Here is a 72,089-nt window from a genome sequence, read left to right on the forward strand (position 1 = left end):
TGTTCTTATTGATGTTTCTCATGTTCGATTAGGCTTCCGCTAAATTGGTTGTAGAAGTAGATCTAGTATTATGCTTTCGTACATTGCATATATCAGTTTGATCTTCAGGTGGTGAAATTTCTACATGGTATTAGAGCTAGCTGATCTGTAGAAAAATTCTACATGGTATCATAGCTAGCTGATGTGTAGAAAAATTCTACAAAATTCTACAACTTGAGGATGAGATAAAGGAATATTTTCTCGATAAGAAGATTAGGGTGATAAAAAATGGTGTCCACGATCACATTGACAAATTTGGGGACTATCGTCATGAATTAATCAGTTTGATGCCTTGGCTTGGACCATGTATTACTAAACAAATCAACCATGGTGGCGCGTTGTAGATGATAAAATGTGCGACGCCACCAGTAACAATAAAATGTGGGTATCTTCCAGGAAAAGTGATGGATGACTAGATGAAACCCTATACAGGTGGCATGACCACTTGACTAGCTGGGGGAAGTATAGTATTAGTGCTCTAGGCAGTTGAAAGGAGGCGTGGGACTATAAACTACTCTGCTCGGGAGCTGCGCACAGGAGTAAAGTGTCACAAGGTCCGTGACTGCGCAAGGGGGGTTGTGCTGCCGTGCGGGTTGGCTGGAAAGTGACCATTGGAGTCACTATTCACGATGTGATGCTCGACTTGAGACCAAATGGAGCGGGTGGTAGGCATTTAAGACGTGATTTATGGGCAAGATTTGGGAAAATCTGCCACCAAGGGAGCATTAATGAACTAGATTTGGGGGGAACAGTCAAATTCAAATTCAAAAGGTGCTATAAATTACAAAGGGCTGCCCAGCAAACAACACTTGGTCATTTGCGAATTGAGCTGTTGTATACCCCATGTATTCTGAGCAGAGCCTTGTTTGACCTATGCAGAGCATTGATTGAGCCCCTGATTATGCAAGTGATAGATTTCTGGACGGACACGATGGCAACATTTGAGGAAGTTATGGAAATTGCAGAGATGACCATCGAAGAGGCCGCGCAGGCCCTGACTATGGGGGATGCCCCTGAAGGCGCTGGGATTGTGGTGGAAATCCCTAAATCACTGCGCACACCGAGGCCAAAGAAAGACAAACAGCCGATGGTTCTCGTACGTGTGTCCCCATGAAACCCGCTGCGCACCAAGCTAACGATGGAGGAGAAAGGGAAAGTTGTTAACTTGGAAATCGACAAGGAAGAGGAAGACCTAGAGGACCTTATCATCGAAGAAGACAAGGACGAAGGCATGGAGGAAGAAACTGAGCCTTTGTACCCTCCAACCAAGCTGCCTGCCTATATCCCCCCGTGGAAGGGGAAGGAAAAAGTGCCCAAGGATCTCGATGAGAGCAAGAGCTCTCTCTAGACCCCGCTCATCCTGGATGACATCATTTTTTAGGGCACGCACCTGGGACAGGTGCCTAGCTTGAAATTTAAATATTGGGATCTCTCTGACCACGAGAAGTTCCCTCACCTAGAGACCACGCAGCTCATGAAGCCTAAGCAGAACACCGTGGTGGGGGTTACTGAATTGGAGCCATGAAAGTGGTTATGTGGAGTGGAAAAGACAGGATTACTAAACCTGCTCTGGGTGCCGCATTTCCACCGTGCGCCAATAACAATTTTTGTCATCAGGCAGCTGCTCTGCCTAGTGCATGGTGGGTGTTTGTGGCTGGAGGATCCCATCCCCATCAGGGACCACTTAATTCACTACATTACCAGACTTCCATGCAAAGGAGAGGACCCCGCTGACATCTTGGAGGGGAAGAGAAATGACTTAGCCATCACAGACGCCATGAAGAAGAAATATAAACTGGAGAAGAAGAAAAGGGGCCATGCCATATCCAACATTAACAACAAATCAGTTAAAGTGGCGACCGAGATACTGGCAAGTAAAGTTATGTGCAAGTGCCATGTGGATGAGGTACCCGCGTTGGTGGTGGCACATGTTGAGCAGTGCACAGAGGGGGTCCACTTCAACTGGTCTAAGTTTTTATCTAAAGAGTTCCTGGGAATTTGCCGTGAGGCCCAAGAACAAGGCAAAACATTCCACTATGCATGGCTTCTGTTGTCTATAGTGCTCATGGTAGGAGAATTGCCGTAGGAGAGTCAATTCCCCATAAGTGACAGGGATATGCTAGAGGCTACGAATTACGCTTCACTCTGGGCCACAAAGGATGTGAATCAAATCCACGACAGTAAGATATTATGGGTGTTCACGGAAATGAACATCAGAATGGGGATTAACCACAAGCCGCGATTATCACCCACTGTCTACAACAGCCTGCAGAGTTTTGCAGAATTTAAAGCAGACCTCCACATCATATATATCAGAGCACGCAAGGACTCGACCAAGAAATGGAGAGAGCTACCCTTTTTAGCCACGGATGACATAATTTTTTATGTACTGGAGACATGGCCACTGGAGTGGCACGTCCCAGACATTGCGGCAATGGAGAAGTTTGTTGCACAAAAGAAGAAAGAGGAGGCCAAACTGCGCATGGCACAGTTGGTAGAGAAGAGAAGGCAAGAAGCAGCGGTGGCAAAAGTGCAAGAGGCACGGGACGCTTCACAGACAACAGTAGAATAGAAAAAGTTTGCAGCAGCAAAGGAGGGAGCTGCGAAGGTGTGCGAGGGCCAAAAGTCACTTTCGCATGGGTAGGAAGCAAAGGAAGAGGAGGGCGGCACGGGCCCACAAATCGCATCAACACAACTGAAGCGCCAGTGCCCAAGTGAGCAGATGAGGCTGCATAAGAAGGTCAAGGCATCAAAGTTGTCTATTGACCCGATCACCCTTACTGAGGGTGATCTGCACGACATCGGCAAGACAGTGCGCGATGTCATCTTCGAGGCCCTCGAGAACTTTGGGCAAGAGAATCAGATTGTGTTGGGGTTCCTCAGAGCGTAGCTGCAGGAGTTGCAGATGCACACTCCTTAGGATGGTACCCTTTTGACCAGCCTCGCAGTAGGGACAACTACAACGGAGCAAATGCCGTGTGCTTGGATAAAAAATACAATAGTGCTGCCAGAAGGGGCACTATTAACAAAAAATGAGGCTGACAGGCCTACGATTAGCGCACTGAAAGGTATTGGGATCAACATGGTTTCACTCCCACAGGAGATGCTATACATTCTATAGGATGGGATTATTGCAAAACTACGGGCTAGGAAGAGTCGCACTGTGCAAGTGCTGAGAGAACAAAAGATTAACATGGAGCAGTTGAGCTTGCAAAGCGAAGAAGTGGTGTCGTAGAACAGGCAGATGGTATAGGTACTGGAAGAAGCCTATCATATGGTCCCTGAGTTGACCATCCTAGCAGACGCACCAACAGAGGCGTGCATCCATAGACTAGCAGCAGGGGTGTGCAAGATGCGAGAGGAAATGACTCAGGTTCAGCTATAGCTGAACCTTCAGATAACAGAGCTGTGGTTAAAGGCGCAGCCGTCCACCCCTCCGTAATTAAGAGAACAACGCACTAGTGCTATTACATCAGGGCTGGAAGAGATTGGCAGTGCAGTAAGGGACTGCACCAGAATGTTGGAGGAGTCATTTGAGGTCCTCACAAATCCGCAGGAGGACCCCAACATCTAGTGATTAGAAACAGAGGCATGTGAACTCCAGTAGCAGTACGATATTGTTAAATGGACTATGCAAACGGTGGCCCTCACTCAAAGGCTCGTGTAATGCAATAGGACAAAGCACTGAAAGAGCAACTGGACGTCGCACGACACGGAGAAGCAGTTCTGAAGGCACGCGTTCAGCCTTGGATTGAAGAGGCCTTCACCATTACCGCAAAAATTGAAGGCAAGCTCACACAAATGCAGGGGACGTAGGAATAGGTCCAGGGAAGCAGTTCCGACACCGCGGTCTTGGAACATTGGGTACAGGAAATTCAGCAGGCAACAGCTCAGTGCGCTGCCGACCTTGTAGCAGTTCGAGTAGAGTTTGAGGGACTCCGCACGAAGATCTTCAAACCGGCAGAGTGACTCGAGGGCAAGTCACGATGTTTGTGTTGGGGGCCTGTTGGATGTGGAATCCCCCTAAGGCATGTTTTGGGGCTTAAAGCCCAAGTTTTGACCAAGTCCTTTGTAAAGACTCCGCGATTTGTGGGCGCGGAGTGCGAAGTCATAATAGAGTCACAGGATTGTTTACCCTTATTTTTGTAATGTAATGTCAGCTTGAAAGATCCACCCATGGTCCTCGGACCATGGGATTGTATAAATAGAGAGAGGCTCTAAGTGTAGAAGATAGCTAATGCAAGAATGGAATAGAAGCATGATGAGTCTAAGAGCTTGAGTCGAAGTGTAAGTGTGTCGTGGGTCGTAAAGTAGGAGAAGGCTTTGCAGATATGTGCGCAAAAGCCTGGTAGTCCACAGCTGAGTGCACGGACCCCTGCAGCTGAGTGCACAGGGTAGGTTGAGCCTGTAAACGTGGGAAGAATTAATAAGAGAAGTTTACGATATTTCTATGTATCTTTTCCTGCTTTATGTATTATTGGGTATAATTTGCAAGTTCAATATTTATTTGCTGCACGAAATTATATGTCTATGATGTATAAATAAATATAACACAAGGATTCTATCTCCGCGAAGATAACTAACTGGTGTAAGAAGGTAAGTAAGATCTCGGGTGTGATTTAGGGGAATAGTGCAGAATGTTGTTCCACCAGCGCGGAAACCCCACAGCCCCTAGTTAGGGTTGCGCATTGGTGAATCTATCAGGGCACAGAGGCCAGGGAAGTGTGTGAAGCAACCTGCACGCAAGGACTAGAAATTGGACCAAATCAAACCCTCAGACATCTCAAGGGTGCAGAAACCTGGTTCCGACACCCCCTCATACTACTTCGAGTGAGACCTCAGTCCGCGCAAAAGATCCTACCTATGGGAAGATTACAGGGAATCACAGTGGATATCGAAGGAGTAAGCGCACTAGCAGACTTCAAAGTGATAGAGATTGTTGATGACAAAAATCCCTACCCTACGCTATTAGGAATAGATTGGGCCACTGACATGAATGGGGTGATAAATATGAAGAAGCACAAGATGATTTTTGAGAAAAAGTCTCTGCGCGTAGTTGTACCTTTGGACCCTATAGAAGGATCGTGCTACACAGAGCCAGTACGTGACTACGACAACGATGACGATTTGGACTACATCCATAAGATAACCACGCGAGAACAAGACTGGGTGAATCCAACCACAGATAGACAAATCTCATGGAGGCGTGAAAGCTCCTGCATATCAGATTCGGATGAGGAAATAGAACGATGGTAGAACCAGTTACATGAGGTAACCACGCTGAACTATAACATGATGACGAAATCGTTGCCCTGCGTATCAACGGAGGTAAGGGATCTGCCTACATATGATGGGTTAAGTGAGATAGATGACTTCCTAAATAGATTTGAAAGAGAGGTGTCGGAACCAAGCGAACCAAGCGCTTTCCAAGCAGTTGAGGAAAGGATACTCATAGAAGCCCCTTCATCTATGATGGTACCGGCCATGACCATTCTATATATTTGAGCAATGATTCAGAACGATACACTAGCTGGTAAACGGGGTCTGCCTAGTAGATTCCACTTTGTATTGGCCGATCATTCACCTCCACTTGATTGTTTACCCCTTTTGAGGAACAGTTGCGAAGAGTGATCTTGTTAGCCATCCTTGTGACACTGCAGTGATTGGAAAATTCCAAACCTTACATGGAATCAGCTGCTACCTGAATCTATCACTCGTTCCTCAAAAGACGAGTCTCCTTTAAGCTCTTTTCAACTGACTCGTAAAATATGAAAAGATTGCTGCGACATTGGCCTCTCCAGCTCGTTAAAGTGACCGGAAGTGCTATCCCTCCTTTAGATTTTAATCTTTTTGGACCTGAGGGATTATTACACAAAAATATCGAGCGCTTATTTTGTTCGGCTCGTTAAAATTACCGAAAATTCATCCCTTTTGTATTATTTTATACTTTTTCGGACTTAAGGGATTAGATGACGAAAAAAGATTTTTGGAGTTTCCTTTACGTCCCTTTTCAGACTCTATAAAATTGAAAAGGACCGAGTTATCTTTGTCGTTAAACTCGTTAAAACCTAATAGCGACAAACTTGTCCATAATAGACAAGAACGAGTTTCACTATCGCTAGGCTCGTTAAAACAGAGCAATGGGTTTGCCCGAAGGGAAAATTATAGAACAAGCATATGTTATCCTCCTCAAGCTTGACAAAAATAAGGAGGTACTGGTCAGCAATGACCGGAGAAAAATGAGGAAGAAAACTTGAAGAAACTTTGTTGGTAGCAAGTCGCTCTTGAACATGACACTTTCTCTCCGCATCCGAGTCGGGTTGGGTTGTTCCATTCACTGGTCACATCACCATGGTTCCATCACACCATACACATTTGGGGATAATGCTACCAATCCATCTTGTCAGTGTCGCCGATATGTTCAAGAGAAGTCGCTCAGAGAATTCACCTGTGTCTCACCCACTATAATACATTTTCGCTCCATTCTTTCATGACCGCCACCCTGAACTGTATATCACCAGATCGTTTTCACCTCCATTAAAATCATTTGCTCCATTCCGTGTCATTGATGTGGGATTCACTAAGGCCCTCCTATGACAGATCGCTTCTTGTCGACATCAGCTCATTATCCAAGAAGTCAATCTAGGAACGACCCTTTCGGTACTTTGAAGCTTGCATGCCTCAATGGCAAGTTTCTCACTTCCGGTGACAGGTTTACATCAATGGCCTTCAACCGAAAGATTTTGCGTGGTGTTCAACGCCAAGTCCCTTATTCACACCACGTGAATTGTACTGCAGTACCTTGAGGTTCATTATCATTATCGATGATTCCTCTCGCGCCTGTTAACAACTTACATCATTGGCTGGTAATTAGGCGATGTCTTTCCATGTTCGACTCCAGAACATCTCTCACATGGATCGACTTGTACTTTGAGTGAAGATCGAACGAGATTGAAGACCTCGGATCTAGTTTCATCCATCCGGGCAGCGATATATATTCAGGAAAATAAAGACATCAAATGTACATCATTGCTGCACAGATAATCATCCAATCTAAGGGATGATGGCTCTACCAGAATCATCAGTCTACACTCAGACGATTGTCTGTCCTATGTACATGAAAATGAATTTATAAATCTGAGCATGGGAATGCCTGCCTCAGCTAGATCATGAAAATAATATGAATATAATTTATTGTATTGTATCTTATTACAGGTCGCCTTCCAGCTCGAAAAAACTTCGGATCCTCATGATAAAGCATTTCACCCGACATCAAAAGATTAACGATCTCATGCTTTAGGGGGAAACTGTTATAGACATTTTTGGGCACTGTAACCCCAAGAATAAATGTACATAAACCAAGGGCTCCTAAGTCCCTAAAGGTGTTGTTCCAACCCCTAAAAGAAGAAGGTCAACTGGCTACAACATCTCCCAGAAATTCTCCATGAAAAACTACTCAGAACTGGTCAAAACTGGACCATTTCACTTGATCCATAGGAAAAGTGTGTTGCATCCCACCTGAATACACACAGTAGGTGCAATGCATGTCAAAAGACCCTTCTATGGGGTGCAATGGGCGAGAAGGGACAAATGGCAGGGTCAATCCGCAAGGTGGAGGAGCATGGAATCTTCCAGAAACCTCTCCTGTGACACTTGCCTCTCTGAATTCGACCAGGGATGAGTAAGAGATCATCAATATCCAAGTGGAATCAAGAACTATCAGAGAGAAGACACTAATCAAATCTCAAAAGCTGACTCACCTCCCTTGCAGACATCTATATATGGATCCCTCATCCCAGAGATCCGGAGGCGGGAATTTTGTATCTTGTAAGGAGGTGTTGTTGGTTTCTTGGTGCAATATCATAGTGTTGGATGATCTAAGCTTTTCATGAGGTGAAGAAGGGCTTTCTTGCTGAGAGGATGATGCTGGGTCAGAACAATTGGTTGTAATCCTCTTTGCTCTTTCTTGATTATCAATAAAGCTATTCAAGTTTTCCTCCACATTCTTGTATGATTGATGATTTATGCATTTGTGAGGTCAATGTACATCTGATCCTATATTGTTTATGATAATAGATCTATGTTTTTGGATAGTGTTATGCTGCTTTGGTTCTACAAGTATTCTTTGAAGCTGGGTAGATAAGGAAGCGAGTGGCAAAGACCTACCAAAAGAGAGAGGAATCGAGCAAGGAACCAAGCGCAAGACAAAGGTTGGTCTCCTTATTGTTCTCTTATCTATTTCTCATAAAGGAAAACGAAAGTAGTTTTTAGTGTGTTTGTTTCTAAGGTAGCTACCAGCCTTAGTGGGACTAGCAGCTCTGTGTAGACACTAGTTTTCCCGATAACACCCCAGGGCATGTTTTGGGGCTTAAAGCCAAAGTTTTGACCAAGTCCTTTGTAAAGACTCCGCGATTTGTGGGCGCAGAGTGCGAAGTCATAATAGAGTCACAGGATTGTTTACCCTTGTTTTTGTAATGTAATGTCCGCTTGAAAGATCCATCCATGGTCCGCAGACCATGGGATTGTATAAATAGAGTGAGGCTCTAAGTGTAGAAGATAGCTAATGAATAGAATATAAGCATGATGAGTATAAGAGATTGAGTCAAAGTGTAAAGTGTGTCTTTGGGGTGTAGAGTAGGAGAAGACTCTACAGCTTGTTAGCCTCCTATTGCAACAGGTGTTCATCTTTCATGATTGATAGTTCTACATGCCAAATATGTCATCTTTCATGCTGTTAGGTTCCATATTTGCAGAAAAAGGCCAAAGAAGAGGCCATGAAATTATGCCAGCCCAAATGCCACTGATGTATTCCAATTTTGATGACTTAACCATTTTTGAAGAATGTTCTATTAAGGGAAGCCCAAACAGCTTAATCTTGGCTTCCCTAGGTTTCAATTTCCTATTTTAGAATATAGAGAATGATATCTGTCCAAACAGCTTAATTTTGGCAGATTTATAGATAGGTAGAGAATCAAAGGAGCCCAACTGCTTAATCTGGGCCCTTGGTAGAAATAAGTGTAGATTTAGATAGGAGGGTAGTCAAAAGAAAAATTGTGAAGCTGGGTTTGCAAGTCTAAGTGCACCTACCAAAAAGAAGAAAAAATGTTAGGAATGTAGGCTGGGTAGGTAGCTGTGTAGTTGCAGAATCATGACTTGTGATCCATTTTTTTTTGTCAAGTGTCATATTTATTCAGATCACAAGTTGGAGGCAGTTTTCCATTTGGAGGAGCTCAAACTGGACATTACTAACTTCCCCTTCTTCTTCTTTCCCGAATCACTTACTAACTTCCCTGAAGAGGTCAAGGTCTGCTTGATTCCTCTTAGTTTCATCATTTTCCATTATATTTTCCTAAGTGAAGATCCTCTTGGCTTAGGAGTACTGTTGTTTCACTCTATGAGTCACGTTTTCCCCAAAATAGCCTAAGGTCCCATACTTAGCGCTTTCTGGTCATTTTCATATTAACTCCTAAAACTCTATTATCTAACTCCCTAGTCTATTCCCTTATCCCCTATTATGCAAAATATATAAAATCCCAAAAATATTAAATACCCCCTCCCTGGCACTATAGCTATATAATATCAAGTTTGGGAAATGCTGAGTTCACCAGGAACTTGACATTAGCCTTCCACGTTCAAACCCTGGGATTAACTTGGCATCTGGTTAAGTTAATAACCTTTTCTTTCCCCTTTACCCATAAACATTTCATCATTCTCACCCCCTCTCTCTGATTGTTTAAAGTTTAGTGTTAAAATGTTTGAATAAACATTGAACTTTACCCTCGGTGCGCAAACCATGTATAAATCCCACTTTTCTGCCCTTATCCTAAGGTTTTGCTCATAAACATTTAACCCCTGCTCGTTTTTAACCCCATAACCCACTTCCCTAATGTTTTAAACCCCCCCGTCACATAATAAATTAATCAAAAGGTGCGCGGGCCCCGTCCCTTATCCCTCCGCCGCCTTACCCGTCCCGCCAACCGTCCGATCGCCCGTGCCCGAGATCAACGGCGGGCGGGCTTTTTATTCTCTGAAGCCGCTGATGTTTAGTGTCCGGGAGTTTGGCGGTTTTCCCGCCATACTCTCGCCACAGGTCGCCCTCCTGGGTGTGGCGGAGCCCCCTCCTCCCAAACCACTCCAGTGCAAAGGTGGTGCGCCCGAAACCGGCAAACCGCCCTCCCCTGGGTGACGTCAGCGCCACGTCCTCTACCCAGTGACATCATCCTACTGTGTCATCTTCCTGCGTTGGCCTCTCACCACGTCACTGCCACTGTGTAACGCCACGTCACTACCACTGTGTACCGCCACGTCACTGCCACTGTGTACTGCCACATCACTCGTCGTATTTGGTCCCACCTGCTGACGTCATGCTGACGTCATCACTCAAAAAGGCGCGAAAGGCGAAAATCATGCTTAGGAAGCCCAGATTCAGATTCTAAGGCAGTTTTGGCTACGGGAAATGGGCCAAAATGGAAAGCCCCTCATCGCACAGCCCCCAGCAAGCCCAAAAGGCGCAGAATGACCTATTTTTCTTCGCGAAGCATTCAGAAAGGGGCAAACACACTTTTTAAAGCAACAGAGGGCTGAGCAACTGCCATGAAGGATCGATGGGATAGTCTAAACCATTCAGAAGATTTTAAAGACTCCAGGATCAGTGCCAAAGAGTATCAGGAAGCGGCAGAGAGTATCAGTTCAGCAACATCAAATCAGGTGAAAATTAAAAACCTTCATCAAAGTCAGCAAAGCAGTTAAGGCCATTTAAAAGCCTATCTGGTCGGGATTAGTGCACATTAATGCCAACAAAACAGAAACAAAACCAAGTTAGAGGTGGAGATAAAGGACAAATCACAATTATTATAGGAGGACTGCACCAGGCTACCCAGGACAGACATTAACTCAGTTTTGATACAGCTGCCCTCAGCGCAGCCCAAAGATATTTTCATGCATTTATTTCTGGATAAGATTAGGTTAAAGTAATCATTTTCTTTCAGACCTGTTTAGGTCGGTTGTAATAGATTAGTTTTTGGATAATTTTCCCTATATATACCGACCCTCTGTATTGTTTAAAGGGTTGGTTAGTTGATAATCGTCATTAGAGAGTCGCACTGGATATCTGAGATGTTTTACTTAATCAAAGATTGCTGAAAAGCTTTGGAGGAATGACTATCTGCTCTATGTCTAAGGGTTTGAAGAATTGAATGCGGAATTCTTGTGCTGCTATATGAACCAATAAGTTTTCCTTACCTCTGTTATGTCGATTTCACATATGCTCACTTCACAGAACAAAGGATTGGCTTAGAATTTGCTTGGTTGCACTCTATGCTCAGTTTCTGTGGCTTCTTAATGTTTTCCTCTTGAATTAGGCATAAATATGAATTCGGTTATGGCTCATGTTTGACCTATTTTCATATATGAATGACTGTTATCTAGGAATTCTTAACTGCTCCTAGATAGGGCTCATTTGTTTTCTTGCTGCTAATCTGAATGAGAGATTCTTAATTGCCCCTCATTCCTTAGCCTCTAATCCATCTCTTTTACCTTGAATGATTGTTTCATACGCAGCTAGCTTGCTCCATATTCCTTCCTGTGACCAAGAAAACGCACCAGCAGTCCTACTCCTTGACTCCATGCCCAATGGTTCTAGAAATTTCAAGCTCTCCCTGCCTCTTTACTTGAAAGCATCATTCTTCCCACCAAAGACAAAACAAAACCCCTTGAACTCAATAACTAGCCTAAAAACACTATCAACAAAGCTAAATCCGAAAGAGAGAGCCCTCTCTGATTGCAGGTGGGCTAGACCCTGTAGTCCAAAGATTGGTTTGTGGTTACCTCAGTCGTATCCTTTTGATGCTGACTAGAAGGACAACCTGAGTGATAACATAATGGCGACTCCGTTGGGGACATCCTTAGTTATTTTCACAAATCAAGTTGGAAAACTCCGGAAGAACAAAAATCAATGCTGTCTATTCCTTAAAACTACAGATGAAGTCTGAATGTCGGCTAGGAAGCCTTTGAAACTGTTCTTGATTTGCAGTTACAGGAGTAAATAAATGTTGCTTCAGTCAATCTTCATGTTAGTTTTAAACTACAGATAGCTTTCCCCGAAATTTAATCAGTTCCTTGACAATTCTAAAAAACATTCGCAGAAAATACCAAAACAAATTCAAAATCTGGCTCCCAAAAAGAATTCTCGTTATACTAGGTCAAATCCAGACCCAAATCCACTAGCTGCTTTTGAAAATCCGAACTTAATCCCAAAAATCCTTAGGAAGAAAGAACAAAGAGAAGATTCTGTTGATAATAGTCCCCAAGCAGTTCGCCCAAGCAGCTTTCCAACCCCTGTCAAAGTCTTATTTCGTTCAACCCCTACTTCCCTTTGTTCATCATCTACTTCCCAAAGCACTCCTTCCACACCTCCATTCACTACACATACTCCCATTACCACTACTGTTGTTCCAATTGTCCTAGTTGTTCCGGTCGTCCCTGTAAACATGGCTAATAGATATGCACCCCTGCGATTACCTGCAAACCCCGGGGCTATGCCTTAGGATTATCAAACTAAAATCACATATTTTGATGGAACTGGCACTTGCACAGCCCTTCAGCATACAAAGAAAATGCAAGACTACTTTGAGAACTACGAAATAGATGATGATAGTGTGAGAATGAAATTTTTTGTTCAAAGTCTAACAGGTGATGTAAGAACTTGGTTCAGATCACTTGATGCAAATTCCATAACTACTCCAGATGAGCTTTACCAATCCTTTACCAAAAGATGGGAGAAAAAGAAAGACCCCTTGCACATACTTGCTGAGTACGATACAATAAGAAGAGGCCCTCAAGAGTCTGTCCTAGATTACTATGCTAGATTCAATAATGTCTATAATGCAATACCACAGAACCTGAGACCTCCACCTGACCTTGCCTTGTATAAATTCCCTGATGGATTCGACCTAGATATGGCCTACTAGTTAAAAGAAAGAGCCCCTCAAACCCTTGCAGACATGCAAAATGTTGTTGTTAGCGTAGAGGCCAACCTGATTGCCAAAAGAAATAGAGCTAGAATGGAGAGAAGAACCACTTTCAAAGAAGAACCCACAGCCTTAGATCAGAAACTTGATGCTATTATCAATGGCATGCAAAGGCTGGGAGACATAGTAGAAAGTGTTGAGAGGAAATCATCATGGGAAGGACAACAGTCCAATACAATAAGGAACCCAAATTTCAGGAAAACGCAGAACACAAATGCTGGTAGGTCTAGTCCAGACCATGATATAGGACCTCCTTTTCATGAAAATTATGCGGAAGCATCTACATCTAGTGAACCCCTAGAGGACACTCACATGAACCTGGTGGATTTGAGGCCTGAGCAACAGATTTTCCTAACTCAACAAGACCAAGATGAGCATGACTTTAGTCAATTTCAGACTAAGTCTGATGAGTCTTTTGATTTTAAACAGGGCTATGATACTGCTATGTATGAGGTCCACAAACCATATAAGATGAGAACTAGGACCATTGACATTCCTGAACCTAACAAACCAAAGGATGGAAAACAGCCCAACAAGACTAGAGGCAAGGCTGTCATAACATAACCAGCTGATATACCTGTCCCAAACCCACATCAAGTGACTGTAGAGGACATAACACAAATGCAGCGTTCTATTGACCAGCCTCGGCCACCTTTCTCCTCGAAAGAAAATGTGAACAGCATTCCAAAAAGCCCTCCTAAAACAGAATAACCGCAATCAAACACTTCCCATAACACTGATAAACAAGACCAAGCTACTAATAATCCAATGGAAAAAGGGAAACCTACTTCTCACATTACTAAAACCCAATCTGAAAAATCATTTGACTTAGAGGCAGAAATAGGTAAATTGAAGATATCCATCCCCTTATCCGAACTGGCCAAACATGATGTGTATAGGCAACAAATTCAAAGGTCACTTCAAATGCCGAAGGTAAAGGATGATGTGAACGTTCTTGATGATCAACCTGAGATTTTGTTTGGTCCAGAAGTTAATGGAAAATCAATATATGGATTTATCTTGCCCTTTTATGTCAGTTTACATATACATGACAAAGTCTTGCACAATGCCATGTTTGACTCAAGTGCCTCACACAACCTTATGCCCAAAGCTGTAATGGAAAAGTTTAACCTTGATGTTACAAGACCCTACAAAGATCTATTCTCCTTTGACTCAAGTCAAGTCAAGTGTTTAGGCCTTATCAAAGACCCGTGTGTCTCCTTAGTCCAATTTCCTAACAAGACAATCCTCATGGATGTGGTGGTTGCTGACATTCCACCAAAGTATGGCATGTTACTGTCAAGGTCTTGGGGAGCAAAACTCTAAGGATCCCTCCAATTAGATCTCTCTTATGCCACTATATCTATCTTTGGGCAACCAAAGAGACTGTATAGAGAAACACTGATGAAATATGTGGTAACTAGTGAGAGCAAGCCTGAAAATTTTCCCATTTACTCAATCCATTCTAACATGGATTCTTTTATTTTATTTAATGATGAAATAAGTCCTCCAATTGATGACAAGTTGTTGGCTTTGGGAATGAACACACACATCAATGAAGAATCGGTTGCCCATACTGATACAACTGTCAAAACAATCAAGGCAACCAGCTTACAAGAAGAACCTCCCCAAACAGAAAATTCAAATCTGTCCACTGCAAGAATGACTGAAACTCTTGACACTAACCACAAGCAAGAAATCGTATGGTATTTAGAGTTTGATGGCTCTGTCAACAAGTTAGGAGCAGGGGCAGGTGTCTGGATTCACAATACACATAACAACCATGCAGAAGGCCATGCCTATAGACTAAACTTCAAATGCACTAATAACATGGCAGAGTATGAGGCTCTCCTCTTAGGCCTTAAACTGCTCAAAGCTCTAGGAGCTGCAAAAGTATCCATTTTAGGTGACTCTGATTTAATCATACAACAAATGAAAGGTAATTTTGTTACCAATGGCAATAGAATGAGGGCCTATAGGACTGTTGCCACTAGTATACTTAACGCATTCACTGAATCTAAGCTTGCCAATATTTGAAGAGAGCATAACATTCATGCACACAGCCTGGCCACTTTTGCTAGTACACGCAAGCTTCCCTATGAACCAAATCATCATTTCACTGCTGAAATAAAACATAGACCCGCTGTCCCAAATAATGTTAAAGATTGGCAAGTGTTCGAGAATGATTCCCAGATTAACAATTTGCTCACCCTTGAGCATGATTTTTCAAATATTAACATTGACATGGATGCTATGACAGATGAACAACAGAAAACCAATGAAAATCAGTAGGTTGTAACGCCGATAACGGCTAAACGAATGCTGAACCCAACTGTTTTTGATAAAACAAATATAGAAGAACTGAAACTGATGCATTTGGAGGAAATAGCTGAAACAGAGGCCGAGATTGTTGATCTGAAAGACAACTTACTCCCTGCTGGCCTCACTCCGTTGGAAGACATGTTTGATGCTAATGATGTTCCCAAGAAACCAAAAATGCAACCCCTGAACACTGCTATAGAAGAACACAACATTGGGACAGCAGAGAATCCCAAAATGATCAAATTATCCAAAAATCTGCCATCTGATCAAAAGCCCAAATATATTGATTTATTCAAAGCATTCGAAGATGTATTTTCTTGGAGTTATGAGGACTTGAAATCCTATGACACCTTAGTAATCCAACACACCATTCCCTTAAAACCAAACCAAAATCCCTTCAAACAGAAACTGAGGAGAATCAATCCCATGCTTCTCCCTTTGATTGAAAAGGAAGTGAAAAGAATGTTTGAAGCATGTATCATAGCACCCATCAAATTTTCTAAATGGGTATCCAATCTTGTTCCTACAAGAAAAAAGACAGGAGAGATTAGGCTATGCGTAGACCTAAGAAATTTAAACCAAGTCTCCCTAAAAGACCACTACCCATTGCCCAAAATGGATCATATTCTGCAGAGAGTAGTGGGATCATCTAGAATTTCTTTGCTAGATGGCTTTTCAGGTTTCAATCAAATACTGGTTCACCCGGATGACCAAGACAAGACAGCCTTTACCACACCGTGGGGAACATTTAAGTATGTGAAGATGCCATTCGGACTTAAAAACACCGGTGCTACCTTTCAAAGGGCAATGGATATTGCATTTGCCAAAGAAATACATGATTTCCTAGTTGTCTACCTTGATGATCTAACCCCTTTCTCTAAATCTGATCAAGAGCACCTGAAACATTTAAGAAAAATATTCATGACATGCAGGAAATATGGCATTTCCTTGAACCCCAAAAAATCCCTCTTTGGCCTTGAAGAAGGCAAACTCCTTGGCCATATCATATCAAAGGACGGGATTAGAATTGATCTTGAAAGAATCCAAGCCATTCTCCAAATCCCATACCCAAGAAACATAAAAGAGTTGCAAGCATTCTTGGGAAAGATCAATTTCCTAAGGAGATTTATTCCAAATCTAGCTGAGCTAATAAGACTGTTAAGCAACATGTTAAAAAAGGATGCCAAGGTAAGATGGTCTCTTGAAACCAAACAAGCCTTTGAGGGCATAAAATCTACCTTAACCCAAGCCCCTGTCCTTACAAGTTCAAAATTTGATAGGGACTATATCATATTTTCTTTTGCATCTGATCACACCATAGCTGCTGTTCTTCTACAAAAGGATGATCAAGGAGCTGAAAAGTCAATTGCATTTTTCAGCCGAGCCTTAAGAGATGCCCCTTTGAAATACCTAATCATGGAGAAGCAGGCCTATGCCCTGGTCAAAGCAATCAAGGATTTCCGAGTGTACATTTTATATTCACATGTAATTTCCTATGTCCCAAATGCTGTTATAAAAGACATATTAACCCAAGAGGGATTAGAGGGCAAAAGAGGCAAATGGATTGCAAACATCCTTGAGTATGACATAGAAATAAAACCAACCAAGCTCATAAAGGGACAAGGTTTAGCCAAACTGATGTCCGAAGCAAACTTTCAAGCCTTAGACATTAACCAATTGGACAATGAACAGGAGCTGGCGACTCCACAGATCAGTGAAACCTTTTTGCAATCCCCATGGTATGCTGATATATGCTTTGTTTTTTTAAACCTGTTTGCTCCCCCAGGATTGTCCAGAACTAAGAAAAGATTTTTAAGAATGAAGGCTTCAAATTTTTGTGTCATAGATGGTGCATTATTTTGGAAAAATCATGAAGGTATATTGCTTAATTGTTTAATCATGAATGAAACTAACAATGTCATGGAAGAGTTCCATGCAGGTGACTGTGGAGGGCATCTATATTGGAAATCCACTGCTGATAAAATTCTAAGGGCTGGTTTCTATTGGCCCTCTCTTTTTTCAGATGTAAAGAAGTTTTCCATGTCATGTCACAAATGCCAAATCTTTGAAGGCAAAAGAAAGTTGTTGCCCCTGCCCCTTAAACCCATCTCAACTGAAAATCCTTTTCAACAATGGGGTCTTGACTTCATTGGAGAAATCCATCCCTCTTCCTCAGGCCGGCACAAATGGATTTTAACAGGCACCGACTATTTCACCAAGTGGGTTGAGGCCATCCCATGCAGACAAGCCAATGCCACCATCATTATCCAATTCCTTGAGTGCAACATCCTTTATAGATTTGGCTGCCCTGAGAAGATCATTACTGATAACACCGCTGCTTTTAAATCCAAAAAAATGATCAATTTTTGCCACAAATTTCACATCACCTTGGGGCATTCCACAGCCTATTACCCCCAAGGTAATGGCCCAGCTGAGTCATCTAATAAGAGCCTGATTAATATCATAAAGAAAGTGCTAGAAGAAAACAAGAAGAACTGGCATAGAAAGCTCACAAATGCCCTATGGGCAGACAAACTTTCAACAAAGAAATCCATTGGATGAGCCCTTATGAGCTAGTATATGGCATGGAAGCCAGGTTTCCTTCATCTTTGGGCATCCCTACTATCAGACTGTTACAGGAGATTCAGGATGAACCAAACGACATTCAACGAAGAATCAACCAAACCATTCATCTTCAGCAAACCAGAGAGCAAGTTTATGACAGAGCTCAGATTTTGCAAGAAAAGATCAAAAGGATGTTTGATAAGAGAGCTAAGGCTGAGGATTTCTATATTGGTGACAAAGTGCTAAGGTGGGATTCACGAAGAGAAGACAAGGGAAAACATGCAAAATTTGATTTTTTATGGAAAGGGCCATTCGTTATTTCTGATGTTCAAGGAAATAACACATTTTTTCTCAAATCTATAGAGGGCAGCACAGCTGAAGAAGGCCCTGTGAATGGCCGAATGCTGAAACATTACCATGATCCCTTTTAAAGGGATACAATCCAGCTCTGTACATATCTCTTTGTACATTGATATTTGTATATATCAGCGCTCTGTTTTTTAGTTTTTGTGTAAGCAATCTGAGTGTTAGAGGAGCAACAGTAATGTTTGTGAAGACACAGCCAATTGCCAATATTCCATTCTTTAAAGCTCTGTCTCTACATTAAACTCGGTAAAACAGCAATAGTAGCACTGTCATATCACAGAAATTTATGGTGAAAGCAAACAGTGGGCAGCTTGCAGTCTTCAGTCAAACAGTATCAATAAGAGAGGAGCATTTTTTAAATTTCACATCAGCAACTGTTTCTAGACCAGAGCTAAAGGAAACACATCAGTTTTGACCTCTGTTTTTCAAAGGCACAATGCTCAAGCAATACTGTACATAACATCAAGCACGCAGAAGAAAGCAGGCGATGCTATGCAGTTTACAGTAATTCAGTTGAGGAGGGAGTTGTTCATATTTCAAAGTTTCACACTATAACAGCCAGAATAAAGAAGTTTTTCAATCCACCGCAACAATAGAAGATCAAGGCAGTCTGACCTGCTGTTCTTAGCTTTTCACAAGGAAAAGCCATCCCCAAGTGGAGCCACTGTTAGCCTCCTATTGCAACAGGTGTTCATCTTTCATGATTGACAGTTCTACATGCCAAATATGTCATCTTTCATGCTGTCAGGTTCCATATTTGCAGAAAAAGGCCAAAGAAGAGGCCATGAAAGTATGCCAGTCCAAATGCCACTGCTGTATTCCAATTTTGATGACTTAACCATTTTTGAAGAATGTTCTGTTAAGGGAAGCCCAAACAGCTTAATCTTGGCTTCCCTAGGTTTCAATTTCCTATTTTAGAATATAGAGAATGATATCTATCCAAACAGCTTAATTTTGGTAGATTTATAGATAGGTAGAGAATCAAAGGAGCCCAACTGCTTAATCTGGGCCCTTGGCAGAAATAAGTGTAGATTTAGATAGGAGGGCAGTCAAAAGAAAAATTGTGAAGCTGGGTCTGCAAGTCTAAGTGCACCTACCAAAAAGAAGAAAAAATGTTAGGAAGGTAGGCTGGGTAGGTAGCTGTGTAGTTGCAGAATCATGACTTGTGATCCATTTTTTGTTGTCAAGTGTCATATTTATTCAGATCACAAGTTGGAGGTAGTTTTCCATTTGGAGGAGCTCAAACTGGACATTACTAACTTCCCCTTCTTCTTCTTTCCCAAATCACTTACTAACTTCCCTGAAGAGGTCAAGGTCTGCTTGATTCCTCTTAGTTTCATCATTTTTCGTTATATTTGCCTAAGTGAAGATCCTCTTGGCTTAGGAGTACTGTTGTTTCACTCTATGAGTCACTTTTTCCCCAAAATAGCCTAAGGTCCCATACTTAGCGCTTTCTGGTCATTTTCATATTAACTCCTAAAACTCTATTATCTAACTCCCTAGTCTATTCCCTTATCCCCTATTATGCAAAATATATAAAATCCTAAAAATATTAAATACCCCCTCCCTGGCACTATAGCTATATAATATCAAGTTTGGGAAATGCTGAGTTCACCAGGAACTTGACATTAGCCTTCCACGTTCAAACCCTGGGATTAACTTGGCATCTGGTTAAGTTAATAACCTTTTCTTTCCCCTTTACCCATAAACATTTCATCATTCTCACCCCCTCTCTGATTGTTTAAAGTTTAGTGTTAAAATGTTTGAATAAACATTGAACTTTACCCCCGGTGCGCAAACCATGTATAAAACCCACTTTTCCGCCCTTATCCTAAGGTTTTGCTCATAAACATTTAACCCCCGCTCGTTTTTAACCCCATAACCCACTTCCCTAATGTTTTAAACCCCCCCGTCACATAATAAATTAATCAAAAGGCGTGCGGGCCACGTCCCTTATCCCTCTGCTACCTTACCTGTCCTGCCAACCGTCCGATCGCCTGTGCCAGAGATCAACGGCGGGTGGGCTTTTTATTCTCCGAAGCCGCCGATGTTTAGCGTCCGGGAGTTCGACGGTTTTCTCGCCGTACTCCCGCCGCCTGTCGTCCTCCCGGATGTGGCGGAGCCCCCTCCTCCCAAACCACTCCAGTGCAAAGGCGGTGCACCCGAAACCGCCAAACCGCCCTCCCCTGGGTGACGTCAGCACCACGTCCTCCGCCCAGTGACATCATCCTACTGCGTCATCTACCTACGTCAGTCTCTGGCCACGTCACCGCCACTATGTACCTCCACGTCACTGCCACTGTGTACCGCCACATCACTACCACTGTGTACCACCACGTCACCCGCTGTACTGGGTCCCACCTGCTGACATCATGCTGACGTCATCACTCAAAAAGGCGCGAAAGGTGAAAATCGTGCTTAGGAAGCCCGGATTCAGATTCTGAGGTGGTTTTTCATGCGCGATTAGCGCTAGGCACTAATCGCGCATGGTTACGGGAAATGGGCCAAAATGGAAAGCCCCTCATAGCGCAGCCCCCAGTAAGCCCAAAAGGCGCAGAATGACCCGTTTTTCTTCGCGAAGCATTCAGAAAGGGGAAAACACACTTTTTAAAGCAACAGAGGGCCGAGCAGCTGCCATGAAGGATCGATGGGACAATCTAAACCATTCAGAAGATTTTAAAGACTCCAGGATCAGCACCAAAGAGTATCAGGAAGCGGCAGAGAGTATCAGTTCAGCAACATCAAATCAGGTGAAAATTAAAAACCTTCATCAAAGTCAGCAAAGCAGTTAAGGCCATTTAAAAGCCTATCTGGTCGGGATTAGTGCACATTAATGCCAACAAAACAGCAGCAAAACCAAGTTAGAGGTGGAGATAAAGGACAAATCACAGTTATTACAGGAGGACTGCACCGGGCTACCTAGGATAGACATTAACTCAGTTTTGATACAGCTGCCCTCAGCGCAGCCCAAAGATATTTTCATGCATTTATTTTTGGATAAGATTAGGTTAAAGTAATCATTTTCTTTCAGACCTGTTTAGGTCGGCTGTAATAGATTAGTTTTTGGATAATTTTCCCTATATATACCGACCCTCTGTATTGTTTAAAGGGTTGGTTGGTTGATAATCCTCATTAGAGACTCGCACTGGATATCTGAGATGTTTTACTTAATCAAAGATTGTTGAAAAGCTTTGGAGGAATGACTGTCTGCTCTGTGTCTAAGGGTTTGAAGAATTGAATGCAGAATTCTTGTGCTGCTATATGAACCAATAAGTTTTCCTTACCTCTGTTATGTCGATTTCACATATGCTCACTTCACAGAACAAAGGATTGGCTTAGAATTTTCTTGGTTGCACTCTATGCTCAGTTTCTGTGGCTTCTTAATGTTTTCCTCTTGAATTAGGCATAAATATGAATTCGGTTATGGCTCATATTTGACCTATTTTCATATATGATTGACTGTTATCTAGGAATTCTTAACTACTCCTAGATAGGGCTCATTTGTTTTCTTGCTGCTAATCTGAATGAGAGATTCTTAATTGCCCCTCATTCCTTAGCCTCTAATCCATCTCTTTTACCTTGAATGATTGTTTCATACGCAGCTAGCTTGCTCCATATTCCTTCCTGTGACCAAGAAAACGCACCAGCAGTCCTACTCCTTGACTCCACACCCAATGGTTCTAGAACTTTCATGTTGTCCCTGCCTCTTTACTTGAAAGCATCATCCTTCCCACCAAAAACAAAACAAAACCCCTTGAACTCAATAACTAGCCTAAAAACACTATCAACAAAGCTAAATCCGAAAGAGAGAGCCCTCTTTGATTGCAGGTGGGCTAGACCCTGCAGTCCAAAGATTGGTCTGTGGTTACCTCGGCCATATCCTTTTGATGTCGACCAGAAGGGCAACCTGAGTGATAACATAATGGCGACTCCGCTGGGTACATCCTCAATTATTTTCACAAATCAAGTTGGAAAACTCTGGAAGAACAAAAATCAATGTTGTATGTTCCTTAAAACTACAAATGAAGTCTGAATGTCGGCCAGGAAGCCTTTGAAACTGTTCTTTCTTTGCAGTTACAGGAGTAAATAAATGCTGCTTCAGTCAATCTTCATGCTAGTTTTAAACTACAAATAGTTGTCCCCGAAATTTAATCAGTTCCTTGCCAATTCTAAAAAACATTCGTAGAAAATACCAAAACAAATTCAGAATCTGGCTCCCAAAAAGAATTCTCATTATACTAGGTCAAATGCAGACCCAAATCCACCAGCTGCTTTTGAAAATCCGAACTTAATCCCAAAATTCCTTAGGAAGAAAGAACAAAGAGAAGATTTTGCTGATAATAGTCCCCAAGCAGTTCGCCCAAGCAGCGTTCCAACCCCTGTCAATGTTTTATTTCGTTCAACCCCTTCTTCCCCTTGTTCATCATCTACTTCCCAAAGCACTCCTTCCACACCTCCATTCGCTACACATAGTCCCATTACCACTACTGTTGTTCCAATTGTCCCAGTTGTTCCACTTATCCCTGTTGTTCCGGTCGTCCCTGTAAACATGGCCAATAGATATGCACCACTGCAATTACCTGCAAACCCTGGGGCTATGCCTCAGGATTATCAAACTAAAATCACATATTTTGATGGAACTGGCACTTGCACAGCCCTTCAGCATACAAAGAAAATGAAAGACTACTTTGAGAACTACGAAATAGATGATGATAGTGTGAGAATGAAATTTTTTGTTCAAAGTCTAATAGGTGATGTAAGAACTTGGTTCAGATCACTTGCTGCAAATTCCATAACTACTCCGGATGAGCTTTACCAATCCTTTACAAACAGATGGGAGAAAAAGAAAGACCCCTTGCACATACTTGCTGAGTACGATATAATAAGAATAGGCCCTCAAGAGTCTGTCCTAAATTACTGTGCTAGATTCAATAATGTCTATAATGCAATACCACAGAACATGAGACCTCCACCTGACCTTGCCTTGTATAAATTCCCTGATGGATTCGACCCAAATATGGCCTACCAGTTAAAAGAAAGAGCCCCTCAAACCCTTGCAGACATGCAAAATGTTGCTGTTAGCGTAGAGGCCAACCTGATTGCCAAAAGAAATAGAGCTATAATGGAGAGAAGAACCACTTTCAAAGAAGAACCCAGAGCCTTATATCAGAAACTTGATGCTATTATCAATGGCATGGAAAGGCTGGGAGACAGAGTAGAAAGTGTTGAGAGGAAATCATCATGGGAAGGACAACAGTCCAATACAATAAGGAACCCAAATTTCAGGAAAACGCAGAACACAAATGCTGGTAGGTCTAGTCCAGACCATGATATAAGACCACCTTTTCATGAAAATTATGCGGAAGAATCTACATCTAGTGAACCCCCAGAGGACACTCACATGAACCTGGTGGATTCGAGGCTTGAGCAACAGATTTTCCTACCTCAACAAGACCAAGATGAGCATGGCTTTAGTCAATTTCAAACTAAGTCTGGTGAGTCTTTTGATTTTAAACAGGGCTATGATACTGCTGTGTATGAGGTCCACAAACAATATAAGCTAAGAACTAGGACCATTGACATTCCTGAACCTAACAAACCAAGGGTGCGGAAACCTGGTTCGAGCACTCCCCCATACTACTTTGGGTGAGACCTTAGTCCACGCTCCATGGAATGTTGCTGAAAGGGCTAGTAGTATAGGGATTTGTTTGGCTAATTAACTTTGAACCTAGGTCAGGTCCTAATAAGCCAACAGGCACTCAGGATGTTGAGATCATTCCTACTACTCCTACTTCAAAAATTATTCTAAGAATTGGAGAAATACCTCCTCTAGATGTATTCTATAACCCTACCCACAAAGTTGTAGTCAGGAGACAAAGGAAGAAAAGAAAGTTGGACGTTGTAGCTGTTATGATCAGGAAAATGAACCAATGGACATCGTATGGAAGGACTCACCCATGGACCCATCTGAAAATCTCACAAAACTGTCACAATTCGCAGGAGCCTATGCCACAACAACTATTGAAAAAGCAACATGGGTCCAAACGCTGTTAAAAGAAAAGGAAAAGAGAATTCTGCTGCTAGAACAACAATTAGCTCAAGAAAAGTCTAATCAACAAGAAAAATTACAAGTAGCCCAGCTCCAAAAGGAATTCGAACAGATGAGAATACAACATCAAGCTAGCTCAGTAGAAAAGGATTTGCAGATACAAGCTATGATAGATAACTTTAAGGACAATTTTCAAATCAACGAATTCATCAAGGAAGCATTCAACCTTAATTCCCTATTATTACAACAGAAGGAAGTACTTTACCAAAAAATCTCGCAGATAAGTCCTTATTGCGAGACCAGTGATAAGTTAACAAACCAGGTTATTGAAATGATGCTTGAGTACGATGAAATCGAGAAAAGGATTTCTGAGTTTATCACTTGGCAAGAATCAAAGGATGGGAGGAAGGCTGACCTGCCGAAGCTAGAAGAATCTCATAAAGACATTACGTTCATGGATTGGGATTCTCGTCCGAAACAAGTGGAAAGAGAAACAATGATAGCAACGATAGAAGAAAACAACATAATAGAAGCCATCAATGAAAATCTTCATGGCGCCAATCTTGTCAAGGAATGTATAGCAGGATTTCTTCCGAATGTTAAACAGTTAGAGCAACAATGGATACAGGCAACGCAGGAAAAGGAGGAGGTAATCACACAGGTAAACAAGCTGAATTGGGAAGCATACTAGTAGTTTTTAGTGAAACCACATATCCAGTGGATGACCTTGAGGTGTTTAACAACCTCTACAAAAAAATGGTGCCAGCACTAACAGATGCCATATTTGTTGGGCAGTTAAAATCTACAATCGGCCAACCACCTCAGCTCAAGCCAATTATTGATATTTGCGATCTTAGAGATCAAGTTCAAAGGAGCTAGTCATTTATTTATTTTCTTTTAGTCTTATCTTTGCATATTTTGAGGAAGGTTGTTTGAACCTCCCCAGCTATTTTTTGTAATAATCTATTTTAAGACATATAGTTTAGCATTTAGAGAGAGGTCCAAAATTTTTATTGGAAACACTTTTCAAAACATTGCACTTTTGTACTTTTGAGGAGGTTTTGATGAAATGAATGGAACATGATTTATTTTCTTTGAATATCTAGCATGCTCTACTGAAATGCACTTTTGTACTCTTAGAATGTGTTGAATTGATTGAAATTGGGTCAATATTGTTGAAGCACATGAGTAGGACTTATCATACATGGTACTTTTATCTTATGATTATGTTTTATTTATGTATCAAACAATACTTCTCCTTTCAACTGTTTCATGCATGAAAGTCTGAATTATAGTTTAGCATTATTGCACATTTGTATGATGTTAGCTCCAATTCTATTCTGAATACATGAACGATTTTATCTGCGATATATTTCTCTCAATCATTTTTTCTAGCTATTTATCCAAAATGATTATTGTTAAACGATCTAACTTCTTATTGAAATTGAATGATCTTTATTACCAATTGCTGTAAGAAATCATTGTAGATAACATAATGTATTTAATTCCCAGGTATATCTATAGTTAAATAGTGTTAAATTAGGATATATGCATGTGTTTATTAGTTAGATCATATTACACTTAGCTCAATCACTTTCTTGTTACATCATATATCACTCCACCAACAATATCAAAATCTTTTGTGGGAAACTAGTCCCATTATCCCCAGTTAGATCCACTACACCAAGCATAAAAGGAGCTGCTAACCAAGGTATGGACCGGGTGGTTTTCCCGCATGTTGCCGCAGCGATTTTCGAGGCTTCAACACAAATTTGTCTATAATTCAATTATAGTATGACATAAGGCTTACAACTACGTGCATTGTTCAAAATATTACAAATATCATATAAGGCTTGAAATCTATATGTTGTAATGAAATTGGTGTTTTTTGTGGTTTCAATGAAACACATGGCAAGAATATCAGCATCAATATAATCCTTGTGAGCATGAACGTGAACCGGAAAACCATCCATATAGGTGGAAAAGAATATCAGCATCAATATAATCATTGTGGGCATGAAATTGCACCCAAAAAACATCCATATAGCTGAAAATAAACACTCCTAGCATCTGCAACATGAAATTCATAAATTATACCAAGTCCGGAAAGAGAGATACACAAAAAAATTTGCTTGTAAGTACAAAAAATAAATTATGGGGATAACATAGGTAACCTATTTACTCACTTAAGGCAAGTTGGTTATAAATAATGAGAAAACTTTTGTTGGATACCCATATATTGCTACCTTCTCAATTGGGGCAATCATGTTTGGTAACACCATTGTTGTATTTGATGGAGCATTGTAGAAATATATAGCCATTGCTTGTATCAAGCTGATGGTTAACAATCAACAACATTCAAGCAATTTCATTTTTTTATAATTTATCCATTGATCATACCATTACCTTTAAAGCATTCCTAATCCATGTCTTTTCAACATTGTCAAGGCATAGAATTTGTAATCCAACCATTATTGTCTAGATTACCATATATAATGTTGTGCGTTTTGAATTATTTGATTGTGGTCACACAAATAGGAACAAAACAAAACCTTTTGAAACAATACTAAACGAAACCATTAGAGTCTAATCCCAATCTACCCAATCACTCGAGTCATCTTAACAAGTGGGAAAAAAACCATATTTAAATTTAATTTGTTGTTTTTTGGTTTGAAACAAAAAACATATTCAAATGGTTTTCTATATCATCCGTTAGATCATGTACAAGATGAAATATTGGAAAGAATTAATGGATATGAGCGAATTCAACTCTTTGAAAGTTTACAGTGTTCAATGAAACATGCCGACATACATTCTTAGGAGGGTTGAACACAGTTCCATCTTGCATGAATAATACTGAATAGCTAAAGATTATAAAACTTATTAGGATTGAACATGGTTGCATGTTGCATTAATAATGAAGTAGCAAGAAAACAGGGGGAAGGTTGTCATTAGAAGCAAAACATGGGGAAATTTGGTTTGCATAGTCCTTTCATGGCTATATCACAAAAGCTAAAACTGGTTGTGATACGTCAGAAACACAATCATGGTGTTGTGATAGGCTATAGAATTAAGTATTCATTGTTATCTTGGCATCAGATCTGTTGTAACATGCATTTTTATTTGTTTATAGTATTTATTTTTCATTCAATAATCTCTTCAAAATACTTAGAAAAAGGATAAAGGCAAAAGAAAGGAGTAATAATGGTATATCGGGTATGTTTTCCTTGTAAAGGAATAAGTAAAATAGAAGAATCGGCCCCGATATAGCCTAAGATGAAACTAATGATTATATGGATGCATTCATATATACATATCGGAACTCAAAATACAAAAGAAATGAAGGAAAGGATTGAATTTTCAAATAAAACAAGTGTTAAAACATTAACACCAGACCCGAAATATTATATGTTGCATTTAAAAGTTCGGCGGGTCCGTAATATGAATAGTTGACACCACGGATATGTGCCGATTATGATTAGTGACTGGGTTTCAGACCCGAAAATTTAAATGTTATATTTTATAACATCGGTGGGTCCGAAATAACATAAAATGCTTATATTTTATGCATATGACCCCGCCGATCATGATATGCAATAAGGGCCAGACTCGAACATAGATATATATATATATATATATATATATATATATATATATATCATATTTAAAAAGTCCATTGGGTCCGCCTTTATGCAGGTATGTGGACAAGCACCGATTGCAATTTATATGGTCGGACCTGATATTTTATGTGTTATATTTTATAATCCCTCACGTCCGCCATATCGCGGGTCATCAATATTTGGGTTATTACACCATTTATAAGCGCCGATTGCAATTTATAAGGGGAAGTTAACGCAGCGCTAAACATGTGGATTTGATGGGTTTATTAAATCGGGTTAATTCCTTTTTAGTTTCACTTTTCCTGTTTTGCATTGGTTTTGCTGTGTAAATAGGAAAATCAGTGTTAAAGCCAGATTTAAATAAGAAGGCAGTTGGTCGAATTTCTTGTTGTTCTGGCCAGTCAAAATGTGCCCGATACATGCTTAAGCCAGGATTATGCACAAATTAAACACAGTTTGTTACGATTAAAGAAGAATAATTACCATTGAGGCACCTTCAGAGGAATTCAACAACGGATTAAGCAGAGCGAGGCAACAGCTATCATTTCCTTCTAAATTCAGTTTTGTTCTTGTTATTCCATGTTCTTTGAGGTGTTTTACCCTCTGTAAATTCTATAGTAATTTTACTTCATATAGTTAGAAAACAATTAGATAAGTTTTAGAAATCAATAACTATTCCAAAAATGTATAAATGGGGAAAAATTTTACTAAGTAGGGGTTGGAATTTTGGAGAACCAGGCCATTGTATTTCTGATAACATCATTGAGTAATGAAGCAACCAGAAGTTTCCAGGAGTTGTTACATATAATTTGTAAGTTTTTCTATAATGTGTCATGCAATGTTTTCTTCTTTTTAAGTGTAGTAATGAAGTTGCAGTGTAAAATCCCTTAAAGAGCACTCCTATACCTAAAGTCCTCACTTCCTTTCCAAGTTATAGATAGTAGTTTCTGTGGAAGACCAGCATATTTTCTATGATTTATTTCTCATGATCATAATTCCTCTAAGTTACAGATAATAGTTCCTATGAGAGATCAACATATTGTCTTTAACTTCCCCTTCAAACTTTCCTCATTCATCATTTATATTTAGCAACAAATGGAATTCTGAGATGTTCTGGTCATACATGTATTAAAATTCTAAGGTCAAGTTTTCCAAGTCCTTCATTTGGGAATATAATAAACAATAAGTGACAATAAATAATCTTTATTAATGTCTTAAGCACAATTTCCCTACAGCCAGGAAATTTGTTTCTTAAGGAACAACATTAATTAGCGTCGTTGCTGGGGAGAGAAGATAAGAATATATTTCCCTGGGTTTCAATATTTTCCTTTGGTTGTTTAGTGAGGAGGAAAATTTTGGCTATTTTGAATCAAAGCAATAATTCTGGCTTCAGGAAAGCCCCATACAAGATCAAACACTTCACAAAAGAAGGTTCAAGCTCTTTTAGATCCTAAAAGAATTTTTTCTAAGAAAGTTGAAAGGTCTAAGATTCCAATTACACCAATTCCTATATTGTCTACATCTAGCAACAACTTATCTGAACATTCATATGATATAGAGTCATATTTTTCATCATCTGTGTTTTAGGAACCTAGCTGTCAAAACCAATATTTTGAGTTTGTTACTTTTCATTTACCTGCTGTAACTATTCAACCTCAACCAATAACCACATTACCTCCTTTGCATAGTCCATTTACCTCTCAAACAATTCCACATCTGTCGGTAATCCAAGTTCAGTAAACATGGTAGCACCTGCATTTCTAGTGAATAGGTATGCACCTCTTCAACTGCGACAACCTTACAATAAAATGCCACAGGATTACCTTCAAAATATTCCACGAATTTTAGGAGAAGATGAACAGACAGCAGAGAATCATGTAGTAGTATTTTGTAATTTTGCAGAAAGCCTAAATGTTGAACATTTAGATGTTGTCCTAAGACTTTTTGTATAGTCCCTGGATGGAGAAGCAAGGAAATGGTTCAAAGGACTTCCCAATAATACTATTCCTTCTTGGGAAGAGATGGAACGTGTGTTTATTCAAAGATGGGGAGAAAAATGAGATCATGAATATTCATTAACAGAGTTTAATGCCATAAAAAAGAATTCTGATGAAACTGTGGCTGAATTTGTCAGAATATTTAGCAAATTGTACAATAGTCTCCCAGTAGAGATTAAGCCTCCTCCTGCTGGTGCGAAAATAACTTTTGCAGGGGCTTTTGAATCAAACTTTGGATTTACATTAAGGGAAAGGAGAGCTCCAACCCTTGATCAAATCCAAACAGATGCTTTAGAGATAGAAGCGAATCTGGTGGCTACAGGAAAAGCACTAGAAACACAACTTTCCCAAGACAAGGGAAAGGTGAAGATAGAGTCCTCTCAAAGCCAATCATTGGAGGATATGTGTAATATAATTAAAACCATGTCAGATAAGTTAAATAGGTTAGAGTTAGAAAATAAGAACTCTCAGAGACAAACACAGTTTAATAAGAACTTTAATCCCCAATTTAGAAGACAACCTTTGCAAATTTTGCAAAAGGAAAGAAAATATCCAGATCAAATTCAAGCACCATTATATATAGAGGCAGGTCCTGTTGAAAAACAAGAGCATCCTGAAGATCGAATTTTTACATTATATGCAGTAGATGAAAATGAACTTGGTATCGAAGAAGAAGAGTATGAATATTGTTAGAGCCTAAATCTACCTCAGGCTGAGAAAGGCAGGTCTAGGGTAACATCAAACCATGCTTAACCTGGTAGCTAGCCCTACTAGGTCGGGAGAGGGCTCTCTCCTTGTCAATCTCAAGAAAATATGGCAAATAAAGCTTGAGATGACTGATGTAAATACTAATTTTAGGCTAGGTATATGACCAAAGGAATTTGATTGATTTTAATGGTTGTTTTTTGGATCAGATGAAGAAGGCACCTTTGGGTCTAGGAAATCAACTCAGATTTGCAGAGGTTTCTGTGGGGTGAGGTAGGCAAGTGTTTTAGCACTTTGAAATGAATGTGATGGTGAGTCTAAAGACTGGTTAGAAGTTGTAGAGGGCATGAAAATTTCATGAGTCCTCTTCAAACAACGAAAAACATTTAAAACTAAATAAAACCCTAAGGCAAAGCACTAAACACCAATGGATTCCACCCTTTAATCTTGATTCATTTAGTTATGTAGAAAAATATAAATGATGGCACATATACACATAAGAGAAACACTAAATAACAGAGGAGAAAACAAGGCTAATTCACCTTGCCATAAGAATCCCACAAAATGCTACAAAACCCTGGTTCATTTCCTTGCCAAACTGCAGAAGTGATTTACAAAGTAGCTCAATGCATCCACAAGAGTCCAACCTTGACAAATGACTAAGAAAGTACAAGATATAGGCATTAAACCACCTATGCTAGCCATCAGGGGTCAAATTCATGAGTCAAGGAGCTGTTTCAACAAGATCTAAACTAGGAATTGAAAAATAGGCAGTGGAACAGCTTGCCTCTAAAACTATGGAAATTGATTCATTCATCCTCAAACCAATTCAAACTGATGTATCTACCTCCTTAAGTCATTTTAAATAATTTTTACATCATGGTACATCATATTACATCATCAATTTACCAAATAGAGAAAGAAAAGTCAAACTGACAGCAAACTAGGCAAAATTCTGAGTTTTTAGGCAAAATTGGCAAAATTTTCCCTGATGTGTAGCGCCATGAGCCTGATGCGTAACGCCACTTCAAGGATGAGTTTGAAGGCCTTCCACTTCACCAAATCAGGCCCAAGATAGCTTGTTAGAAAGCTCTACCTATTTACTTTCTAGGACAACTGGAATTTTCTGATTTGGAGGTCATTTGCCTCGTAAAAAGTGGATTCTCCCAAGACTGGTTCCTATGTGTCCAAAAAGTGGTAGAGAGGGCACTTTTTGAGTGTTTTTTTCCCTTTAGGTGACCCAGATCTCCTCCAAATTTCATAAAAAAATTTGGGTTTCATTATTTTTCCATGAGGAATCAAAAAATGCAAGCCATTTTGCAAAATTCCTAGCCAACTCAATGTCGGCACTGCGCATCAGCTGAAAATTCCTGTGTTTTGCATTTTAAAAATTGTGAAATGACAAAATTTTCTCAAAATTTATCCAAATTTGGCACAAGGGTCCCTCATTGATTGCTTTTTTGGGCTAAAGTGACATCAGCCAAAATGTTGAGCTTTTCATCCTTCTTTTTGCCTTTTGTTTCATTTTTCCCCTGCATCTGGAATTCTTGTTGTCTCTGCAATGATAGTGGGTGAAAGAGTAAATTTTATCCTAGAAAGATGTACCATATTGTTCTCCATGTTTATGACAAATTTCCTTTCTAACTCATGATGGTATTTAACCCTCTCAACCATCTCACAAAACTCAAAGCAAGATTGATATCTGAAACAAGCAGTAGCAAGAGGGCAAGCAAGGAGTTCAGTCATGCTAATAGGTTCCTCTCTAATTATTTTTCCACCCTTGTGAGGTCTCCTAGGTTGTACATTTCTTTCTCTTGATATGTCACTTAGTGTTTCTTCTTCATAGCTTGACTCACTGTTTCTTGCCATGGTGCTTGGTGCTTGTCTTAGGGAAGTGATGTGATGATAATATGGTGGAAAATGGTAATGAGGGAGGACAAGGGAGATGAGTATGAAAAGATTTTACTAATGGGAAATGAAGTTTGGGAAATGAAGGGATAGGTTTTGGGAAACTAGGGTTTTGTGAGGGATTTAGGGTTTGATGAAGGGAATGAGTTGTCTTAGGGGAGTGGGATATGGAAAATGTGATTAATGGATTGAATTAGGGCAATGTAAGATAGAAAAGGGAAAAATGATGTTAGTTGTAGTTATGGAGTGAAAGTTGTACAATGAAATGGAAAATAATGAAGACAAGCTAGGGTTTGCTTTTCAAAATGCAAAACCCATGAAGAACACATGCAAAAGATCAAATTCAACTCAAATGCAATGAAGACTTACTTGTAGAAGAGAAATGCAGCATTTTTGAGGGTTATTCGGTGATTTGGAATGTTTTGACAGCTTCTTGACTGATGCACAGCACATTGGGCCCAATGCGTAGCACCCTCCTGATGCGCAGCACACTAGGCCCAATGCGTAGCGCCCTCTTGATGCACAGCGCCAGTGTAAATTTACATTGGAGAAAACTGCCTGATGCACAACGCTCCTCTGATGCGCAGCACCAACCTTCTGATGCATAGTGCCTCCTCCTGATGTGTAGTGCCTCCCTGATGCGCAACTCCCTCCTGATGCGCAACGCCATTGTAAATTTACACTGGAGAAAACTGCCTGATGCGCAGTGCTCCTTTGATGCGCAATGCCAACCTCCTGATGCGCAATGCCTTTTTGCAGACGACTTTTGAAGGCCTTTCCGGTGTCCAAATTGAGTGTAGGATAGCTCGTTGGAAATCGTATTGAGTCTACTTTCCAAAAAATCTTTAATTTCTCAATTTGGAGTTCATTTTCCCTATCAAAAGTCAAATCTCCCAAGACTAGTCAAAATGTGCAAAATGAGGCTGCCTAAATGCAAAGTGTTGTTGTAGTCAACTTTTGAAGGTCTTCCTCAACTCCAAATTGAGCTCATGATAGCTCATTGGAAAGATCTCTCTATCTAGATATCATTCAAATCATCAAAAAATTCATTTTAACATCCCAGATAGGTGAAATCTTGATTTTCCCAAGGTCACTCCAGAAGTGCACCAATCCTCCTAAGGCCAATGATGTTTTCGACATTTCTCCCAAACCATGAAAGCTGTGTAAAAACTGAAAGAGGTTTTTCTTCTTGGGTCAATGATGGAAAAAAATATCTCTCACTTTTGTCAAATTCATCTTTTCTTGCTCAGAAACATAGTTTGAAGAAAACCTATCCCGATATGTGGAACAAGGGATTTGTAGAAATGAAGGGAAATGAAGAGGATGAGGGGCTTCTAAATTCTTGAGAAAATTTTGGGAAGTAGGGAGGGATGTTAGGAATCAGGGGAAAGTGGAATTTCAAAGATTGAGTGAGGGGAAGGGGTCCAAAAGGTCAAAACACAGGCCTAGCCTAGAAAATTGTCAAATTGTAGCAATAAACTAGGGTTTGTGGGAAAATGATGAATTTGAGGGATATGAGTGATGGGAATTGTTTAAGAAGGTATATTAGAGATAGGGGAAGGTGTATGAATATCAGGACACAAGTTTTTTTGATCATTTGGCCATCCAAGAAAAATTACTTTCAAAACCCTAGGAGAGGGAAATGAGGCTTACACAAGTACAACTAAAGCATGAACAAGGTGTAAAATGACCCATTGGAACCTGAAATGATGATGAAAACTCTTTGAATGATGGTACACTAAGCTGAATGGTGACATGGATCAATACTTGGAAGACTTTGGAAGGAGTGAAAACAACCCTAGACCTAATACCTAATGACCAAATTTTTCTTGAAGACTCACTAAAATGACAAAATTTGACTTTGACACCCTAAGACCACTTTGTAAGAGCATATTTGATCACTGATGGAAGGCTTCAAAGGCTGACACTTACAAATATGATGAAGCATATGCCATTCATGATCAAATTAATGAATATTACAAGCAATTCTATGATTTTATGTAGGCTGAACTACATAAGAAGTATGATTTAAGATCGAGGAAGAGATCAAGAAATCAAGAAAATGAAAGTGAGTAGCAAGCTTCAACTTCCTTGCCAAAGGCGACTCCACAGGAATTTCAGTTTGCAAAACAAGTGAATAAAGGAAAGCAGCAATAGAATGCAAATGGTAAGACATAGATACTTCAAGGTGATTCTTCTCAAGCTCAAGTTTCAATTCCTCAAGTACTTCCAGTCATGAAGAAAGGTGAAGATGAGAACGAAAGGACTGCTAATAGTCTTACTAAGGAGTTGGAAAAGGAAGACAAACCAGTAGTGGTTTTTGGTCCACATGTGGAGGAAGTAGATCCTTCAATACCTCCTTTTTATATTTCCTTATTGGTCCATGACTTCCTCTTACATAATTGTATGTTTGATTCGGGAGATTCACACAATCTTATGCCTTTGTCAGTAATGAAGCAACTAGATCTACAAGTTACCAAACCCTATAGGGATTTGTATTCTTTTGATTCGAGCAAAGTCAGGTGTCTGGGGGTTATTAAGGATCTGGTAGTGTCACTAGCCCAAATTCCAGCCAGAATCTTGGTCATGGATGTAGTAGTAGCAGATATCCCTGATAGATTTGGAATGCTTCTATCTAGGTCCTGGGGGGCTAAATTGGGTGGTGCTTTGAAACTGGATTTTACATATGCTGTTATACCAATTTTTGGTGGGGAAGAGAGGAGATTGTACAAAGAAACTAGATTTGTAAAAACAGCTACAATAAATGGAGCAAGTAATTCACCTGTATATAGTCAGGAGAAGGATGACTTTGCTTGCTTCACACTGTATGATAATGCAAAGTTGGCTGAAGATAACCAGAAGCATATTGCTTCAGCCAATGTAATTACAGAGCTCCAAACTGAAGGAGTGTGGAAATTCTTCTTTGATGGAGCTTATTCCAAGGAAGGAATAGGTACTGGTTTTCTTCTAATTGCGCCTAGAGGGAATATGTTCCCTTTTTCTTTCAAATTAGAGTTCAAGGACACAAACAATGTAGCCGAATATGAGTCCTTGAATATTTCTCTACAAACATCTAAATAGATGGGAGTTAAGTCAATTTCTGCTTTTGGAGATTCAGAGTTGATCATTAAGCAAATAAAAGACCACTACCAAACAAAGCAGCCTAGGCTTAGGGCATACAGAAATGAGGTATGGGTTTTGATTGAGAACTTTTTTGAAGCTTTTAACATTCAATTCATTCCAAGAGATGAGAATAGATTAGTCGATTCATTAGTTGTGTCTGCTAGTATTTTCAAGCATCCTATTAATCCAAGACTAAGATATGAGGTAGGGATGAAACACAGACCCTTTGTTCCTGATAATGTTAAAAGTTGGCAAGCTTTTGAAGATGATCAACAGATTAAAGAATTTTTTACTATAGCTAAGGAGTTTCAGGGCATCGAAATTGATCAAGGTAAAGAAGAAACAATAGAAGTTGCAGAAATCAGTGGTTCAAAAGATTCAATAGCTAATTCGAAGATTTTTCAATTGAAGGATAATATTTTTCAAAAGGGACTTATTCCTCTTAAAATGATTTCTAACCCAAATGATGTGGTTGTTGACTCAGGGAAGTTTTAACAGGATGAACACATTAAAGATCATAACATTGGAACTTAAGAGAAATTCAGAATGAAATATTTTTTCAATATTAACTGGCAAAATGGTTCTAGATTAAGCACTCAAATGCTAATCCAGTATCATTGGAAGATTGAATTCACCTGATTGAGGTCAGCCATGTACATATGTAGAAACTTGTACATAAATAAGCTTATGTGTTGAGCATTTGGTTTCAAGTTGCAGTTCTTCAGCTAAACATTAGTAGATGAATAAGGGTGGCTTTCCCAATTTGAAATTGGTTTGCAGAGGTGTCAAACTTCAAGATTGTCAGGTTTTCTGTTGCCAGATTTTAGGGTTTTCATAGTTTTGGACTCCATGCCCAACTAAGGCTACTAATCTACGATTCCTAATATTTTGTTATCAGAGTACGAGTACAGATTTTCACACAGTTAAGACTTGGCGAGGCAATATATGACTCCATGCCCAATGGATAAGGCAATGATATGAGGTTCTTAGTGCTTATGGGGCAAAAGCACTATCCCCAGGTGGAGCCAGATGTTGTAACATGCATTTTTATTTGTTTATAGTATTTATTTTTCATTCAGGAATCTCTTCAAAATACTTAGAAAAAGGATAAAGGCGAAAGAAAGAAGTAATAATGGTATATCAAGTATGTTTTCCTTGTAAAGGAACAAGTAAAATAGAAGAATCAGACCCAATATAGCCTAAGATGAAACTAATGATTATATGGATGCATTCATATATACATATCGGAACTCAAAATACAAAAGAAATGAAGGAAAGGATTGAATTTTCAAAGAAAACAAGTGTTAAAACATTAACACCGGACCTGAAATATTATATGCTTCATTTAAAAGTTTGACGGGTCCGCAATATGGACAGTCGGCACCATGGATAAGCACCGATTGCGATTAGTGACTGGGTTTTGGACCCGAAAATTTATATGTTATATTTTATAACATCAGCGGGTCCGAAATAACATAAAACGCTTATATTTTATGCGTATGACCCCGTCGATCACGATATGCGATAAGGGCCAAACCCGAACATATATATATATATATATCATATTTAAAAGTTCATCGGGTCCGCCTTTATGCAGGTATGTGGACAAGTGCCGATTGCGATTTATATGGTCAGACCCGATATTTTATGTTATATTTTATAATCCCTCATGTCCGCCATATCACAGGTCATCAATATTTGGGTTATTACACCGTTTATAAATGTCGATTGCGATTTATAAGCGAAAGTTAACGCAATGCTAAAGAGGTGGATCCAATGGGTTTATTAAAACGGGTTAATTCCTTTTTAGTTCCGGTTTGTCTGTTTTGCATTGGTTTTGCTGTGTAAACAAGAAAATCAGTGTTAAAGCCAGATTTAAAGAAGAAGGCAGTTGGTCGAATTTCTTGCTGTTCTGGCTAGTCAAAATGTGCCCGATACATGTGTAAGCCAGGATTATGCACAAATTAAACATAGGTTGTTACAATTAAAGCATATTAATTACCATTGAGGCACCTTTAGAGGAATTCAACAGCGGATTAAGCAAAGCGAGCCAGCAGTTATCATTTCCTTCTAAATTTAGTTTTGTTCTTGCTATTCCATGTTCTTTGAGGTGTTGTACCCTCTGTAAATTCTGTAGTAATTCTACTTCATATTTTTAGAAAACAGTTAGATAAGTTTTAGAAATCAATAACTATTCTAGAAATGTATAAAGGGGGAAATTTTTTACTAAGTAGGGGTTGGAATTTTGGAGAACCAGGCCACTGTATTTCTGATAACATCATTGATTAATGAAGCAACCAGAAGTTTCCAAGAGTTGTTACATATAATTTGTAAGTTTCGCTATCATGTTTCATGTAATGTTTTCTTCTTTTTAAGTGTAGTAATGAAGCTACAGGGTAAAATCCCTTAAAGAGTGCTCCTATACTTAAAGTCCTCACTTCCTTTCCAAGTTATAGATAGTAGTTTCTGTGAAAGACCAACATATTGTCTATGATTTATTTCTCATGATCATAATTCCTCTAAGTTACAAATAATAGTTCCTGTGAGAGATCAGCATATTATCTTTAACTTCCCCTTCAATCTTTCCTCATTCATCATTTATATTTAGCAACAAATGGCATTCTGAGATGTTCTGGTCATACATGTATTAAAAGTCTAAGGTCAAGTTTTCCAAGTCCTTCATTTGGGAATATACTAAACAATAAGTGACAGTAAATAATCTTTATTAATGTCTTAAGCACAATTTCCCTACAACTAGTAAATTGGTTTCTTAAGGAACAACAATATCCATGCAACAATATTTTTTCAAGAAAGAGTAAATATGTGCATAGAACCCTCTTAAATACCATTGAAAGTGAAATGTGCAGTAGAAGAGGCTCATTGAAAATGCATTTAGATTGACGGGTGGATGAGAAAATTGTTGGTCAATATGCTCTGTTCCATACCAATTTCTAGACTTTAATTGTTGGCTATCTTTTCCATATATATTTCCAGAATATAATTTTTGGTTATCCTTGACATGAAAAAGCATACACATTATTTTTAAACATGGAATTCTTTTTAGCAAATAGAAAAGGAAATAAGGAAAGTAAGGAAGTATGAATGTCCATGCAAGTATGGGACTTTTCTATAAGAGTTATTGTAGAGTGAGTAAAATTTGACCAAAAAACATGTATTGTTTGCTATAACAGTAAAATCATGTAGCGGATTGGGAAATAAAATGTTGAAGTCCTTCAACCAAAGTGCATGTTGTTTTGACTGTTTTTCCTATAGGGAAAATGGTTAGTCGTAAATACAAGGAAATGTGATCCAAATTTAAATAGGAACGTAACAAATTACAGACATAATCATACATATAGAGATGCAACAGAAATAATACTTCATTTCATTCTTGTAAAATACTGAAATATGCTTACAAACAGAAATGTAAATAAACTAGCTAGGGTGATGGTAGCTTATATCTGAGAAGAGATGTGGTGGCTACATGCCTCTGAACCATCTTACAATGAGGCTCGAAGGCATATTTATTGTTGAGAAACAATGGAAAACCATAAACATCCAAAAACCTAACCCTAGGAGATGAAGCGCCAAACTATGGGCCCCATTTTGGGTAAATTGGTACATCAACTTCCTGGGGTTGTAACTTTGGCATACGATCTTCGTTTGACGCGCACAATACCTCGTTAGAAAGATCTTTTTGAGGAATATAACTTTGGGAAGAGCAACATTGGTCCATGGGCCCAGTTTTCCCAAAAAACATCGTTCAGGGCCTTAAAACGGCTCCGGAAGTTCAGGACCTGAAAAAATGCTAAAAATAGTAAATTGTGCTACCATTAAGGAAACTAAAAAAACTAATAGAAACAATGGTGGGGGTCCAAGTGGAATTGGCGGGTGGCCACCAATATCCACCTAGATCATTCCTCCCCCCTTAGGAAGCAATGCTCCCCATTGCATTGAGTTCCTCCATGAGGTGAGGAAACTTCTACTGAACTTGGTTCCTGGTGAGCCACTTGCCTGGTGAAGGAGTTGGCTTGCTTTGACAACTCGATACAGTTGGATCTTCTGCTGGCCAGTGTGCTTGATCTGTGTGTCCATGATCTTATCAGTTGCAGCTTGCTCCATGCAATCTGGATTCAACTATGTTGGTGTGAGCTATTCTACAATGTCGGATGTGTCTAGTAATGGTGGAAAGTATGGCCAAAGGTGGTCCACATTGAACACTGGGTGCAGGCCAAGGAATGGGGGAATGCTGAGCTCAAATGCTTTATCTCCCACAGCCTTGGTAATGGTGTAAGGACCATATCGGAGTGGTCTAAGTTTCTGATAGTCTTCGGTAAGGCGTTCCTTCTGCAAATGCAACTAGACTTTGTAACCCACCTGAAACTTGTGTGGCACTTGATGTTGATCATGTCGCTGCTTGTACTTGGCATTTGATTTCTCCGTAATGTCATGGCCTCTTGGCAGATATGTTGGATGTACTCAATGACGTTGTTTGCCTTATCTGTTTCGGACTGGACATGAGCTGAATCTGCCTGAGTAGCTACAAATGGCATGGCCACATCAATGGGACATAGTGGTTGGAATCCCAAGCCCACCTAAAAAAGGCTATGGCCAGTCGAGCTGTGGAGAGCCCAGTTATAGCTGTGTTGAACATAGAGGAGGCTCTCATCCCATATGCGTGGATGCTTTGAGTTGTACATGCGCAGAATGTGTACGATCATCCTGTTGACAACCTCTGTCTGGCCATTAGTTTGGGGATGGAAGGTTGTGGACTTAGTGAGTTTGGTGTCCAACATCGACCAAATACTGGACCAAAATGTACTAATGAACCTGTTATCCCAATCTGAGATGATAGACTATGGGATCCCAAAGTGTACCCACACTCATTCAAAGAAGAGTTTAACATTGGCTTCCGTTGTGATATTCTTCTTGCAGTCCGTCATAATGGCCATCTTCGAGAACCTATCGACAACCCCAAAAACACAATGGTTTCCATGCTTAGTAGAAGGAAGGCCTGACATGTAATCCATGGAGATGGATTCCCAAGGTCGACTAGGGGTAGGTAGCGGAGTATAGAGGCCATGCTTCTTGATGGTCGATTTGACAATGGTGTAGGCAGTGCAAGATCTGATGTACTTCCCGACATCCTATTGAAGATTCAACCAATAGAAATACTTTTGCAGTACTGCAACCGTTTTCTCAACCCCAAAATTCCTAGCAGCTCGACTCTAGTGTGCTTCCCAAATCATCTTGGCACGCTCGATTGAAGGAACACAAAGGTGACCCAGTTGGCATAACAGGGCATCCTGGAGGTGAAAATCTAGAACATGCTTACCCTCCAAGAGTGTCTAGTATGTGTGGCCGAATTCTGGGTCGCTTTTGTAGAGAAGTGGCCAATCAGAGGTCTCGTGCCCATAAGATTTGAGCATGGTGGTTAACATCATGATCGGTGGTCGACTGAGGAAATCTGAAACATTATTGGTGCTGCCCTTCTTATACTTTATATTCAAGTGGAAGTGTTGCAGGTATGTGGACCACTTCTGATGGCAATCATTCTACAACTTCCCTTGCATCTATATGAACTGCAGGGTTCAGTGGTCTGTGTGGATGACCGTTTCCTTCCCCAAAATGTAATGCTTCCATTGTCAGCAGGCCTGCACAATGGAATACATCTCTTTGTCATAAGTGGGATACTTCCAGACTGTGTTTGAAAGTGTCTCACTGTGATATGCCACTGGATGCCCGTGTTGAGTAAGGACTACCCCAATAGCATAGTTAGAGGGATTTGTCTCAATCTCAAATGGTTGTTGCAAGTCTGGTAAAGCGAGTACTAGTTCCAAGAAGAGGCAATGTTTCAACTCTATGAATGCCTTCTATTGAGATTCAGACCAAAATAATTTTTCTTTCGCTCCTCCCTTGGTGACTTGACTCAAAGGCCAAGTGATATGAGAAAATCCCAACATGAACCTGCGATAGAAGTTGGCAAGACCTAGAAAGCTGTGGAGCTTTGTCAGAGTTGTGGGAGATGGCCAATCCCAAATGACTTGGATATTGGATGGATCCACATGCACCCCCTGTTCATCAATAATGTATCCCAGATACTAAACTTGGGTCATGCCAAAAGTGCATTTCTCCAAATTGGCACATAACTTGTGTTGCCGCAGTGTTTGGAGAACCTGTCAGATGTGGTGGAGGTGCTCTTCCCAACTCTCGCTGAAAATCAGGATGTCATCCAAGTATACCATTACAAATGAGTTGGTGAATGGCCGCAAGATGTCATCCATTAGCCTCATGAAGGTTGCAGGAGCATTTGTCAACCTGAAAGGCATAACCAACCATTTGAAAAGGATCTCCTTGGCTTTGAAGGTAGTCTTCCACACATCAGAGGGTTTGATTGGTACCCAGTGATAGCCTAACTTCAAATCAGTCTTGTTGAAATATTTTCCCCCTTTCAGTTGTTCCAGAAGGTCATCAATAGTTGGGATCAGGTATCTATTCCAGACAGTGATCTTGTTCAATGCTTGATAGTCAATACAGAGTCTCCAAGTCCAATCCTTCTTCTGTACCAACACAATCAGGCTCCCACAGGGTGATGAAATCGGTCGAATGTGACCTTTCTACAGTAGCTCCTGAATCTGCCCCTTGATTTCATTGTTCTCTAGAATGGAGTGCCGATAGATTGGTCCATTAGGCAGCGGCGCACCTGGGGTCAGATCGATGGAGTGCTTGACCTGACAGTGCAGAGGAACCCCTACGGGGGAGGTGAAGATGTCCTCGTACTCCTCCATGACCTTGTCCATCTATAGTTGTCGTGCGGAGGGGTCCTGTCTGGAGATCGTGGCCGCCGTCTTCTTCTTTCCTTGAGGGCGTATCGTCAGGAAAACAAATTTCCTGGTTTTGGAAACGAGCTTACTACATTGTTTTGCAGTAACTAAAGAGATGGCGGTAGGCAATGCTACCTCTGGTATCCTGTACAACTTATTTACCAAAGTAACAATAACAACATGAGGCCTTGATTCATACACAACATGTCACTTCCACAAGTATGGTTGGCCTAATAATACATCACAAACATCAAGGGGAGCAACGTCACACAATACCTAATCCGTGAAGGTCTTGATGCTGTATGGAAGGCGACACTGCTACCTCACGCGAAGATCTCGTCCTTGGTGAAGCCACCCAATGGTGTATGGTTGTGGATGTGCTGTGGTCAGTAAGCCTAACCGCTTCATGACCTCTGCTGAAATGAGGTTATTTTGGCTCCCGCTATCGACAATGAACTGTAGTGGGGAGCCCTTTACCCACATCTAGTAGTGGAAGAGGTGCTCCTCCTCCTCTATATCTTTGGGTTCCTCCTTTTAGATCTTCATGGTGGCAATGGTGGCATTGGGCTCCTCATCGATAATCTGCTTCCCTTTGTCATTCCCCTTGTTAGGCTCTGACTTAGAGTCGGAACATGCATCTGATTTTGAAACCTTTAGCTCGGCCACCAATGACTGTTTGGCCTGACACTCACTCGTTTTGTGAGTGGAGCTCTTATGGAATGCACACCACTTTCTCGTGTCCTTTTTCGGCTTCATGACACTGTTCTTTGCTTGTGGCTTTGGCAAGTTTTCTTGGGCACCTTTCCCTTGCTTTGGATTCGTAGATCCAAAGTCTTGCTTCTTCTGTTTAAACTTTTGATCTTGACGGCATATCGGTAGGCCGTGCCAAGTGAGGAGATGTTCAGGAATTCTATTTCATCTTGGATGTACCTTTGCAAGCAGCTGTAGTATTTGAGTACCAAATGCTGCTCTGAATCCTTTATACCCAACTTTGTGTGAAGGGTATGGAAAATATTGGTAAACTCTGGCACGTCTTGGTCCCTTCCCTGCCGCAGCGTGGTCCACTCTATGTATTCATCCTCATAGCTTCTGACAGGGTAGTACTGCTCCTTGATGGCAACCCAAAATGAATTCCAAGTGGGTACGGTTGAAACCAGTGAGGTCTTACTTTCATCCTTCTACTCGCAGTAGGTTTCCCACCCCTCCTTGACGTGGGGGGAAACTTTGAGAAGAGTGAAAGTAATATTTTCCCAGCCAGAAAAATCATGAACAGAAAAATACCCTTCTAGAAATTTCAACCATTTATCTACGGCGTCTGCATCTATCTGAACCTCAAATATGGGAATGTCAAAGTTAACTTGTACCTTAAAGGGTATGGCGCTTCCAGAGTAGCTGTTGGAAGTAGATGTGCCACCCTTGGGTAGCCGCAGAAGGATCTAGGCAAAGTTATCCATCATCGCGTTCCTTTGTCACTCGAGGGCCTCTTCGAGCAAGATTTGATAGGATCTCCTACCCCCTTGTCTTTCTTTTCATCTGCCATGGGAGGCTGTCAGGATTTGTGAGGCTGGTCTTGCAAAGGTTCAACTAGTTCAAGCCCTAATTCCTTATATCCCGACCTCGTTGGGAACATGCAAAGAAAGACAGAGAAAGAGCAGACTGCTTTAATATCACCAAATCCAGATTTAAATAGGAACGCAACAAATTACAGACATAATCATACATACAAATATGCAACATAAATAATACTTCATTTCATTACTGTAAAATATTGAAATATGCTTACAAATAGAAATGGAAATAAACTAGCTAGGGCAATGGTAGCTTATCTCTGAGAAGAGATGTGGCAACTACATGCCTCTGAACTATCTTACAATGAGGCTCGAAGGCCTATTTATTGTTGAGAAATAATGGAAAACCCCAAACATCCAAAAACCTATCCCTAGGAGATGAAGAGCCAAACTATGGGCCCCATTTGCGGTAAATTGGTACATCAACTTCCTGGGGTTGTAACTTTGGCATACGATCTCCGTTTGACGCACACAATACCTCTTTAGAAAGATCTTTTTGAGAACTACAACTTTGGGAAGAGAAACATTGGTCCATGGACTCATGTTGCTCCCAGTTTTCCCAAAAAACATCATTTAGGGCCTCAAAACGGCTCCATAATTTCAGGACCCAAAAACTGCTAAAAATAGTAAATTGTGCTACCATTAAGGAAACTGAAAAACTAACAAAAACAATGGTGGGGGTCCAAGTGGATTAGTGGGTGGCAACCAATATCCACTTGGATCACAATGTGTGGCATCTACAGCACCATTCGATATTTAGATTTGGGACGCAATCGAGATAATATACTCAAAGTTTCCTGTTTGCATCCCTTTCATGTACATGGATGAGAACATGCATGGAATATTTAATCCTTTTAAGTAGTTGGAGAGTTGGGAACATTTGGTACAATGGCACAGTACGAGAACATAGGAAGTGTGTCTATATATCCAAAAGAGAAGCCTCTTGTTCATGTATCTGATGGAAAAATGTGTAGAGTTGAGAAAGATATTGTGGATCCATCTGTTTGTGCAAGCAACAAAAAAGTGTGTAAGTGAACATGTATAAATTCATTAATTGAAAGGGAAAGCATAGAAGAAAAAAATATGAGGAACCTTTTAAAAGTTAAAGTATAGTAGAAATAGAATAGGTTAAAAAAGCATAGAGATTTGAAGGTGTTAACATGAGAGAATAGATGAAACATTTGCAAGTGAAATGAAAAGGAAGGAAAGTAACCAAGAAGAGAAGGTCTTCAAGTAGTTTGATTCACAGATTTGGACGCAAGGTATGCTTCTTCTCGTTTCTTGCGAAGTACGTATGGATTTTATTGCATGCGTGCATAGTTCTTGAAGGATAAAGCTGGAGAGATGCAAAGATAATTTAGCGATCTAACTCTATATATGGTTGTGAATGTAAGGCCCTAACAATCAATCTTGCCAATCTCGATTGTTTCCTTTTGTAGTGTCATGCCTTGTGATTTATGGATTGTTAGGGCCCATTCCATGCGAAGGGGAATTTGTCTTTGAGAAACCCATGTTACGGGGGAGATGGGCACATATTTTGGATTTGAGCCATCCCATGTTGGACATTTGTAGTGCATGAAATCGACCATAAAAAATGATGGGAGTTATGGAGGACGAGAACCAAGTGCGTAATGAATAACAACAACTTTCCCAAGTAAACCATTCACGAGGCCTACTTCAACCCACAAGTTGCTTGTTAGAATGACATGTTGACCAATGCAAAGAAGCACTTGTGTAGCAAGTTGTTCATCTTCCTGGTTGGAGGAGGGCATTTGTTTCCTTTTCACGACAAAACATCGTGTAATCGACAGGTTCAATTTCGTGAGCATGCTTTTAGTGTGTAGCGCAACATATTCATTAGTTGCATAGGGGTGCATAGAATTGGAGAATTTTTCTAGCTCGTCTATTGGAAGGTTGCATTTTGAACACGACATCAAAATTTTCCGATCATCCAATGTGGGAGTTTAATTGCGAAGGTTGGACAGGAGTTGGTGAAAGGAAATCTGCTCAAGACTTGTACATTGCTGGTAGAAAATTTTGGAAAGTGTGACAAAAATATCAAAGCTCCGCCAAAGAGTATTGCCACGAGACATGTCTACATACATTGGTGTATCTTTAACAGGTGGAAATTATCTGAGGTCCCCCACAAGGATTATAGATCAACCACCAAATAGAGTGTTTCTATTGGATCGGAAGGCCTCTCGTAAACGTTCATCAATTTCAGAAAGCATTTTAGGACTAATGAAGTTCATTTCATCAATGAGAATGTATTTGACATGAAGAAGTTGTTCTTGAAGGTTTAGCAGGGATTGACCTTCCAAAGGGTGCATAGAGGAGACAGGGATGCAAAGGTCGGAGTGTATGGTTAGAGCACTTATGTGGAATCCGCAACACTGGTTGGAGCAAGCAAGAGCAGTGGGTTTTTTCCATTGGTATAGTTGGTTAGTTAGGAATTTTTGAGGCAATCAATTAGGAAAGATTTGTTGGTGCCATCAATGCCTTGGATGAGTATCCTTAATGTTGTGGTGGAGTCGCTGTTGGAGAAGTGGAAAAAAAATTTATTGAATGCCATGCACTGGGTTGGGGATAAGGAGGAAATGGAATGTGGATTTGGAGAGGGAATTTGGTGGAGTGTTGTGGAATAGAGGTTGAATTCTATGAAGCTAATGGTCGTTCCTTTCAGGTGTGAAGGGATAAGAGAATGGTCTGAATTATGATTTGCATCGAAGTTAAGATGGCCAAGCATGTCAAGCTCATTAAGGAGGATGTTTTTACTATAGGTTTTAATCCTGTATAGAAATTAACTGCATACGAATTCTAAAACATAGAACATAAACAATGTGAGAGCATAACACATAAAACAAATATACACAGAGATTTTCCCTTGGATCCCAAAATCGGGACTACCAACTTGATTTTTCATTATGTTCCTTTCAATGTTACAATACATATTTTTACATGCCGAAGCATCCAATACCATGGACCGGAAACCATCGTGTTGAAAACCATGGACCGAAAACCATCACGTCCAAAACCATGTGCGAAAAATCATGCACAAAACCATAGGTAGGTTTGCCCAACCTAATATAGGGTCCAAAAACAAAATTAGGTTGGCCTAGACCGCATACTATGGGGTAACCTACACCCCTCAAACCCCTTATGACCCCCCCCTCGTCCATGCAATCAGTGCAACAAAGGGGGGGCTCTGCCCCCCTTCTAACCCCCAGTTAACTACATGGGCTAGTCATGGAAAGAATATAACACAACCTAACAGTTACCTGGGTGGAGTTGAGAAAGGAATTTCCATTCTTCCATGTCTATGGTGAGGGGGGGGTGCATTTCATCAGGAGAGGTATCGTCAGAGTCGAAGAGGGGTGGTTCGAAAGGAGCCTGGTAACATGGCATACTTGATACATGTTGGTAATTTGTTCCCAATGTGAAACAATTTCCTCATTGGTTTCACCAATATAGCCATGCAATCTACGAAAAGGACAGTACAAGAGTATTTCACTCCAGCAGAAGTCTACATAGGATGATGAATCTTTACTTGGGATTGAGGTGTATTGAGGAATGACGCGCATAACCATGGGAGGGTAAATGTGTTTCCATGGTGACGTTTTTTGATGAGAGGAGAATGACCAAGATTGTGTCACTTCAATAAACGGTAATGACTTTAGTGCATGAGGTATTTCCATGAATGAGGTGATGAAGGGTGGTGTTGGAAGATGGCCATCCAAGATGTTTGAAACATGTTTGCAATTTTTTTTTAACATTAAGGGAGACAAAAGAATGACTGCATTGGGTTAGTGGGAGTTTTTGGAGTATATGGCATGTTTCTTGTGCACCAATGTCCATATCAAAAACAAGTTCAGTCATGAGTTTGCGGATTAAAAACATAGTAGGCACGTCAGGGGGGTGGAACTTTGTGAAATCCATGCGAGAATTTTGTGGTAACTTCTAGACTTTGCCTCTGCTTTCACCACATACTTTGCAATGTAGTTCAATACATCATGGCATGACAAAACCGGTTGGAAGTCAATGTTGGCCCTCCAAATTGCAAGCATATGAGAGTTGTGCACATTTATCTTGTCATCATTTCTAGCAGGAGTGTACGTTTTTTGACTGGAAGCATCGATGTGTAGAGAAGCGGTCTCACACAATTCCCAAGGGGCTCCATAGCGGCAAGTAGTAGAGTTATTGTTTTTGGGAAGGCATGTAGAGGAATGACAATTTTTGTGCCTTTGGGTGTAGTTCATAAGTTCCTCATATTCTTGGAGTTCATTTGATGCAAATATTTCATTTGTTGCAAGGAGGCAGGGATCATGTATAGATGAGTGATGTATTCCAGGAGTCCTATTCTGGAGAGTTTGAGAGTTCCAAGCAGTGATGTAGGTATCAAAAAATGTTTTGGCCGCACGAACGTCTGCAACGTTAGCCCAGTCTAGGGAATCCATATTAGGTGCGTCTTCGAACCATAGAAACCCATGTACATGTGCAGAGCCTCTATGTTTCCATTCATACCTTAGTAACGAAGACGAGAAAAAATTAAGAGGGGTGCATGAAAAGGAAAATTAAAAAGAAAAGAAAAGGGTAAGAAATGGTAGAGTCATACTTGCACTAGAAATCCTTTACAAGGAATTTGTTTAGTAGAACCTCTTTTAAGAATATTGTGAATCTACAATGGATGTATTGAGATGCACGATGTGGGTTTGCAACAATATTTTGGAATCTCCATCGAACCTGATCTTATGCATTGGATGGAGGATTGGAAAGCATGGCCATATGCAAGCCATGCCATTTGGTATCATCTACACTTAGTTTGAAGAAGAAGGTAGGGTTACCTTGTTGAATGATCATGTCGCTTAGATCCCCTCTAGCTCTTGTCTAGAAAGAATGGCTCCCGCGCAGGGAGGAGTCGAAGCGCATAATCTGGTCTGGAATTGTCGAAGGCGGAAGTTGCTGAAGGTGGAGGCGAAGGTCTGCTACAATTGTCAGTAAGGTATTTGCAAGGTCCCTTTTAATGAAGACAGAAGTAGTTGCCTGGCTGCGATGTCATATGATAAGGTTGTATAGGTAATAGCGAAACCTAGGATGTTGGCCAAAGCGATTGTCATGGAAGTTCATTAGATGTAAAGTGTACTCTTGCATATCAACTTTTTCAATTCTTGGTTTGTTAATCATGGCATTTTCGGTGGGGAAGAGGGTGGGGAAGGCCATGGAGAAGAGGCCCTTTGTGTTGTATTCGTTGACTAGAGAAAGGTCAATGATGGGCCATTGAAGTGAATGGGTGGGTGTGGAATTGGAGGATTCTATGTAGGCAAGTATCTCATCAATTTTCATATGAGAATTTGGTAGAGTTGCAACAAGGGAGGATGGTTGAAGGTCAGACAGGTTTGGGTGGAGAAGTTCATGACCAATATTTTCAGAGAGGGCTTCTTGGGAGTTAGGGGAAAGACGACGTAACATATTAGAAATGTTTTAAGGGGCAACAGGCAAAGAGGTATGGGTCATTTGTTGACTTTAACTGTAAAGCTACGTGAACACATGATCTGTTGACAAAGAATTCATAGGATATGTGGCCATCGTTGGTTTTATTTACAACAAGGATGTCTATTTATGAGAGTGTGCGGGGAAGGGAGGTGAAAATGCTATTTATATCTTGAAGAAAGCTAATAGTAAGGCCAGAATATTTGACTTGCCCTCCTCGTGCATGTGCTACTTGAAGAATGGGGTTGACACACGCAATGAGCATCTATTCAACTTGAGTTAGGAAAGTGAGGACATGGGGTTGGTTGCCTAGGTCCATGTTGTTTGAGGAGGAGAAGCGATGGATAGCTCGTTTAGAGGCACAATGGTAAAAGACAACTTTGGCATAATTTATTTTTGTTTTCATGGATGGTTAAGCTTCATGATGAGTGGAGTAGACTTGTATGGGGCTAAGTGCATCAATTATTTCATGAAAGCGACAATGTAATGATGGAGATGGTTGTTGTGGAATTGTTGAGGAGTTGGAGAGGAAGCCACATGGGGGGATGACTACACATGGAAAGTGGGAGGTGACAAAAGGGCATCGATTGGAATTGATTGGGAAGCGAGTGGACATGGAAGGGAAATCATAAGACTTTGGGTGGATGCTAGGGGAGGGAGACGAACCTAGGAAGGAAGAGGAGTTCACTTTCGGTTGGTTTGAGAGGTAAGGTTGGATTGATGATTGTTGTAGAGAAGACAATGGCGTGCATTTATTCTATCCTTGTTAAGTGTGTAGTGGCATCGATGTTTCTCCTTCTGCACACTATTCTCTGGGGTGGTTTGCATAGTTGTTTCAAACAAGAAAGGTTGTCTCAACATCAGAGGTGTAAGTGAAGTAGGAACAAAGGCAAGTAAAGCATGCATAACAAGGATTTTTGTTTGTTTGTTTGTTTAAAGTTGTGTTTGCTTTTTTTCTTTTACGTGTTTTTTTTTGCATTACAAAGCATAGTAGCATATATATGGTGCGAGTGTTGCTTTTAGGGAAAGTGCATGCATAACGTAACATGATGAATGTGAATCACAGGTGCAATACGAAGATGGGAGCGAATGATATTTGTTTTTGTTTGGTTGTTGGACTTGTTCGAAGTAAAATATTCCATCATGGGATGTTCAAATGCTTATTAGTAATTGTAAATGCAACCACATGATGCATATTTGGCCTAGACTAAAGGAAGCCCATTTGTGCATTTGACCATAATTAGAAGCATTAGGTGTGTATTATTTTTCATATATAGCATATCATATTCATATGTGAATTTGAATAATGTGTGTGTGTTGCGAAGAAGCTTAAACGATGAACAATGATCGTGAAAAGCAAGTGAGTGAATGCCCATCTATATAAGAGACATTACAAGTGAGCAAATGGACATTTATGCACACAAGAAAAAAAACAAGTGACTGCCCATTTTTTCATGAGAACCATTACACTTGAGAGAGGGTGCATATAGTTATGAGAAAGTATTACAAAAGGAGGAAGCATTGCTGAAGATGAGGTTTAGAAAAAAAGTAGAGATAGAATTGCAGACAAGAGGGTTCAACAAGGTGCAAAAGGGCAAGTGGGGATTAATGAGAGTGAAGGGTGGGAAAGGAGTTGGCAATAGTGAAAGGGAGGGGAATAATAGGGAAAGTGTTTACAAGGTGAAGGATGGGCATCAATGAAGAAGTGTGGGGGGGCGGGGGGGGGGGGGGGGGTAATATGAGAAGAAAAGTGTTAAAGGGAAAGGGTGTATAGAGCAAGAGATGGGGAATAGCGAGGGAGAGGGGAGAAAGGCATGTTTATAGGGGACGGGATTTTTTTTTCAGGGGGGAAAGAGTGGGTTGAAGGTATTGCAAGAGGAGAGCGGACGCAGAGGCGTAAGGGAGCTCTTCAGAGTGCATGAGGGTTGGGCAGAGGCATTCAACTCTGTTGAAAGTGTCTATTTTGACAACCAACATGAAGAGGAATTGACATATCATGACCCTATTGGATATGTCTCTGACAACTTATGGCTCGCTTGAAAGGAGGCAAAGGTCTTTTTCAGATATGTCCAAAAGGCCATGTTCGTAATCATCAAAAGAAACCACATTTTCAAGGTGCCTAGTGTGGATGTGCAATTCAATCCGTAGCACATAGCGGTAGTCACATTCGAGGAAGGAGCCTTCACATTTTGAACAATGCCATGTTTTGTCATCTTGTTGTACAAATTTTTTCATGCACTGCATCCCATCAATGGTAAGTGGGCATGCAAGGAAGAAGAAGTTGTCCACGTTAATTTTTGTAACAGTAGCACATAGGGCAACCCATGAATACTTTTCGTTGAGGGGCATTGCAATAATGTCATCAATTGTTATTTTTGCATGGGCCTATTGGGCGTGCCCATGTATTTCTGGCTGAGTGATGGTGAGGAATATTTGATGCTTTCTTCTTGAAACCATTCTTTGAGTTGGCATGTTTCAACGATATTTGGATCTATAATAATGAAAGTCATCGGGATAGTTTTTATAGTTCATCTATTGAACTCGACAAGTAGACCCTCTCTAATTGTAAGGATTGGGACGACACGTTCCATTTAGAGATCGGAGAGTGCTCATCCTTCAGCGTGGCAGTGTTCGACCCACAAGGTGACATTGATGCTGCTACCAGACATGTCGCGTAGGGAAATAGTGTTTTTGTGAGCTTCAAATCCATCACAAATATGAATTATAGATGTGGGATAGGTCGAGCTAACAATTCCAATAACATCAACAAATGAATCAAGGGCCGCAAGGTTGAGTGAACTTATTGGCAAAAAATGGAAGGTATGGGAAGATATTGTTTGATCGCCATCTAAAATCTGAGATACATTTGATGTGGAGAAGAGGAGGATTTCGAACGAGCGTTTAAGATGGTTGTACGCAAGGTTTAGGACCTTTATGGATCCATTTGAAACTATGTATATTTGGCCAAGCTGAATGAGAGCATGGAGCGAGTCTGCCAAGTCATTGAATGTGGATACATGGATTTCGTCACTATCACGGTCAATGAGGTCAAGAACAAAGGATTTCCTAGAGCTGCATGCATTGGTGTATACCTGAATGGGTGTTTCTGTGAGAACTCTACCTTGGATGGACCGAAATTTACGGGTTGGGGTAAGTGCCTTAAAAGGGAGAGTTGTGTAGATGAAATGGGCAAATTTGTGAACTCTGTAGATTCGCTTTCAATGGGGGGGTTGATGAAAAGGAAGAGTCAGTGGATGAGAACAAGGTCACATGGAGAATTTGTGTGGTGGAGAGAATAAGAGGGGTTGGCTCGCTGATCAGAGTTGCCACACAGTGGAGTATTTCAAGGTTGAGGACAGAAAGTGACCTGCAAGAAAAAGCATATGTGAGCATAGAGGGGAAGTAAAAAATTATAAAAGAAAATATATGCTAAAGTGGAAACAAAAGGAGAGGAAATGCAGGGAGGATTGGGTAGGATCTTGGTGCACAACTTACATAGTATGATGTTCATATGTGCATGAGAATTTTTGTAAGAGAAAAATAGAGCATATTTGAAAATCTCTATTTTTTACAAGGGAATCATGTGAAGAAGGAAGCAAGACCGCATGGTTGTGAACACCATCATAAAGAGAGACACGTTAGCGAGGGGTTGATGTCCTAGCAGGGTGGATTTCTTCAACGACAATGACTTGGAGGATTGGTTACATCTCGGTAGAGCCAATGAACAACAATGAAAGTGCATTGCTAGTCAAGGTTGGCTCCATGGTGACACGACTTTGTTGTTTAAAAAAGGTGGTGCAAGCGAATATCAATTGTAAGTGTACAAAAGTTAAGAACAATTTGTGTAGTAAAAAGAAAGGAAAAAGTTAGAGAGTTTATCTTAAAATAGATGAAGCAACAATAGAAATTGAAGGGAAAAGTGTGGAAGATAAAAAAACATGAGGGGGAAGAAAAAACGAGCAAGAACAAGTGTGATATAAGAAACGAATAGATAGTTAGACTATTGTCCTTATGATTTGTGCAATTGGCAAGTGGCTACATTAAATGTTTCACGGGTAAGAAAAGAAAGGAAGAAGGAAACAACACCCATCATGAATATTTTATTTGTTGAGTGAAGGACAGTTTTGGAAGGAAGAGAGGAAGGGCTAGGCAATTTGAATGAGATACCTAGCAACATTGAGGGCTTGTTCAAACAAATAGGTTTGGTAGTAGCAAGGCAAAGTAGGAAGCATTGTTTTGATTATGGTATTTGTGTGTAAAGAAAAGTTTCTTTCTGCATTTATGCCAATTACAATTTTTCACCCTATTCAAGCGACCTTGCAACTTTTCTAATGAACTGGATCTATGGATGTAGACAATTAATAGTAGTAAAAAAAAAAAGATAGGCTAGGTTGTTTTATGCCAGAGAAAATTTCTGACTATATAAAAAATAAAAGACCATGTGGCATTCTGGAAAAAAAAATCTAAGGAAAATAGAGGGTACAAATAAGGGAATAAAATGTGTTTTCAGACAGCGTGTAACATTAGTTAGATAACAACCATAAATAGTGTAACATAATAAGAGATAACAACCATAAAGGAAAAATTTCCACAATAGGGGAAAAGAAATGTTCAACAAATTTCCTAAAGGATAGAAAAAGTGTACATGCATGCATGTCAACATGTAAAAAAACAATGCAATAAAGACCAAAAACCAAATATTTGTACCTCTCGGCAGGGAACAACACAAGATATCTTGCCAGGTCAAAATATATATGTGTTAGGTAAGTGGTATTTAAATATGACAAGGAAAATGACTAAACCAGTTTGGCCAAGTAATGCCTCTAATTGCAAAATTTGTAAAATACCATGAATCATTTGCAAAGTAGCATCCATGTGGCACTGTTTTTCTAATTGCAAACTTTGTAAAATACCATGAAGCATACATCTAGTATCCATAATAGAATCCCCTTTAGTACGGAACCAAAAGTGGTAGAAAGGAAATATCCTTGATCATTTGAGATGTGTTTGATCCAAGATAAACACCCTATATGACTTCTGATTTCCTCTAGCCCAAGAGGACCAAGGAAATAATGAACTTTTACAAGAACAAGTATAGAAACTGCCTGAACAATATCAACATTTCTTGTTTCTGTTTATGTGAAGAGGACTACCTGAACCTTGGGAAAGGTTCAAGATTTGGTGTGGTGTGTGTCCATTCAAATCACCGAATTGTATTGTAATAACAAGCAAACTAATTTTTTTCACCCACTAGGATGTGGAATTATTTCAGTTTTCAAGATGATAATGATGATGAAATGCCTTCGGAGGTGTTGCCTCCGAATGTAGAAGAGATTTGTTAAAGGTCTTGGGTAAACAATTCAAGTTAAAATAAAACCTGCCTCACACAAATGAGCAATTTGAGAAGGGAAAGCAGATTAGTGAGGACCTGCTGAGATCTTAGATTTGCAAAGCAAGAATGCAAGTTGCTAGGAAACATTGTATCAAATATAATAATTGAAATTATCAATTAAAAGGATTGAAATTATAAAAGAACAATATGAATAGGGCTCAACTTTATGCAAATGGAAACAAAAGGATTCCTTGTCCAACAAAATGTGTTAACTGTCAAGCTAAAAATAATATGGGAGGACCTTTTTAAATAGTAGAGCGATCGATGAGCTAGCTGATAAGTTTCATTTACCAACCTATGGTGGGATGCATCGGAAGTTTCCTATCATTTACATATATGAACACATAATCCAAATTCCAAAATATGAAGCCAACTTTGATGGAAATCGAGGATGTATATTCTGGCGGTTAACTTTAACTTGCAATGCACGATCATATCAGGAAAAAAAAAAAATTGAGGTATTGTAAATGTTAGGCCAATTGTTGCAGATGTTAGATAGGCCGAGTAGAGGATGCATGAACCGGTATGGACAACAAAAGGTACAAGAATATTCAGAACCAGTAGATTGAGGATTGCTTGTTTTAAATGGTGAAGCAAAACTATGGATGAAGCACCATGGGAATCTAGTCTTTGTGTTTGAGTGTAACAACCCTGGTGAAAATTCCATGTAAAAATATATAAATACCACGGATGATGGGACATGTATTCCAAGCTGACTGTTGGGCAAGATATCCTGGGGGTGTTCATTTGTTTTTTTATGGCTAAGGAAATTGGCAAAGGCAATGGCTAAGGAATTAAAGAGACAAAAAGGTATTTTGGCACATTTATTTATGAAAATAATGGAAATTGGGAGAAAATGAAGGTGAAAGGTCACATTTTGCATGTGAGGAGGAAATTGAAGGAAAATAATGGAAAATGAAGAAAATAGAGGCCTCATTAATAAAAAGGCTTATGAGGATCAGTGGGCAAGGCTTGGTCAATTTAGTTTTGGAGCTCTCTCATTATTCTCTCTCTCTCTCTCTCATACTCTTGGTTATTTAGAGTTTTCTTGGAGCACTTTGGCATTGGAGCAAGAAAAGCAAAGAAGGCAAGAGGAAGCAAGGATCAAGTAGGGAAATGCAGGATCAAGTGGCTACAACAGGCTTCATTGCAGGTATCAACTTGCATGTGTATTTTCCTTGCTAGATTTGGCATGCATGGGATTGCATGTGTATTTTCCTTACTAGATTTGGCATGCATGGGATTGCATGTGTTTCTTTTCTACCATGGCATGGGTTTTTCCAGGTGTGATAGTATTTTCAGCCTATCCTTGCCATTTCTTGATAGCTTTGATGAGATGGTTTCTCTCATGCGTTTTGTGGGGGGATGGCTGAATTGGATTCGAAGCTGAGTGGGGTGGATCTCCGAATTGGAAAACACATGGTGGTAGTGGTCCCTAAAACAAAATGAGGATGCATGAAGCCACTGGCCTAGTAACCCTTGAACCAGACTGAGGGTTGCGGTAAACCCAGATTGTGTGCCTCGGTGGGCCTAGGAATCCTTACGGTGAATCACGGGATATACAGTAAAGGCAAGAGGTGGATTTTCTCTCCGTTGGGCCTAATGATTCTAGGATGGAATGCACAGTAAAGCCTAGAGATTATGTCTTGATGTAGGGCCTAGTGATCCCTGGATCAAACTGCGGATGCATGGTAAAGCCTGAGAGACTAAGAGGCACACAAATTCCCCACGGTGTAGGCGGAGAACTTCGGTGGCATCCACATTTATTGGTGTTTTTTTATGTGTTCTATGAGTCCCACATTCATGCTTGGAATATGGCATGAGGGTGATTTGCTGAAGAGAGACTTGACTCAACCAATATATGGTCAAGGGGAACGTGGTAGTCCCATCACCGATTGATTCATTGCATTTATTAATGAAAAATTCATTCCCTTGATTTTCATGTGAAAACGTATTGATATATATATGGATTTTGATGGCTGATGTGTTTATTGTTTTTCTATTCCTATTATGTTGTTTATATGCACATTTACCTTGGAGGGTGTTACAAAGTGGTATTAGAGCATGGTTCAAACACTTGGATTGGATGGGCTCTATCGTTAATTTTTATACATTTCTGTCATATCTATTATAACTTTTCTTTTGTGGAATATTAGAAGTCAAAAATTTGTCCCTACTGAAGGTAAATCCCATTGATAATTTGGTAAAAATATCAGATATTGGTTCACAATACTTTAGGAATTATGATCCAAGGAAGATGACCTTCCTGAATGCACCTTTAAACAGGTCATGTTGGCATTTCTGCAATAACTTTCTTTTGTAGGCTTTCAGAAGCTGAAAATATTTCCACATTGAGGGGAAATACCAATTATTATGTGGTATAAATTTTAGATATTGGGTCGCAATATTTTAGGAGATATGAGCAAAGGGAGTTGAGCCTTCTGAATGCCCCTAAAATCAAGTCTCAAACAGGTCACATTGACATTTTTGTTGTAACTTTTATTACGGGCATTCTCAGGCACTGAAATGTTTTCCACAATGAGGGGAAATCCCACTGATATTGTGATAAAAATTTCAAACATTTATTCACTACAGTTTAGGATATATGACAAGTGGAAGTCGAGCTTTCTAGACACTCCTAGAATTGTGCACCAAATATGATTGTGTTGGTATTTTTTTTATAACTTTTCATCTATGAAATCATAGAAGTTGAAACTTGAACCATAGTGAGGGAAAATAGCACTGATCATATGGTTCAATTTCCATAACTTGTGCTACTATAGTTTAGGATATATGCATTTAATCATTCTATATATTAGTTTTCATGCAAAGTGTTTGATGAAATGCTTAAATGGTTCAATGATTAATTGCATACAAACTGTTTGATAAAATGCCCCAATGAGTATGTTGTTTGTGGTTGGGGATAGTATTGATGTGTAATAGTATTCTTGTAGTTGATATATGCTTTCTTCTATGCAAATAGTTTTCTATATTAGTTTGCATGTAAAGTGTTTGAAGAAATGCTTACATGCAAATGTAATAGTATAGTAGTTGTTTGAAGAGAATGTAAAAGTATGGTAATTGTTTGAAGAAAATGTTATTTTTTTTTAAATGCAATAGTATTGTAGTATGATAATATGGATGTAGCTGATCTATGCCTATTTGCATGCAAATAAATTGAAGAGTTGCATGTAGGGAATTTGAAAGGTTGCATGGAAGGAATTCGAAAAGTTGCATGTAAGGAAATGGAAAAGTGGCATGTTCTTAGTTATTATGTTACAAGTGGAATAAGTGCAATGCTTTGACTTAATCTCATACAAAATGTATGAGAAATGAAAATCAATTTCTATTCAAGTATGGTTAAATTTAATAGAGATTTGGAGATCCCATTTCCATAATTGGACATTGGAGACCAGGCCATTATAGTAGCTTCCTCCTTCTACCTTAGTGTGGACCATGGATAGTAAGGGGGTATGCTTATAGGTTTTTAGTAATGGTGAAATCTGATTTCAAATTAATAGACAAGATGTCTTGATTTTTAGAGCATGTGACTAACTATGTATGAATTATATGTCGCTTACATGTTGATTTCTTGATACCTACTTACATCCTTGTATGTTAGGTTACATTTTTGAATATTTTGATTACATATATTGGTCTTGTAGGTTGATTACAATAATTGATCGCTTATGTTCGACTACATGCATTTATGCACAGGTGTAGTTGATTTGGCATTGCTTATGCATATTGTTGGTTGCATGTGGAAATGTGTACAATGGAGTAATGGTTGTTGTCATGCATAAGGTAATGGTTTATGTAGTTGATGTGGTCATGCATTGATGACTGGAATCTAGATAGAATGACCTGTGTATGGTTTGGTACTCATTTGTTATATGTCTATATATAGTTGTTATGCATGTATGGTCTTGGTTATAGTATGCATGAAAAGTAGGTCAAACATGCCTTGTTAAGTCATGGTATGCAAGTTAGGTCATAATAGTGCTATTCGATGTTAAGATGCTAATGTGTTAGCTGAGATAGAGCAGGAGATGCAGATCATCATAATGAGGTTTCAACATTGGACTTTGGGAAAAGAGCATATCGTCAAACAAGTATTGAATGATTAGCATGCAGGTATGTAAGTTAAGGATTTTTATATGCATTAGGTTTATGTACATGTCTTTTGATGTTATGGTTACATTCATGATAGTTATTGGTTGATTAGTGTAGTTATATGCACATGTGTCGGATAGTCAAGAATGATAGTAACATGTAGTTTTACGCATTGCTATTGTTGTTTTATATTAGATAACCTGATGATTATGCTATATGTTGTTGATGAGTATGTTATAGGTTAACTTGTTGATTTTTATATGACAATTAACTTGATGATTTAGTTTTATGTTGTTGATGAGCATGATATAGAGCTTATTGTTGTTATATGCTATTAACTTGATGATTAGAGTTATTTCATTGAGATCTTGATGTTGTAATTTGGATTCGTCATATGCATTAGGGTTATGTTCATTGCCTTGAAGATCTTGATGCTATATGTATTGTGCTAACCTGGTTTGACCTATGCAGATGGTTATGGTTGCGATATTCAGGTATGAACCGACATATTTGTGAGATGTTGTCATGCTAATCTAGATTGACTTTTCATATGTGTGAATGATAATTGTGTATGAGTTTATGATGTGAACAGGTTAGTTAGATATTGTTATGGATATCATGATATTATGAGTGATTGAGTTGACATGTTGTAAAGTTATATCTCACTAACTAGATTGATTATGCATACAAGATATCCTCCCCTGAGGTACACTAAGGTATGAGTTTGCTTATGTATTATACTTGGTGTTTCGTAGTTGATTATGTCGTCTATTTGATATTTGAGTGTTGGTGCCTATTACGTCATCTAATTGATTTATTTAACTTGGTATGTTTGCAAGTTGGTATGAATGTTTGATGAATTGCATAAAATGAGTATGTGTTCAAATGATCTTGTTTTAAGACGATTGTACTAAAATATATGTGTTGAGATAGTTGATATGTACTTGAGTATAGTAGGTGATAGTTGTAGTATTATGACTGATGACTATGAGATGACTATGGATTATGACATGATTGTTTGTAAAAGTTGATTTCAAATTGATAAATATGATTGTCTTGATATTTGGAACATGTGGTTGACATGTGTGAGCATGATGCAGGGAGTTGCATGGCAAGAGAGGTTGCCATGAAATCTGGAAGAAGGCTCGGGTTGAACTTTCCCTGGGAACCATGGGGATTGAGTCATGGTGTTTGTTGTTAGTCTTGTGCTTTTGGTCTTTTATGAATTTTTGAGCTTGATTTGTGGCTTTGTTTATGTCTAGTGTATGGCCATACCACTTTGTTTGCGGAGTCATGTTGTTATTGGTCTTCTTCTTCTTCTTCTTCTTCCTTTTTTTTTTTTAATGTTTTGAGTCTTCAAAACTAGTTGGGAAAGAGGAAATTTGGTGGAAATCGAGAGAGAGTTGTGGTACCCAACCAATGATATAAGACCCAGATGAAGCTCTGTGCATGAGTAAGCGCAATGGAAGGTAAGACTATGACAATCGTTTGGACTGGTTGGGTTCATTGTGGTAAATGGACAGTAGTAGTGCTGATCCAGGTGGATATTGGTGGCCACCTGCCAAGTCCACCTGGACCCCCACCATTGTTCTTCTCAGCATTTTCAGTTTCCTTAGTTGTAGCACAACTTACTATTTTTAGCAGTTTTTCGGGTCCTGAACTTCCGGAGCTGTTTTGAGGCCCTAAACGACGTTTTTTGGGGCATCCGGGGGCAACATGGGTCCATGGAATGGACTGATGTTGCCCGTTCCAACAATGATAGTGCTCGGATAGATCTTTCTAACGAGCTATTGTATGCGTCAAACGGAGATTGTATGCCAAAGTTACGACCCCGGGAAGTTGATGTACCAACTTACCCCAAACGGGGCCCCATAGTTTGGCGTTTCATCTTCTAGGGTTAGGTTTTGGAATGTTAAGGGTTTTTCCATTGTTTCTCAACAATAAATAGGCCTTCGAGCCTCATTGTAAGACAGTTCAGAGGCATGTAGCCATCACATCTCTTCTCAGAGATAAGCTACCATCGCCCTAGCTGGTTTATTTCCATTTCTGGTTGTAAGCATATTTCAGTATTTTCCATTAATGAAATGAAGTATTATTTCCGCTGCATCTTTGTGTATATGGTTATCTCTGTAATTTGTTGCGTTCCTGTTTAAATCTGGATCAGTGGTATCAGAGCGGTCTGCTTTTTCTCTGTTTTTCTTTGCATGTCCCCAACAAGGTCGGGATATAAGGAGTTAGGGCTTGAACTGGTTGAACCTTTGCAAGACCAGCCTCGCAAATCCCGACGACCTCCCATGGCGGATGAGAAGAAAGACGAGGGGGCAGGAGATCCCATCAAAATCTTGCTCGAAGAAGCCCTTGAGCGACAACAGAACGCGGTGATGGACAGCTTTGCCCAGATCCTTCAGTGGCTACCCAGAAGCAACGCATCGGCTTCCAGCAGCTACTCTGGAAATGCCACACCCTTTAAGGTACAAGTTAATTTTGAAATCCCCATATTCGAGGGTCAGATAGACATAGATGTCGTGGATAAATGGTTAAATCTGCTAGAGGGTTATTTTTCTATTCATGAATTTTCGAGTCGGGAAAAGATTGTTTTTGCTCTTCTCAAAGCAGCCCCCCACGTCAAGGACTAGTGGGAAACCTACTGCGAGCAGAAGGATGAAAGTACTGGCTCACTATTTTCAGCCACACCCACCTGGGATTCGTTCCGGGATGCCATCAAGGAGCAGTACTACCCTGTTGGAAGCTATGAGGATGAATACATAAAGTGGACCACGCTGCGGCAGGGAAGGGACCAAGACGTGCCGGAGTTCACCAATCTTTTCCATACCCTTCGCACAAAGTTGGGTATCAAGGATTCGGAGCAACATTTGATACTCAAATATCGTGGCTGCCTGCACAAGTACATCCAGGAAGAAATACAATTCCTAAACATCTCCTCACTCGGCGCAGCATACCGATATGCCGTCAAGGTCGAGCAAAAGTTTAAACAAAAGAAGCGAGACTTTGGATCTGCGAATCCAAAGCAGGGGAAAGGTGCCCCTAAACCACAGAACAAAGGACAAAGTCAAGGCGAGACAGCCCAAGACAACCAGCTGAAGCTACAAGCAAAGAACAGCACCGCGAAGCCGAGAAAGGACACTGGAAAATGGTGTGAGTTCCATAAGAGCTCCACTCACAACACAAGTGAGTGTCGGGCCAAGCAGTCACTGGTGGCTGAGCTAAAGGTTTCAGAATCATATGCATGTTCCGACTCTGAGTCAGAACCCGATAAGGGGAATGAAAAAGGGAAGCAGATCATTGATGCGGATCCCAGCGCCACTGTTGCTACCGCAAAGATCCAGAAAAATGAACCCGAAGATCCAGAGGAGGAGGAGCGTCTCTTCCACTCCCAGATGTGGGTAAAGGGCTCCCCGATACAATTCATTGTTGATAGCGGGAGTCAAAAGAACCTCATTTCGGCAGAGGTCGTGAAGCGGTTGGGCTTACCGACCACAGCACATCCACAACCATACACCATTGGGTGGCTTCACCAAGGACGAGATCTTCGCGTGAGCCAACAGTGTCGCCTTCCATACAACATCAAGCCCTTCACGGATGAGGTATTGTGTGACATTGCTCCCCTTGAAGTTTGTGATGTATTACTAGGACAACCATACTTGTGGAAGCGACATGCTGTGTATGAATCAAGGCCCTGTGCTGTTATTATTACATTGGGAAATAAGTTGTACCGGATACCAGAGGTAGCACCACCTACTGCCATCTCTTTGATTACTGCAAAACAATGCAGTAAGATCATTTCCAAAACCAGGAAATTTGTTTTCCTGATGATACGCCCTCAAGGAAAGAAGAAGACAGTGGCCGCGGTGTTGTGGGGAAAAATGCCTATGTAGGACGATCCTATCCACCTAAGGTGTGACAGTGCCTTAGCAACAAACAGAGACAGCTATTCTAGTATTCTTTCCTTTATGAATTAAGAATGAAGAGAGATGGATGGACTAACCGGTGTCTTCCGTTTGTCCCTCGATCCGGTTTCTCTTCTCTTTGGGAGTTCACAGCTACTTGTCTTCTTGCTCGCCCAGCTTCAACAGGTCTCTGCAAGATCACAAGAGAAGAACACTACACAAAGACATAGATTCATAATCATAACTAGTTCAGGATTAGGAGTAAACTAAACATACTAATGCAATCATACATCAAAGATACATCAGTATATAGGAGAAACCAAGATAGCTTTATTGATGAATAACAAGGTTCAGGAAGAGATACAACCCAGAGGGCTCCAATCCAGCATCTCCTTCCCAGCAGAATGGAATTCCTATCTTCACCTCCCTTCAAAGCATTAAGCACCCAATGATTCCAATCTCAAACCAACAGCAATTCTTTGCAATAACAAAATTCCAGCCTCTAGATCTCATGGAGGAGAGATCCATATATAGATGTTTGGAGAGAGGATGAGTCATCTTGAGATCTGACTAGTGTCCTCTCCCTCTGTCAGTTCTTGATTCCACTTGGAGGTTCTTGCTTCCACTTGGAGATTTGGAACCTCTTACTCATCACTAGTCGAATTCCCTGAGGCAAGTGTCATTTTGGAAGCTTCCTGGGTTTTGACACCTTGAGAAATGAGCTTGCCACATGTCCACTCTCGCTCAGTGCAGGTATCCAGTGTTGTCTTTGACATTCAGCGCAGGTAGCCAGTGTTGACTTTGACATTCAGCGCAGACAGCCAGTGGAGCCATTGACATGATCCTGAATTGACTTGTTTTTGAGCAGTTTCTGGTGGAGAACTTCTGTGAATTGCTGTGGTTTGTTAGCCTTGTTCCTCTAGGGGTAGGAACAACATGTTTAGGGACTTTGGATCCCTTAGATTATGGACATTTCATGCTCAATGTTGTAAGGCACAAAAATGTCTATAACACGCGGCCTCCAGACGGGGTCCCTCTGCACGACAACTACAGATGGACAAGGTTGTGGAGGAGTACGAGGACATCTTCACCTCCCCGGCAGGGGTTCCTCTGCACTGTCAAGTCAAGCACTCCATCGATCTGACCCCAGGTGCGCCGCTACCCAATGGACCAATTTATCGGCGCTCCGTTCTGAAGAACAATGAAATCAAGAGGCAGATTCAGGAGCTCCTGCAGAAAGGTCACATCCGTCCGAGTTCATCGCCCTGTGGGAGCCCGATCGTGTTGGTACAGAAGAAGGATGGGATGTGGAGACTCTGTATTGACTATCGAGCGCTGAACAAGATCATTGTCCGTAATAGGTACCCGATCCCGCGGATTGATGACCTCCTAGACCAACTAAAGGGGATGAAATATTTCAGCAAGATCGATCTAAAGTCAAGATATCACCAGGTACCAATTGAACCCTCTGATGTGTGGAAGACTGCCTTCAAATCCAAGGAGGGCCTCTTCGAATGGTTGGTTATGCCTTTCGGATTGACGAATGTTCCTGCAACCTTCATGAGGTTAATGGATGACATCTTGCGGCCATTCACCAACTCCTTTGTAGTAGTATACTTGGATGACATTCTGATCTTCAGCCAGAGTTGGGAAGAGCACCTCCACCACATCCGACAGGTTCTCCAAACACTGCGGCAACACAAGCTATGTGCCAATTTGGAGAAATGCACTTTTGGCATGACCCAGGTTCAGTATCTGGGATACATCATTGATGAACAGGGGGTGCATGTCGATCCAGCCAAGATCCAAGTCATTCAGGATTGGCCCTCTCCAACCACTCTAACAGAGCTCCGCAGCTTTCTAGGTCTTGCCAACTTCTACCGCAGGTTTGTGTTGGGGTTTTCTCATATTTCTTGGCCCTTGAGTCGAGTCACCAAGGGAGGGGCGAAAGCAAAATTCTTTTGGTCTGAATCTCAACAAAAGGCATTCATGGAGTTGAAGGATCGCCTCTGCACGGCACCAGTGCTCACGTTACCAGATTTACAACAACCATTTGAGGTCAAGACAGATGCCTCTGACTATGCTATTGGGGCAGTCCTTACTCAACATGGACATCCAGTGGCATATCATAGTGAAACACTTTCAGAAACAGTCCGGAAGTACCCCACTTATGATAAAGAGATGTATTCCATTGTACAAGCCTGCCGACAATGGAAGCATTACATTTTGGGGAAGGAAACGGTCATCCACACAAACCACCGACCCCTGCAGTTCATACAGACCCAAGGGAAATTGCAGAACGATCGCCATCAGAAGTGGTCTACATACCTGCAACAGTTCCACTTGAATATCAAGTATAAGAAGGGCAGCACCAATAATGTTGCAGATTGCCTCAGTCGACCACCGATCATGGCATTAACCACCGTGCTCAACTCTTGTGGGCACGAGACTTCTGATTGGCCACTTCTCTACAAAAGCAACCCAGAATTCGGCCACACATACTAGACACTCTTGGAGGGTCGGCATGTTCCAGATTTTCACCTTCAGGATGCCCTATTATGCCACCTCGGTCACCTTTGTGTTCCTTCAAGCGAGCGTGCCAAGATGATTTGGGAAGCCCACTACAGTCGGGCTGCTGGGCATTTCGGGGTCGAGAAAACAGTGGCAGTTCTGCAAAATTATTTCTATTGGCCGAATCTTCGACAGGATGTTGGAAAGTACATCAGATCATGTACTACCTGTGCCATTGCCAAACCGACCATTAAGAAGCACGGCCTCTATACCCCGTTGCCTACCCCAAGTCGACCTTGGGAATCCATCTCCATGGATTACATGTCAGGCCTTCCTTCCACCAAGCATGGAAATGACTGTGTTTTTGTGGTCGTCGACAGGTTCTCGAAGATGGCCATTATGATGGCCTGCAAGAAGAATATTACAGCAGAAGCCACTGCTAAACTCTTCTTTGAACGAGTGTGGGTGCAATTTGGGATCCCACAGTCTATCATCTCAGATCGGGACAGTCGGTTTCTCAGCACATTTTGGTCCAGTCTCTGGTCAATGCTGGACACCAAACTCACGAAGTCCACAGCCTTCCATCCTCAAACTGATGGCCAGACAGAGGTTGTCAATAGGATGATTGTGCACATTCTGCGCATGTATAACTCAAAGCATCCACGCACATGGGATGAGAGCCTCCCCTATGTTCAGCACAACCACAACCGAGCTCTTCACAGCTCCACTGGCCATAGCCCTTTTCAGGTGGGTTTGGGATTCCAGCCACTATGCCCCATTGATGTGGCCATGCCACTTGCAGCTACTCACATAAATTTAGCTCATGTCCAGTCCGAAACAGATAAGGCCACCAGCTTCATTGAGCACATCCAACACATTCGCCAGCAGGTCCATGACATTCTTGAGAAATCAAATGCCAAGTACAAGCAGCGACATGATCAACATCGAGTGCCACACAAGTTTCAGGTGGGCGACAAAGTCTGGTTGCATTTGCAAAAGGAACGCCTTACTGGAGCCTATCGGAAATTGAGACCACTCTCATATGGTCCTTACACCATTACTAAGGCTATGGGAGACAATGCATTTGAGCTCAGCATTCCCCCATTCCTTGGCCTACACCCAGTGTTCAATGTGGATCGCCTTCGGCCATACTTTCCACCATTGCTAGACACATCCGACATTGCAGAACAGCTCAAACCCACAGAATTAAATCCAAATTGCATGGAACAAGCTGCAACTGATCGGATCATGGACACACAGATCAAGAACACTCGCCAACAGAATATCCAACTGTATCGAGTTGTCAAAGCAGGCCAACTCCTTCAGCAGGGCAAGTGGCTCACCAGGGAACAAGTTCAGCAAAAGTTTCCTCATCTCATGGAGGAGCTCAACGCAATGGGGACCATTGCTTCCTAAGGGGGGAGGAATGATCCAGGTGGATATTGGTGGCCACCTGCCAAGTCCACCTGGACCCCCACCATTGTTCTTCTCAGCATTTTCAGTTTCCTTAGTTGTAGCATAACTTACTATTTTTAGCAGTTTTTCGGGTCCTGAACTTCCGGAGCTGTTTTGAGGCCCTAAATGACGTTTTTTGGGGAATCCGGGGGAAACATGGGTCCATGGAATGGACGGATGTTGCCCGTTCCAACAATGATAGTGCTCGGATAGATCTTTCTAACGAGCTATTGTATGCGTCAAACGGAGATCATATGCCAAAGTTACGACCCCGGGAAGTTGATGTACCAACTTACCCCAAACGGGGCCCCATAGTTTGGCGTTTCATCTTCTAGGGTTAGGTTTTGGAATGTTAAGGGTTTTTCCATTGTTTCTCAACAATAAATAGGCCTTCGAGCCTCATTGTAAGACAGTTCAGAGGCATGTAGCCATCACATCTCTTCTCAGAGATAAGCTACCATCGCCCTAGCTGGTTTATTTCCATTTCTGGTTGTAAGCATATTTCAGTATTTTCCATTAATGAAATGAAGTATTATTTCCGCTGCATCTTTGTGTATATGGTTATCTCTGTAATTTGTTGCGTTCCTATTTAAATCCAGATCAAGTGCAGACACAAGAAAGGTAACCAAAAAAGGTAAAGTAAATGGATCAAAGCTGTCATATGATTTGGCTATGTTGGGAATTGTTGCTCTCAATGCCTCTGCATAAATAAGGAAGTTCTCTTAACCTAGACCTTATGCTATCTGGTAATTATTTTATGATCGTGATTATGTTGAAGTTTATATATGTATACATGTATGAATGTATGTCATTGTCTGATAGGATCATGATTTTTTTATGCTAATGTTTATATATGTATCTATGTATCCATGTATCTATGTTGCTATCTGACAGGGTTGTCAGGGATCATTCTTGTGGAGGAATGATTTTTTATGTAGGAGAATGACATGAAGAGGTTCCTGGTCTTACGAGGAATCAATTGGGAAGAGTAGTCACGACAAATATACGAGGTCAGTATCATGTGGATATGATTTGATATTGTATACGTGTATTATGCCTATGTCTATGTTATAACAAGTAATGTTGAAGGATACATCAACAAAGTGAAAGTAGTGTGGTCTGCGGCATGCTAGGATAAGCATGGATGAGATACCAGAAGCAAGGTTTCTTGGTAAGGACAATGTGGTTTTGGATGTGTGGTACTACTATTATGCATATGTTGTATATGTTGTACATGTTGCACCTATGATGTGCGCACTTGTGGTGTTGTGTATACATAACATGTGTACATGTTATTTATGAAATGTTATGTAAAAGATGGTATGAATAGGGTTGTGCGAATATTGCATATGGGGTGTTGTATACATATTGTATTGTCTTCATGATGTATATGCGGTGTGTGTGCATATGGTGCTCTGTGCATGTTGGATATGCAGTGCTGTGTACGGATGATGCTATGTACGTGTTGGATATGCAGTGCTATGTACATGTGGTATTGCGTGCATGTTGTACATATGGTGCTATGTACATATGGTGTTGTGTGCATGATTGTACAAGTGGTGCTGTGAGCATGTGGTGTCATGTACATGTTGTACATAAGGTGTTATGAGCATGCGGTGTTGTGTACATGTCGTGCATGTGATGCTATGTACATATGGTGTCGCGTACACATCATGCGTGTTGTATTGTGTACATGTGGTATTGTGTACACATGGTACAGTGGTGTAGTGTACATTTGGCGTTGTGTACATGTTGTGCAGGTGGCGCCATGTACATGTGAGTTTTTGCACACATTGTGCAGGTGGTGCAGTGTACAGGTGGTACTATGTACATGTCGTACATATGGTATCGGTGCACGTGTGGTATTGTGTGCATGTCATACATGTTGTGTTGAGGGCATGTGGTATTATTTATGTGCATCATGTAGTCATGTTATTGCGGCATGTGTACTCATTGTGTGGTACCCTATGTAGGTACATGAATTGGGTGGTATTTCACATCGGTTATAGATGGATGCATTGTATTGTATACACTGGGTGTAGGTGTATGTGTTGTATGTCAGGTGTAGGTGCATGTATTGCATGGTGTTGTGTGTAAGGTGTGGATGTATGTGTGTGATGCACACTATGTTTCTATGCACATGGTTGAGGAGAAGGAACTGGGTGTTTGTTGAGTGTAGAAATTGAGCCGAAGTGTGTATGGAATAAAGACGAAGGTAGAAGCTAAGGATTGATGAAAGGATAAGTATCGGCATTTTATTTCAGTTTTATTATGCATGTGACTTATGCTTCTGGTATATGATAATTACATGTGAATTATGATTCTGGTTTATGATCTATGATTTTGGTTTATGATGGTTACATGTGATTTATGATTTTGGTTGATGATGGTTGTGTTTTGAGCTAACCTGATGTGATATCTTTATATATGTTGATTTGTTCAAGTATGATAGTTTGACTTGTTGTGACAAGAAGCGAACAGGATTTCAAACGTACCTTATTGAGGAGCTAATAATGAGGTATGATGAGAGTTTATTTCAATTTATTTTAAATCTAATGGAAGTTATGTGCTTGGTACAGGAATAAATGAAATGCCTAGTTCGGTGGTTGAAATCGACTACAAGAATTTGCAGCAACAACAAAAGAAATTGGAACATGCAGCAGCATGCTGGTAAAGTATTCAGGAGCAGGGCCATTGTGGGACATTGGTACCCAATAGTGTCCATTGATTTCCATGAGCATGTTATGACCAGTATGATGTGTTGAGGTGGGTATATGCCTTTGTTTTTTTATCTTCCGATGCAAGGAAGCCTTGCCAAGGGATGGAATGCCTAGGATGGGGGTGCCAGTAGAACTTGGAAGGTGAGTGACTGCATGGAAGAGGTGATTGAATTCTCAAGGGACTGTGTAGCAGAGAAGGGAAGGTCACGGATGGCTTTGTTTTGGTCATTAGCATTGCCATATGGAGTTAGATGCACATTGGGAGCGCGCCCTAGAACAATGAGCCAGTAACTGTTCGCTGAGAGGACAAGTGGCATGGGATTATACCGCTAGACATTGGATGCAGATTTGAATTTGAAGTGGATTCTAGACTTCCTGGGAAGGAGGTGGATCCTAGTATTATTTTGAGGGTGGAGGTGTGAGCCTCTAGATTCCCTTGTCACAAATTCATATTATTTTATTTTTTGGTTGAGAAAATGTGCATATGTGAATATGTGTATATGTGGTTATTATAAATACCGTAATGAGCTATGTATAAAGCTCTAGTATGCGGTATGTTGTCATGTTGTTATGATGTTTTGATTTTGAGCAGATCTTTCATTGTAAATACTGCAACGAGCTGTGTTATAAAGCTCCATGAGTAGTATGTTTTGTTTTCAGTTGTCTTGTTGGTTATAGGTGTCATTAAACACCGAGGATGGTGTTCCCCCAAGGGGGAGGATTCTGTAACAACCCTGGTGAAAATTCCATGTAAAAAATATATAAATACCACGGATGACGGGACACGTATTCCAAGCTGAATGTTGGGCAAGACATCCTAGGGGGTGTTCAATTGGTTGTTTATGGCTAAGGAAATTAGCAAAGGCAATGGTTAAGGCATTAAAGAGGAAAAAATGTATTTTGGCACATTTACTTATTAAAATAATGGAAATTAGGAGAAAAGGAAGGTGAAAGGTCACATTTTGCATGTGAGGAGGAAATTGAAGGAAAATAATGGAAAATGAAGAAAATAGAAGCCTCATTAATAAAAAGGCTTATGAGGATCAATGGGCAAGGCTTAATCAATTTAGTTTTGGAGCTCTCTCATTATTCTCTCTCTCCCTCTCATACTCTTGGTTACTTAGAGTTTTCTTGGAGCACTTTGGCATTGGAGCAAGAAAAGCAAAGAAGGCAAGAGGAAGCAAGGATCAAGTAGGGAAAGGTAGGATCAAGTGGCTACAACAGGCTTCATTGCAGGTATCAACTTGCATGTGTATTTTCCTTGCTAGATTTGGCATGCATGGGATTGCATGTGTATTTTCCTTGCTAGATTTGGCATGCATGGGATTGCATGTGTTTCTTTTCTACCATGGCATGGGTTTTACCAGTGTTGATAGTATTTTCAGCCTAGCCTTTCCATTTCTTGATAGCTTTGATGAGATGGGTTCTCTCATGCATTTTGTGGGGGGATGGTCAGATTGGATTTGAAGCTGAGTGGGGTGGAGCTCCGAATTGACAAACACATGGTGGTAGTGGTCCCTGAAACAGACTAAGGATGCACGAAGCCACTGGCCTAGTAACCCCTGAACCGGACTGTGGGTTATGGTAAAACAAGATTGTGTGACTTGATGGGCCTAGAAATCCTTGCCAATGAATGGCGAGATATACGGTAAAGCCAAGAGGTGGATTTTCTCTCCATTGGGCCTAATGATTCTAGGATGGAATGCACGGTAAATCCTGGAGAGTATGTCCAGGTGTAGGGCCTAGTGATCCTTAGATCAAATTGTGGATGCACGGTAAAGCCTGAGAGACTAGGAGGCACTCAAATTCCCCACAGTGTAAGTGGAGAACTTCGGTGGAATCCACATTTATTGGTGTTTTTTTTATGTGTTCTATGAGTCCCACATTCATGCTTGGAATATGGCACGAGGGTGATTGGTTAAAGAGAGACTTGGGTCAGCCAATCTATGGTCGGGTGGAACGTGGTAGTCCCATCACCAGTTGGTTCATTGCATTTATTAATGAAAAATTCATTCCCTTGATTTTCATGTGAAAATGTACTGATATATGTATGGATTTTGATGGCTGATATGTTTATTGTATTTTTGTTCCTATTATGTTGTTTATATGCACATTTACCTTGGAGGGTGTTACATCGAGAAGGCAGTTTCATGGAGCATGATGATGATATCAGAGCATGGTTGACGTTTTCTTGTTGTTGAGAAGGACAACAAGGCCTTTTAATTATGAAAATGATGGTTCCCGGATAACAATGGAATTTACAAAATGCAAACAAGCTTTAGAGGCTTTGAAAAATGTATACCGAGGCAGTAGGAAGTAAAACTTGTCAAGTTGCAATCTATAAGAAAAGATAAGGAAAATTTACAAATGAAAGAATCTAAGTCTGTGA

Source organism: Pinus tabuliformis, chromosome 5_1 (assembly GCF_031772625.1).
Source record: "Pinus tabuliformis cultivar Carrire ecotype Pingquan chromosome 5_1, CPIR1, whole genome shotgun sequence".
Classification (NCBI taxonomy): Eukaryota; Viridiplantae; Streptophyta; class Pinopsida; order Pinales; family Pinaceae; genus Pinus; species Pinus tabuliformis.